This window comes from Alligator mississippiensis, chromosome 1, assembly GCF_030867095.1.
Source record: "Alligator mississippiensis isolate rAllMis1 chromosome 1, rAllMis1, whole genome shotgun sequence".
Classification (NCBI taxonomy): domain Eukaryota; kingdom Metazoa; phylum Chordata; order Crocodylia; family Alligatoridae; genus Alligator; species Alligator mississippiensis.
In genome coordinates this window covers 232,664,435-232,736,523 of record NC_081824.1, presented here as the reverse complement: position 1 = coordinate 232,736,523, position 72,089 = coordinate 232,664,435, and the positions used below count along the sequence as shown (strand labels likewise).

The 72,089-nt window shown below is 47.1% G+C and overlaps 1 protein-coding gene across 1 annotated transcript; it reads left to right on the top strand.

Annotated features, from left to right (window-relative positions):
- The first annotated feature begins 56,616 nt into the window (after positions 1 to 56,616).
- LOC132250108 (C-type lectin domain family 12 member B-like) lies at positions 56,617 to 61,596 on the top strand. Its single transcript, XM_059726307.1, has 4 exons — positions 56,617 to 56,902; positions 57,938 to 58,080; positions 59,695 to 59,837; positions 60,996 to 61,596. Exons 1-4 carry the CDS (start codon positions 56,875 to 56,877, stop codon positions 61,219 to 61,221), a joined length of 540 nt encoding a protein of 179 aa, XP_059582290.1. The 5' UTR covers positions 56,617 to 56,874; the 3' UTR covers positions 61,222 to 61,596.
- The last annotated feature ends 10,493 nt before the right edge of the window (positions 61,597 to 72,089 follow it).

Sequence of the window (72,089 nt, the reverse complement as noted above, 5' to 3'; positions counted from 1 at the left end):
ACCCCATGGTGGTAACATGGGTTTTTCTCCTGTGCTCTAAGCCCATCTTTGCCCCTGACACTGATGAATTGGCCACACTTTACCATTCCTTTTTTGTCTACCCATGACAACATACTAATTATCCCTTTTAATCCCAAATTAAACTAAACAGCAGAAATACCAATCTTTTTCACAGGAGAGAGTCCATTCTATTTTTTTTTTTTAATCCAGAAATGTTGGTTTGTCTCAGTTTGATATTAAACTGCACAAGCAGGTGATAGGGAAGATGGCAGCCTCTTACACTGGTGCTTGGGGCCCTGGTGCTGTGCCTGCTTTTGATGACAGGAGGCAGAGTCTACCATGCGCAAGGACGTGTGAGCGACTACTGCCCTCTGAGCAGGCCTGGCAGCCCTTCCTCATGTGTGAGCTTCCAGGGGTCAAAACAGGGCCCCTCATTGTCCCTATCACACTCCCTGCACACTAACCACTATATTAGAGGGACCTGATTGTTGACCAGATTATGCTGGTGACAAATGTAGTGGCGGAAAATGACTCCAGAAATATGAAGTAGAGACTTTTCCTATGCTTGTGGTTCATGCATTCTGGGAAACTTGTAGACAAAATGGGGGCATGGCCACCATTTTAGCTGTTTTCCTTTACTGCTTTGTATTCAGCATTTAAAAAAAAAAAACAACAAATGAGATTGTAAGGCTTTAGACCCTTTGAAGCTTCAAAAATTTAATTTTAGGTTATAAAAAAACCTGTTGTGTGTTGTGAACATAAACAATTTATTCTGCATTCAAAGGTTTAGGGGTGTTTGTTGTTTTTTTGGGTTTTTTTTAAATAACATACAAGACAATTTCAGAATGCTGTTCTTTAAATATTATAATTTTTCAGTCCAAGAATGGCATAATAAGACTTTTGCTTGTGCACGTGTGAGTGCTTTTGTCCATATACACATGCACATATACATACACATACAAACTTAAACATAAATGTATGCTTGCATTTTGCATATATCACTGACATGTCTATATATCTGTCCCCTTGGGGGGGTGGGAGGGTTTGTGTGCAGTATTTGTTTTCAACATACAGAGTTTGCAAGCCCTACATGAATTGTTTATCATTAATTTATCATTACCTAATTTTTACTTCTTGCCAGTAGTGATGTTATGTTTTTTGTCAAGTTAATATTTTTCATGCAGCAGGGAAGACAGTGTTTATTACAACACAGGCTATCTCACTGCTTTAATTGATGTATCAGCATTTTTGCAAACTGTGTGAAGTGCAGTTTTCTAGTTTTGGAGTTGATACTGCATCATCTTCTAACTGGGAGAACAGGGTTTTCATGGTTAGGTTACATGACTGGAATATGGATATAGATGTCTATATTTTCAACAGAAAAAAACAAGTGTTTAAAAAAGGAGTGGGCATTGCCTTGTATATGACAGGAGGAGTAAAGCCAGGTCAATTTTTTACTCCAAAGGGATTGGTAATTACAACCAGTTGTCCATGAATAACTACTTATTTCTACTTTTCATGAGGTGTATTTTGCATGCCACATGGACATAATCTGTTTAATTTGTAATGAAGAAAAAGGTATATTAAAAAATATAGTGCAGTTTGTGCACATGGTAAGAAGGCTGTTACAAGCAAGTTCCAGGAAGTGATCCATTTCCTTCATTCAGCATTGAGGAGGGCTCATCTGGAGTGTGTTGACCAGTGTCCACACTTCTAGAAGGGGACTAATTAGAGAGTGGAGAGCAACTAACCAAAACTAGAGGCTTAGGTCAACTGATCAGATGGAAATCCTGGAAAACAGAGATATAATCTGGGAAATCCAGGACACTGACCTCCTTGTTTCCCGGCTTGTTCCCATAAGTTGGCAGGGATGGGGATGCATGTCCGGCAGGCAGCAGTGCCTGCCTTCTTGCCTGTAAGATGCTCTGTACCACTTAACTCCTGGCGAGAGTGTGCCCAGCACCCCTGTGTGTCCTGGATGTCCATTAAAATCCTCAACAACCAGCCAGGACCGAACTGTGAAATCCAGGGCTGTCCCAGCTAAACTGGGACATATGGTCACTAGGGCTGCATGAAATTTTGCTGGGTGTTTCATTTCAGAGCTGTTTTGACACATTTTAAGCTTGAAACAGCAAAATCAAAACAAAACAAAATGCTTTGAAACAGCTTCAAAATAAAACAAGGGCACTCGAAAGGTTTTGAAAATTTTGAAACATTTTGAGTTTTGAAGCTGGGCTTACTTGGCTTCAACGCTGATCCCGGGTGACAGCAGGAGCCTCCTGTCATCCGGCTCTCAGGCTCAGGGGCTCACACCCCTGTGAGGGCTGCAGGGCTGTGCCGGAATGCTCCTGGGGGTGCGAGCCCCCGGATCCGCAGATCAGATGACAGGAGGCTGCCACTGTCACCTGGGACCAGCAGCAGCAGCAATGTTTCCCAGTACTGGGAACAAGCTACACCCAGCACAGATCCCAGGAGGCAGCCTAAGCCTCCTGTCATCTGGTGCAGATCCAGAGGCTCGCAACCCCAGGAGGAGCGCAGCACAGCCCAGCAGCCCTCCTGGGGTAAGAGCTACCAGATCTTTGCCTTGGTGAGAGGAAGCACAGCCTGCTAGTTCCACCTGGGACTGGCACCTCCCACTTGCCTCCCTGCCCGGCTGCAGCCCCCACTCCACATGGCCCCCACCCAGCTACAGCAGCCCCCCTCCCCCGCAGCTTGCCCACATCAGCAGCCACTCTCTAGGGCCCCTGCACAGTATGGGGCAGCGCGGCTTGGCCCCAGCTGCTAGGTATCGGCCACCCCTGCCACTGTCCACTGCTGTTGCCTCGCTCAGCGTGGGGCTGTGTGCTTTAGGGCAGCTCTGGGCTGTCACCCAGGGCTGTGCGCCACTCATAGGAACCGCTGGCCACACTGGATCTTCACACTCTTCTTGCACCCCCAAGAGGAGTCCAGCACAGCCCGGCAGTCCTCCCGGCTGTGTAAGCCCATGGATCGATGACAGGGGCAAAACCCAAACACAATGACATGCAGCTGGGGGTCTTCCTCAGAGCTCTCCCCAGGCTTCTGCTCCACTCTGTTGCCTTCTCCCAGCTCGGGTCCTGCAGGGCCTTACACAGTTCGTCCAGTCTCCCATATTGCTTCTCCGTTTGTAGCAGAAAGCCCCCTTTTCCTCTTGCCTGCATTTGCTCTCCCCTCTTTGGATATGTTTCTCTTTTTCTACCTTTTCTTCCTTCCTCTCTCTTTCACTTTAAGATAAGGAATTGTATTTTAAAATTTGTATGTGTGCATTTTGTATCTCCCCTTGTAGTTTGGCATTTTTATCTATTTGTGTGCCATGGCATTTGTAGCTTATATTTTATACTCTTCACCTTTCAACTTTCAACTAAATGTGTTTTAGTAAGTTATACATTGTAACATTGTTAACAAAGGCAGGAATCAAACTGCCCTTCCCTGTATCAGGCTGGCCTCTGAAAGAATGAGTGAATCAGTGATTGAATGTGTAACATGGAAGCAGGCAGCAATTATCACCTGGAAGCTGAACTCAATAGAAGACAGTGTAACAACCGGGAAATCTCTATACCTCACTGATCAAGGGCTAGAAGCCCTGGCCTGACTTAATTAACACCAGAGACCAACTTTTGGGCTGAATATCTCCAGATAGACCACTCCCAGAGCCCTATTCTAAATTCATCAACGGACTCCCAAACCTGCACGTACATGCGGACGACCCCTGGGGCTGACAGATACTGTCCAGTAGCCACCGAGGGCGGGGAAGTCCCACGAGGGTTAATGACCCCTGGATTGGGCAAACCAGAAAACTGGGGAGTCGCCAAAGTCTACCAGGGACAGATAAAAGGCAGTGAAAAGTGACCCTCAGTGGCGCCCTCTTGATCTCCAACTCGACCAGACCTGTCCAGCCAGAAGGACCAGCCGGCGACCCCCTTCTGGAAGATAACACCACACTGAAAGAAGCCTCAATGACAGACTCCAGCACTTGTAGGATAGGTATACCTGACTCTGTAGCCTGCTACTGTGTGTGTGTATGTGTGTGCATGTGTGCATGTGTGTGTGTGGACCAGCCCCAAGGTTTATGATTATAGTGTTTCAATCCGCCTAATAAACTAGAATTTTAAGGATCCCGAGTTGGACATTTGTAGCCAACACGTTCAGCACAGGGAGCTCTTCCAGCCAACACAGCCAGGGTCAATTCTCAGTTCCCTGCACTGCTTCTCTCTGCTCCCAGCAGCGAGCTGCCTGCAAGCCAGGTCAGACTGCCCCTTTCTGCCTCTGAAGCAGGACTTGAATAGCCAAACATGGACAGGTCTAATATTTGGAAAAAGGGGTGCAGGTGGTGAAGCACATCATTACGTATAAAACAACATATTTTCCTCCATTTAAGAATAAACTAGAGGCTGTTCTGATATGCTAGGGGCCTGGGGATGTATTATTCATTTTATGATTGAAGCAAAAACAAATATAACTACATTGGAATGAGGGAAAAAACAATCTGGAGGGCTATGAAATAGGATCTTTATTAGGGGGAGCAGTTAACAGACAGGAGAATTGCAGAACGATGGTTAATTTGACTGTTGGAAAATCGAGACCATTAAAAGAAGAGAGAGTCCTTAGTACATATGGTGCAAAGAGTTTAGAAGGGATAAGGTAGATTATAAGAAGCCATCAAGTCATGGACGGGGACTGACTTTCCGATCTGCAAAAAATATGGTAGTTTTGAAATATTTTTGTTTGAAATGAGGAGGTGAAGCCCAGAGCTGGACGGTTGTACAGAAATAAAGTTCCTCGGCAGAATTATATTTTTAATCATGGAAGCTCCAGGAGTCTTAGATCTATGGCTTCCCACATAAAGAAAGCCATTGGAAAGCCTGGAAAACCTCAGCCCCCTGACCCCATGCTTCTCCCAGTGGAGTCAGAGAGTCTGGGCCACCACTTAAACCTCCATATGAAGGAGCACAGAGGCAGGTGGAGAGATGAGCTAGCAGGAGACCAGGCAGGTTTCCACTGCAGTCGTGCCAGAGTTGCAGGCCAAAATAGAAGTGCTCTGCAGAGGGGCTCAGTATTGAGAAATTGCCATTATTTCCCAAGGTGGAAAAATGCTTTATCAGAAAATGTGTACATGCAGTAATCATAGACTGTATTAGTACAATCAGGTCTTTTGTGTCACCACAATCAGAGAATGTCAGATCTGTGAAACTCTGCTGTAATACTGGTGTGTTCTGAAGTTTTAGTCACTGAGCTCAGCTGTGAGAAGGGAAGCATCACCCAGCTGCTGATGTCCTGCCCAAGCCAGATGCCGTGCCTTCCAGGAACTCCAGAGGAACAGCCTCATGATACAGGTAAATGATGGGACAGCAGGAGTTGTATGCTCAGGTAAGACCCAGACCTATCTCTGGGTCTCTCCTTGAACTGCAGTTTTACCTCCCCTCTGAAACATGTTGACCTTGACTAAGGGACAGAACCTGAGAGAAGCAGGGTGGAAAGCAATCTCCTTAGGTCATTTAGTCCAACAGCCTGCCTGTGGCAGGATCATCCTATCCAAACCCTCCTATACAAGCCCCTTGTCAAAAGTACACATTCAACCCTCACACAACCAATAGGTATGACACCCTAACCAGATGCAGATAAAGTAGGGGATGGCAGTCAAAATCCTGTTTCTCTAAAAGTTGTTAATACATGCTCAATAGATCCCAGGAAGAGGGCCATGCCCCCAACTACAGAGGAAAGCAACTCCCACCCTCCCCCTACAGATGGTAACAGCTTTCCTTCCTGATCCCAGATATGGTGATCGATCTGACCCTGAAAGGAGGGGCAAGATCCTTTAGCCAGGAACCTCCAGCCTTAAGTGAAAGGAGGAGCACTGGCACACTCCAATCAAAATGCTCAGCCTTGGTTGTAGCCAATAGCCAATGCCTCTGGGGAAGGTATAAAGCCCAACTTGACTCATATAGAAAGCATGGATGTAGAGCAGGAGGGAAATTCCCACCCAGCACCAGGCAGGAGTCCTCAAATCCCAGAAGCATGGGGAATAGCCATAGTCAAACCTAGGCTTAGCTATGCCTCAATAACCCGTGACCAGTGACTGTCCATTTTCTTGAATACCTCCAGTGACTGAGAGTCCACTGCTTCCCTTGGCAGTAAATTCCACTGCCTTGATTTTTTTAATTGAAGAAGTGTTCCTTAAATTCAATCTAAACCTACTTTGCTGTTACTTCAAGCCATTGAACTGATCCTCCTTCTTGCAGCGAGAGAAAAAAGGTGCTTTCCCTCTTCTTTATGGTAGCCTTTTAGGTATTTGAAGGCTGCTATCATGTCCCTTCTTAAATGCCATTTCCACAAGCTGAACATGCCTAGCTAGTCCAGCCTCTCCTAATATGACTTGCTTTCCAACCTCTTTATCAATTTTGTCGCTGGTTTCTGGACCTTCTTTAACTTCTCTACATCCTTTTTAAAACATGGAGCTCAAAACAGCACACAGGACCCTACAAGAGGCTGAACCAGTGCCAAGTAACGGCACTATCACTTCCCATGTCTTGCACCTAATGCTTCTAGAGATGCATCCCAAAACTGCATTTACCTTTTGTGAAGCTGCATCACACTGCGGTCTCATACTGAGCCTATGATCTACCAAGACTCCCAGATACTTCCCCATAGTGCTGCCATCCACCCAGGTGTTATCCATTTTATATTTGTGCTTTTGATCATAAAAGTAGTGCCAAACCTGGTCACCATCTTGGGATGGATGTTTCTCCCCTTAACCCCTTATCTTTTGCACCCAAAGTCACTCTGCTTGCCCCAGAAGTACTCCTTTTTGGAAGTGGGTTTGCCATGTTGGAACTGGAAAAAAGAAACAAATTATATACTAAAAATCAAACATCAGCAATAATATATTTTCATTGTATTTTATGAAGTTTTTATTGTCCTGATTTGTGTGTATTTGCATTGTGTATATAGAGGTGATTGCATAATAGCTCAAAATAAAGTCTTACTCTTGTATATTGCAGGTGGGGGTGTGTGGAGGGGTATGTGTGGAGGTGGGTAGGTGGATATGGGGGTTGTGAGGAGGTGTTTGGGGGGCGTATGGGTGTGTAATGAGGTTTCTGGTGGGTGTGGAGAGGAAAGGTGGCTGAGGGTGTGTGTGGGGTGGGGTTTGCATAGGGAGGTGAGTGCATGAGTGAGGTGGGTTGTGTGCGGGTAGAAATGAGTGGGGCTCCCCCCAGAGGAACGCAGATGTGTGTGGGGGGAGATACATGGGGGGAGGCATGTGGGTGGGTGGTGTTTGTTGAGTTTGTGATTGTGTGTGGGGGAGGATGTGGTTGTGGGGTCTGCAAGGAAGGGTTTGTGGGTATGGTGGGGTATGCATGGGAGCCCCCTACGCATGCTCCCCTGAGCCGGTCAGCACCCTCACCCACCCCACAATAGCCTGGAGCCCATGCACCCTGCAGCTCATCCTCACCACCAACAACATTGTGCAGCCCCAATGCACAGGCTCTCGGCAGCTGCTACAGGAAGCGGTGGGCAGCAGCCAGGTGGAGGCCTGCTTTCCCCCCTGCACCAAGCACACATCTGCCCTGCTGGCGCTGGTGCTGCTGCAGCTCTTTAGTGTGAACAAGCAGGTCTGCAGCAGGAGCAGGGTGGGTCTGGGCTGTGCATGGGTTCCCCTTAGTACCACAGGGTTGGGGCCAGTGGCAGTGGCAGCCATAAGCAGTTGCTTGCACTTGGGCTGCCTAGAAAGGCAGTCCAGTGAAGAACCACCTACCCTGCTGCATGCCCGGGGTGGCATGATGCATCACTGTGGAATGGTGCCTAGGCCAGGTGGGACTGAGGGAACTGCTGCAGGCCAGACACAGGACGTCTGTGAGCCAGATCTTGTCCACAGGCCATATTTTGCCTACCCATGCTCTAGGGGTCCCACTTGCAGAGAGGAGTGAGGAATGGAGACCCCTCACTGTCCTTCCTCCCAGCCTGATTCACTCCACTTTCCTGTTGTTCTCAACTTGGGAGAGTCCAGATCTTCATCTGTGGATGGATTTTTTCCCACCTGGCCCTGGCCCTGGGCCTGGCCCTGGCCCTGGCCCTGGCCCAGAAGATGGCAATGCATTCAGTAGGAGAGGGTGGAACTTCCACAGACAGTTCCATAGACAGCTTTTGGCTGCAAGTGTTTCTGTGTGAGAGGTGCAAAATTATGCCCACAACTCTCTAACATTCAAAGAAATGTGGGAAAAAAATGTTGCAACCTTGTTCAAATGAAATGTTTTGATATTACCAAAAAAAAAAAAAAAAAAGAAATTGGTGGGGGGTGATTTGGCTTTTTGGTGTGTCATGTTACATTTCAAATTAAGGAGGACTAGGAAAAAGAAAGTTAAAACAGGAAAAAATTGAAACAGAATACTTTCAAAATGCGGAAATCTTTGAGCAACCCAAACAAAGAATAAATTGAGGTTCTGAGTTGATTAAAATGCCCAGGATTTTGCCATAACACAGAGTCAGGGTTGAAAAATTGTTTAAACATTCACAACCTTTCAGGAGAGGAAAAACCACTTCCCCACACCACAGCAGCCATTACTGTCTTGAGCTGACTTTGAGGCTGGCTCCTGTCAGTCTGCTCCTGCTGTTCCTGGCTCTTGCCCACCTCTCAGTACTGGGGACAAGATCCTAGCTCCTGTCCCCAGATAGAAGGTGAAGGAACAAGGTGGGCATGAAATCCCTCTGTCTCCAGCACAGCAGTGAAGGGGGATGAGGGAAGCTGGTTCTCGGTGTGTATTTGTTCCAGGGGAGAAGTGTCCAGCACGGTGGGTTGTCTACAAGGACAGGTCCTATCTTTTTTCTCCTGAAAAAGGAACTTGGGAACAGTATCATTCCTCCTGCATTTCATAATCTGCCCAGCTGCTCACCACTGAGGATGGAGAAGAGCTGGTGAGTGAATGTTTCCTGTAATACTATATCAATGCAAAATGTCTAGCTGAATGGACCCAGAGGAGCCAGGTCCAGGGTCTGGGCTTTCTCTGGCATGGTTTCAACTGGGGATTTCCAAGAGGAGGTTCCTGAGGTCTGATGGATTGGTAAATACAATATACTCTGGAGGGCTCCCCAGTCTTGGGATAGGAATTAGGGGACTGTAGATAGCCCTTACCCCACAGTACAGGATAAGAAGAGAAGACCACGGCACTGTCAGCTGAGCACACTTGCCTGGGAGCAGAGTGGGGATGAGCAGCCATGCCTTGTGTTTCAGGAAGAACTGAGCAGAGCCCACCATCTGTCTTGCACTGTGTGTAGGGTGCTCAATCCTGAATCACACACCGTGACGGTGAGGGCCAAAATAACACAAGCATCCCAACGGTCTGCATCCTCACCCAGATTTCTAAAGTGACTTTAAATGCTGAAAAAAATGTAGGGTCTTCTGAAAAAAAAGGTTCTGCACTTATGGGTTCCTGTGTAGAGAAAGATTGCAATGCCTTCACAGACAAAATTTGTGTGTTTTTTTTTTTTCCTTTAGATAGTTAGTGAGCAGAAAATATTCAGAGCCCCTGGCTCTCTAGTTTGCTCCATCTCCTCAGTTGGCCCATCTTCCATGTTAGAAGGTGGGAAAGGGTTTGATTTGGTGGGTAGCTGAACACAGTAGTCAAGGGGAAAACGGTGGTCTAAAGAAGACATCCACGGCTGCAGTGTAACCTCTGGCAAAACAAAGACTGGACCCCTGGGCTGTTCACATTGCGAATTCTGGAAGAATATATTTAATTGGGCTCCTGCCATCACCCTTAACTATCCTTACAGATGCTAATGGAACTGCCCTGGCAAAGAAAAAGTCTGGGCTGCAACACTTTATATAGTAGGCCAAATTGATTTGCTTTTGGGAATTAAACTGTAGGTGAGCAAACAGGATGTAACCCTCAAAGTGAGAACAGAACATTACATGCAAGGGTGAGCTCTGCCCTGAGGCCTGCAGGAGTAGTGTGTGTGGGGAACTGCCAGGACCCAGCTAGCGCTCTCCAGGCATTCTCACTCTCCGACAGCTAAAACAATTCACCTTCTCTCTGTTTTAAGATTTCCTAAAAAAAGAATTATATCAATATTTCAAAGATGATGACAGTTTTCCCCGGTACTACACATTCTGGATTGGACATTTCTCACAGGAGGGCCACTCTATCTCCAATCTCTCAGTCCTGATCCTCAAGGGAAACTTACACAACACTTCCCAGAGATGAGCCTATGAGCTCCATTTCATCAACCTGCTGGATACTAGAGATCATGGACTAAACATAGACACTAGATTTTTGATACATTACGATCTGCCTGGCAACTGACTCCCCCGCCCAGCCCAGCCCCGGCTTCTTTATTTTTCATTCCATCCAGGAAGAGCACACACCGACTGCTGGAACTTCCTTAGCCTGACGAAGGGTTTTTGAACCCAAAAGCTTGCTTAATAATTATTCTCCAACCATTTGGGATGGTCTAATAAAAGATATCAAATTCATCCAAGGAACCTTGTCTGCCTATGTTCACAGGGGAGCACCCATGTCTCTCATGCTCGTGTGCAGCCACTTCTCCATTGCTGACCAGTCCTCCTAGTCTGTACAGCCATCCCTACACAGCAGCACTGAAGTGGAGGAGACTCCCTGTGACCACTGAATCAAAGTCTGGGGCCAAAAAAGCTCAAACCTGAGTGTTTACAGTTTCGCCCCCAAACACATATTCAGACCTCTCCATCCCCACAGCCCTTCACAAACACTGAGGAGGGAGTGTCCCATGGATCTTGTCTTCCTACCCAGACCTTTCCCTACTGCTTCAAGGCCTGGGTTCTCAGAGGCCCCAAGACAAATACTCTCTCCAAATCCACTGATTCCTGTGAAAACTGATGGACACTGGGAAGTCTTTGGACCCCATTGAGAATCCTGTCCAAGGGGCCTGGTATACAGTGCTGTGTTTTTTACAGAAAAGCAGAGTTAACACTGAGCACCTGTTTCTCACGCTCTGGGAAGTTTGCATTTTTGTGCTGGGGCAGCAGGAGGACGCACCGCTACCTGAGAGCAGAATTTGCTGTCACTCGCTGAGGGAGCTGCAGCCTCACATGGCATATCACAGGGCACAGGGCAGACACAGGCATGTGACTGCTTGTATTGGTGTGTTATGAGAGTGGGGGATGTCAAGGGTAAAATCACTGAGCTTGGTCTTTTCTTTTTGTTGTCTCATCTCACAACCCATTCCCCTGGCTATGGCAGCTGAATGCATCACTCAGTAGTGATCTAGTTACCTGCCATAGCCAGGACAATGATATCTGAGGGCTTCAATGCTGGGTGCTCAGGACAGCCAGTTAGGAGTATGCTGAGACATCTTGACTTTCCTATGTCTGGTGAGAGTGCCAAGGATGTTGCCATTTCAGGAGGGAATTGCTTTCTCTCTCTCTCTCTCTCTCTCTCTCTCTCTCTTTCTATCTTTATCTCTCTCTATCTCTATCTCTATCTCCCTCCCTTTCTCTCTTCCCAAACTGATTTTGCAAAATTATTTCAAATCTTCATTCCCTTCTGCTTGGACTCACAAAGGAAACATGTTTGGAAACCACCATGGTTCTCTCAGGACGAGTAACCAGTTCTTTCTCAGCTGTAGCGCCACACGTCTGCCCTCTGTGTCTGAGTCATTCTTGGACCTACCAGTTCCTCCTCACATCCTAACCCGGAATCCATTTCAGTCATGTCTAAATCATCTCTCCTGCAACCTGCTGTGAATGCAAGAGCAGGAGGACACTTTGCCAGACCTCCACATGGGAACGCCTCCAGAGCACCAGACACAGACCTCTTTGAATGCCAAGTGCAGAGGTACGGTGTGTGACAGAGAGGGGCTATGGGGCAGTACAGTGCATTTAGCTTTGATTTAAGTTAAGCCTTTCTGATTCCCCTCTGCTACCTGAGAGCCCAAGAGAAAAAAATAAGCGACCTTAGTGCTCTTCCTCAAGGTTGTTTGCTCGCTCCTTTCAGACTCCATGAGGGCTCCTGTATGTGATGGACTTGGCTGCACCAGCTCAACCCCAAGCCCTGCTGTGAAGAATAAGACTGGTCTTTACCACACTTTATAGTCTTTATCATACTTTTACGCTCTTGAATCCACACACTCCGGTACTCCTCATAATAAGCAGATTGTTTGCACCCAAAACACTTAGCACTTACGGACATTTTATCCCTTAATTTTTTCTCGCATGCTCAGGCTGTGTTATGTGTCAAACCCAAGTATGAAGCCTGCCTGTGGGTATTTGGAACAAAGAAAGCATGCCTCCTAGCTCTCCCAGCCCTGTGCACAAAGTCCTGCTTAAACCTTCTTTTAGGCCTCACGGTACAATGTCTGGCCACTTTTTGGCAATTTGCTCCTCTGCTGTATGAAGGGTGCTGGCTCTTCTAGTCTGGAAATGCTCCAACACTCCAGTCCAACCTCACTTCTCAGGTAGGAAGTCTTCCCTTCTCATATCTTTTCAATTAATTTTTCTCCCTTTCTGTACTAGGGCCCATTCAGCCATCTCTCCTGTGGTCACCAATCCCCCCGGTGCTTGAGATCATGACACTGGGCCTGCTTTTCCTGATAAGTGCTAGGCTCTACAGTGCCCAAGGTAAGAGTGCAATAGGATCCCAGCATGCCCTTGTTGCACTTGGACCCAGCCCCTATACCTTTGTTCCAGATGAGTACAACCCTCAGACGGACCACAACACCTGCCAGTTGATAACAGGCGAGTGTATTGATACAGAGTGATAACAAAAATGCAGCAATACAATCAAACAGTAATATATCTACCAATGCTAGGGCTGTCATCAGAGTCAAAGTACATCTGGTCAGGATGCAGGCTCCATTCTGAGATTCTTTCTCTTAGATATCAGTAGTCTGGAGGTGGGATGCCGCAGCCCACAGCCCCCCTCCACTGGGGTGCATGAGATTGGCTGTTGGTATGTGCCCTCTGTCCATGGTGACCTCTGTGGTGGGCCAGTAGGGGGAGCTCCTGCGTTGAGCCTCCCACCTCACCATGCCCATCCACCTTCCAGACTCTACATATCTTTCCAGGGGTGCCTAAGCCCTGGCAGACCCTCTTTTGAGCCCCACTGCAGAGTCTGGGGGTAACATGTGCTGCCACCACTCCAAGAAGGGACTTTCTGGGTCCTGTGTCCTTGGGGAAACACAGGCCTAATAGTCCTACGGGTACTCGACCCAATACAAGAACTTAGTCTGCTGACCCAAGGGGCCTCCTAGGCAAAAATAAACCCATCCCTCAATAAGTCTCTTACACCAGTTTACAAAGGAGAACTTTATTGCTCCCAACAGGATGAGGTAGAATAGGGTAAGAGGTAGAGCACTATCAAGGGATTACCATTGAGCAAAACAGTCTGGCTGAGGTAGCCGTTTGATACACAAATGCATCACTGTGAGCTGACTAGCTCTCTAGAAACACTTACAAGTCTCATTCAGAAGATGGTAGAGATTCGGTTCAGGGATTTTCAGAGAGAGAGTGTTTCAGATGGATCAGACTCTCCCTGTGTCCTGATGCTTGTGCCATGCTGGAAAAATGGTTTCTCCTCCTTCTTCTTGGACCAGGCCCTTATATAGCCTTTCTGACCTCAGCAGCCCAGTCCAATAGAAGCCAGCAGTGTTGGCAATTAGCCAACCAATTTAAAAAGCATCACTGGTTACCTGGGCAGATGAGCAAGGGCTTCTCCCTCCCCCCACTCAGGTGACCAGAGGGACCACATCCTAGGTACCAGGCTTTTGTCACGTAGGCAGGGAGGAAAATCCTTGCTCCCTTAGGGATTCGACCCCAGTGCCCCAAGCTGACAGGGACAGGTTTCTGGAGAGAGGCACAGATGGTGGCATTTCTGCCACAACCTCAGGGACCCTCCCCAGGGGATAGGGACAGGGATGGGACCCCTCTCAGGAAGAAGAAGGAGGAGGAACCCAGGTAGGATGAGAAGGACCAGGGAGGGATGGGACAAAGGGAGGGACCCATTGTTAATCTCAAATCTCTGCTTTTGTGTTCTCCTACCTGCTTGATGACTCCTTATGACTCTTCCTCCATGGCTATCTCTGGTTGGTTGTCTCTCTGTGGTCACATGTCTCCGTAGCCTTCCAGGCCTTCTCCTAATATGGTCTATTCCTTGAAAACTGGGACTCAGCCCCCACCCCCCACCCCCTTCCTGCTCTGGGGCCTTGTAGCTGGTGTCACTTATCTTGTGTTATGGGACAGTATGGTATATGCTTCCTCAGTTTCCAGGCTCTGTGTCCTTGTTGTGTTAGACAACCTGTCTGCCTTGAAAGCTCTGGTCATGTGTTATGGCATGCCTTGCTTCATTTTCAGGCTGTGTCCATCTGTTGGCCTTTTGCTAGACAGCCCATAAGTTTTCAGGGACATGAGAAGGTGTGTGTGTATCTCCCAAGCTGTTTAGAAATCCATTAATGCCTGCTGCCCATCATGAGCCCTTATAATACATATATCTATACCTATAAGCCAATTCCCAAAATAGAGGCCTATAAAATGCCATTTTAAAGCCAACACTCAGCTATGAACATGGCTTTTCAATGAAAAAAAACAAAACAAAACAAAACAAAAAAACAGCTGAGATTTCAGACCCTCAGTGGTGCACAATGGACTTTAGCACCCAGTGAATACCACTTTCCATAGGAATAAATGTTTCTGCCAAGTCAAATCCCCTTGAACTCTTTGAAACCTCAAGCCCAAGAACAGAGCAGGAAAAATGGGTGTGGTCTATGAGCCAACAAGGGCTCAGCACTTGTGAAGGGCTGAGGGGATGGTATGGCCTGAATATCTGTTTTGGGGGCAGAGCTATAATCAGCCACATTGGAAACTGGCAGTCCCAGGCCTTTGAATTGGCACCATATGGACCTCTGTTCCAGATCCCAGCACTGCTGTAATGCTGGCTGGGATGGAAATAGGTTGGGAAAGTTGGCTTCTCCATCCAGGATGAAAATGTTTTTATACTTTCTTCCATTCATCACCACACCCTCAGAGCAGCAGCATAGTGGCTGCATGAGGACCAAACCCTCACCTTGGACCCTGTGGGGAGGGACAAGGTCTGATTAGAATCTAAACCCTGCCCCACCACTCCTCCCCCACCCAGTGCAGGCAGTGGCTCTCCCTCCTGTACCCTATGTCCAGGGCTCAGGGGGAACTCTCACTCAGCTGTTGCAGCCCATGAGATCAGGTCTTGCCTGTTTCCTCACCAATGTGCATTTCCACAGCCCCAATGGCGGGACCAGGATGACACAGGCCAGGGACTGTTGCTGGCATTTGCAGGAAGGTATCTGAAAACTGAGTCCCACCATACATGCCAACTTTTATTTTTGCCAAAGTGGGGCACAGAGGGCATAAGATGAACACGTGGAAAGTTTTGTGCATTCCAGGTGACAGCTCTCTTCTCGAGGGGGGGCACCTCCTGGGGCTTCCACGTACTCAGCTCCTCTGAATTACACAGCCCCCTATCAATGAGACTCCCAAGCTGAGGGGACCTCCCCATGCCCTAGTCAGACCTGTCAAGGCACGTACATGGTTCCCAACTGCTTCGGCCCCATGGCTCATTTGGAGGGACACAGCAGTGAAGGAGATGCTTTATTTTTAGAGCCAAGATGAGATTCCTATAGCAAATGGAGGACATGGAGTCTCCCCGAGGGAGTGATGGAAATCCAGCCCTTAGGCTCCTGCCATTGCATGCAGCAGTGTCACCTGTGCCTGGGAAGTCACCAGGGATCAAGTGTGCTTCTTCATCAAATATTTGTGTGAGCCTGTGACACTCCCTATAGCCGTATACACCATTAGCTCTTGGGACTTCCTGTTGGTCCATGTCATTGCCAAAATAGAATCAGAACCTATTGCAGGGCCAAAAAAAGGACATCTGGGGATACAATGAGGGAAGATTACCCCATTACTGCTGGGGGCAGGAGATGCAGCTGGGCTGTGGGGAGGGGAGAGTGTGCTGTCAACAGACACATGCATAAAATACTAGAGGCAGAAAGAATTCAGGTTTGTTCAGTGTCTATGTAGCTTCCCAGACTGGGAGGCCCAAGTTGCCTCATTCCCTGTGTTATAGTTTAAGTTTTCCCTGTTCTGCCTGTATATGGCAACACAGTTTTGTGGATTTTTTTCTCATGGATCCATTGTCCTTCCATACCTCGTAACACCATTTCAGTGGCAGCCATTAGGGGTGTGCCAAATTTCACCAGCTACCTGGTTACAACGCTGCTTTGACCTGTTTTGAACTCAAAACAGTGAAATCACAATAGAACAAAAGGCTTCAAAACCATACAAGTAGCCCTCCTCCGGACCCTCTCAAGATTAGTCTCATCCCACTTGAAGTGTGGCACCCAGAACTGGATGCAGTGCTCCAGCTGTGGTCTTACCAATACCACATAGAGGGGAAGTATCACCTCCTTCGACTTGCTCATGATGCACCTTCTAATGCATGAAACAATGTGGTTGGCTTTACTTATTGCTTCGTTACATTGACAACTCATGTTCATTTTGGAGTTGACTATGACTCTGAAATTCCTTTCTGCTGCTGTGCTGCTTAGAAAGTCATCTCCCAGCCTGTAGGTGTGTTGATGATTCTTTCTCCCTAGATACAGCACTTTGAATGTATCTTTGTTGAACTGCATCCTGTTCTGTTCTGCCCTGCCCACTTTCCCAATCTGTCCAAATCCACCTGAATCCGCTCCCTGACCCCCAATGTGTTTACTTTGCCCCATAATTTGGTGTTGTCCATGAATTTGGACAGAGTGCTTTTTAAGCCCTCATCCAAGTCACCAATGAAGATATTGAACTGCATTGGTCCAAGGAACTCCACTGCCCACATTGTTCCGGGTCCTGTCCACCACCACCCTCTAAGTGGGTCCCATAAGCCAATTCTCCACCCACCTGGCCATCAACATTGCAACTGCTTAATTTATTTATAAGAATGTGATATGACACTGTATCAAAGGCCTTTTTAAAATCCAAGTATATTACATCTACCTCAACTCCTGCATCTAAGCATTTTGTGATCTGGTTGTAAAAAGAAACAAGGTTAGTCAGGCAGGACCTACCTGCTATGAAGCCATGCTGGTTGCCTTTCAGCAATATTTCTCCTACTGGACTCTCACAAATATGATCCTTAATCATTTTTTCAAAGGTTTTCCCAAAGATAGAGGTGGGGCTAAGTGTTCTATAGTTACCCAGATCGTCCTTTCTCCCCTTCTTGAAAATAGGGACCACACTGGCCCTTTTCCACCGGGATCCGTCCATGAGTGCTCAAACAACCATGCCAGTGGTACTGCTATGACACCTGCCAATTCCTTCAGCACTCTTGGATGAAGATCATCAGGGCCTGCTGACTTAAACACGTGCAGCCCCTCCAAATGCCCCTTCACTTGGTCAGTGCTAACTCTTGGTGGGTTGTAGTCCCTCCTGTGCCTGTCTATAGACCCTTTGGGAGATATGTCTTTATCCATGTTCAGGAACACAGATGCAAAGAACTCATTTAGGAGCTCAGCTTTGTCCCTCCTCTCTGTTACCAGTTGCCCTAGTCTGTCCTGTAGGGGTCCTATGTTTCCATGCACCTTCTTGTTACTCCTTATGTACCTAAAGGAGGACTTTTTGTTGTCTTTATTTTTTGTTGCCAGCCTGAGTTCCATTTCTGCTTTGGCCTTCCTCACTGATTCCCTGCAAGTGTGAGCCAAGCAGGTATACTCCTCCTTGGTAGCTAGCTCTTGCTTCCACAGTCTATACAACTCTTTCTCCCCCTAGATTTAGAAAGTCTGAGGTGTAAAGTTGCATTTTCAGTGCACAGAAAAGCAAAGCTTTTGCCCTGTTTAATGGTCCTGTTGCTTCATGAAAATATTTCCCAATTTCTAAACCTTGGCACAAGACAACAGTACAGGTTCTCAGCTGGTGTCAAGAACCCTAGCTTCAGGGAGTTCAGGCAAAGTTAGATCTATTCCTACCAGTTAAAGGCCTGGCTCAGAATAACCACATGTAACATTTCAGCAGCTCTAGTAACTTCAAAGCAAAATAATCTGGTGTACAGGAGACCACACGCATTGCACATACTCTGCTAAAAGGTTTGAAGCATCCAATACTAGAAACCACAACTAGTTGTGATCCCAGAGCTTTCCAACCACAGCAGCATGCTACTGTCTGGTATGACTCAGTGCCGGCTGAGGGTAGGGTAGAGATGCACTTTTATATACTAAGTAAATAAGCTATATATAAAGAACGCGCACTTTGGGGAACCCAAGTTCACTTCATCAGATGCTTTGAAAGGACAGCCCAGAGCAGCGTATAGAGGTTTGCAATGGCAACAAGACCTGTTCCCAGCCTGCACACCTACACTAAGCAGACACTATGGGGTTTCTGGGTTTGGGGCTCAGGAGGACCTCGGGTGCTTGGAGAGTCTTTACTTGGTTCACAGGGGAGAAGCAGGAGGAGGGGGCAGGGTGTGCTCCCTGACCAACTTGGTGACTTAAATAAACATCATAGCACCCCAGAGCCTCCATTGTAATAGAGGCTCCACTTGGTCACCAATAAGATGCAGTTAGTGTCAGGATGCATCAAGATCCCCTATGACACTAGAGCTTTGCAGTCATAGGGCTTGCAGTGGGGCAGATGAACTGCTCCAAGGAAGAGGAAAAATGGGATTGCTTCATAGTATACAACATCTACACTGCATCAACCTGCTCTGCTTTGCCAAAAAAGAGAAATGAACCCACCCAAATGAACTCAGTAAAATTTGATGCTGTTAGTCAGATTCATCTAGGTCTTGCACAAATTGTGTTGAAAACTATATGGAAGATTCTAACTGCTCTGATTTACTGCTGCCTTCTTGAAATGAAGCTTTTCAACTTCTGAAGTCAGAATATTTTCTTCCTTTGAAACGCTGTCCCAGTTTAGGGAAAAACAAAACAAGAACAATAGTTTAAACCAAGTTTCTCCCTTCTTATTCTCTGAATTATTTTGTTTCACCTGACAGAAATTTATTCCAATTTGCATTATCCAGATTTTTTTTTAAGTGAAACACAAAACACAAAACGTAATTTTGGGTCAATCAAACATTTTTTTCTTAACTTTTCTGATTTGCCAGAGAACTGAACTAACCAGTTTTTGCCCTTGTATAATCGCTGTCCTGAAAGAGTTCTGTTTCTGGATTAAGTAAGTTTTAGATTCATGGAAATGTCAATTGTTGGGTGCCATTTGCCTGCTCTGCCTTTTGCTTGCTTTTTGTGTGCCTTGAAAACCAGAGTCACACAACAGACTAGTATAAAATGACTGTTCTTGCTCCATGTCTTAAATTGCTTTGTTCTCTCACTAAACCCACATCAAAGTCTGGACTCTAAACAGCTTTTCACTGGGCAAAACTATGCTCCAATCTTGGGAGCCAAAACCTTCCCTGTCATACCCTAGGATTAGTTTCCTGCAGCCAAAATCATTCTCTCTGCTTAGGTTGACTGAATACTGTGGATTTTCTTTGTAGGCACTGGGTGAGGAGGTGAACTTCATTGACTGGTCAGAGCAGACTGAAAGATTGCACTTACTTGAATATAGGATGACTTCTACTACCCCACCCCAATAATTAGATACTATATTTGGAAAATTGATAAATTTGATATAATTCTCCTGGTATAGAATCTAATTATTGGAGGCTTGTATTGACTCTGTCCCCCTCCCACTGCTACAGCAAGGGAAATAAATCTTGGGGGTCAGATAGCCCCTTTGCCCTCTGCCCATGGAAATGAGGAACAACTAAAACACACTGACCTTGAAATAAAGACTCTGATAGTAATTTGCCCATAGGTAAATTTCTATGGGTACCCATAGACTTACTTGATTCATAATTGATTTCCCAGCCCCAGATGGGGTGGCCAGGATGTCATAGGCCTGGGGCCATGGCTGATACCTGCAGGAGGACACCTGACACTGAGCCACCCATCCTCTTGCCAATGACACTCCCAACCTGGGGACACCTAATAGGCCTCTCTAGGGTATGGATCTCCTATTGCCCCAAAGAAACCAGAAAGGCATGTTCCTGACACACCCACCCATTATCCAAGCAGAGGTACACACAAGTGGTGGGAGACATTTTATTTTCAGAACCAAGGTGACATTTCAGTAGCAGATAGAGGACATGGAGCCTCCCCAGGGTGGTGGTGGAAACCCCAGCCTTTAAGACTCCTGCTGCTGAATAGGACTAGATCCTCCCTTGTACACAACAGGGAGCATCTGTGCCTGGGCAAGAGCAGTCACCATGAGATGATGGATGTTTCTCCATCTGATTTTCATAGGCCTATGATGTCCCCTGTGGCTATGCACACCACTAGTTCTTGGAACAGCTTGTTTGTGAGAAGGATTGCCAAGCTACCATGAAAGACCATCACTGGGACAAGAAAAGAAGCAGCAAGGTTGTAATGAAGGCAGGAGAGTCCCCTCTCCGCTGGCTCCAGCAGATGCAGCTCAGCTGTGGGGGAGAGAAATTGCTCTCAACTGTCATAAGCATGAACTGAAAGAGGTGGAAGAAGGAGGTGAGATTTGCCTGTGTCTGTGTGGTTTCACAGACAGTCTGAGGTTAGCAGTCACACTGCCCCAAAATGCAATTTAGGAAATTGCTTCCCCCACCCGCCACCATGCAAACAGCAACAAAAGATTCAGAGATTTATGCTGGTGGATCCATTTCTGTTCCTGAGCTCCATACCCCTCCTTCAGGTGCAATGATCCCCTTGACCAGCCCCTGCCACACACTGTCTGTCTGCTGGGTCAAACAAGTTTATTTTTTCCTTGTGCTTTCTTCTTCCTCTCACAAATGCAGAACCAAGTATCTCCACAGCCTCCAGGTTTCACATTTTCACCTTGCAAAAATGCACAAGCTCCATCCCGATAATTCTGAGGACTGGGGTCTGAGAGCACAAACCTGGAAGGCAAAGTCATGGGGCACAATCAGGTCTGTTCTTCTGACCCCTGTGTTAGGACACAGAACTGTGAGTTCTCCCTGCTTATAGCACTGACCACAGGGGACTTCCAAGCCATGACCCAGCAAAAGGAAGGTCAGAGATGCTTTGCAGCTCAGGCCTGTAATTGGTTGGATGAGAAACAGGCAGCACAGGACTGCTGAACTCTCATGGCACATTTATAAGGCAGGGTGTGCTCAACTTTGATTCCTCAACAAACTTCACATGAGGGCATTTCAGTCCTCCAGAAATTGGTCCTGGAATCAAATTTGCAAAACATTTTCTTTCCTCCCTATCCTGTGCCTGCATGCTGACTCAGAGAGGTCTCCACCCCAAGGTGGGTGAGAGAGGAGGCCCCAGTTTCCCATACAATTCACAGATCACATGAGACCAGATGGTATCCATGGGATACATAAAGGTACCATATGGCTCTTCAAGGTATCATGTATCTGTGATGCGATAAATGATAGAAAGCTCCCCTATTCCCAATAACCCACCTCCCACATCTATGATCTAACGTCATCATCTCCTCTACCCCTCCAAAGCTGCTGGGGCTGGCAAGAGGTACCATGTGGGTGGTTGCTATCATGGAAGACCCTGCAGGACCAGACTAAACACCAGACACTGACCTTACCCCTTCTCAACAGCGGAGGCTAAACTTAAACCCTGACATACAGACCAGGGGCCAGCAGGGTACAAATAGCAGATCATTGGGGAACAGATAATTTTTTTTAACTGTACCTCTCAGCACTGGTGTGATTTTCTCTGGCAGGAGAATAGCATCTGTTATCTGTTTTGAAATGGGTCTTATATACACCCACCCACACACACGCACAGACACATGCACAGACACACGCATACACCTTCTTGGATGTAAGAATGAAGTGTGCTGCCAATTTTAATCTAGAAAAAAAAAAAAAAACATGTCCCCTGGTATCAAACATTTGGGAGCCACTGCCCTAGTGACACAGACTTCCAGGGCAAAGGAGAAAGTTGAATCATCCGCCCAGACCTACTTCGCCTTTCTGGAGTCAAACAACAATCCAATCCAGAATGGGTAGTAGCAGAATGGGGACTGTTTCCACAATCTTCAGTATATTCAAAAGACCTGTCAGCTATGAAATCCTGCACCACAATAAGATCACATGTAATGTAACTTCTCTCAGCCGTGTGGAGAGCACCAGCAGACCTCTATGGTATAAGTGCAAACCACAGTGCAGAGATCCCTCCTGTTGAAAATGGGGTAGCCTGCACCTGCGTAAGAGCAAGTGCCAGTCTGGCCAGGTGAGTTCTCCAACATACTGCAGGTAACACTGTAGGATCAGACACATGCCTAGACCCGTGTGCACTGTAGTCTGGAGATACAATAGAACGCATGTGTGCATATAGATAAATCTTCCACTGAATCCTATCCATGTCATACCTCTCCCCCGCCTTCCTTCCCCCCACAGCCCAGGTGAAGTTGTGCCAGGAGTTTAGCATTAGAGCTTGACCCCTTCCTGACTGTATTCACGTGGTCATATTTTATCGGTATATTAGAAGTAACATGCGCTCACCAGCTCTTCTTTACTGTCTATCATGAGCAGTGTGGCAGATTGAGAAATGCAGAAGGATTTACACTGCTCCTAGGTTCCTTTTTCAGGTGAAAACAGGTAGGACCTGTCCTGCATGGTAGTCCACAGCACTGGACACTTCTTCCCTGGAAAAAAAACACACTCCACAAATCACATTCCCCATCACCCTGAGCTGATTTCCCCTGTCCAGAAGTCTGATGGACAGACACAATTCTGAAAAAAATCCATTACAACTTTCCTTGTTCATAGTCCACTGTGCTAGACACTTCTTCCCAGGAACAACCACACATCACGGACCAGCTCTCCCCATTCCCCATCACTCTCACTCTGGGGATATGACAGTCAGGTACAAGGGCGATGGGTGTTTCCCTTCAAAGACTGGCAGCTGTGACTATTTAGGGAAGAGGTGCTGGCTTCCCAGGCTACATGGGTGAGCAACAGGCCAGATAACTATTGCCATTTTGTCTGAGGTAAGACCAATGTCCTGGGCTCTGCCTGGGTCAGAGAATTGGAGTTTGTCCTCAGCAGGGAGAGGTGGGCAAGAGGCAGGAGCAACCGGCCTAAGTGTGACAATGGCCAGCCCCAGGGCCACATGTGCGCAGTAACAACTACTGGGGAAAATGTTTTTCCCACCACTAAAAAGATCTGAGAGGACAGAGGATTTCCTTGTCCTTGATACAGATGAAAGGCAAAATCCTGAATACATACATCAGCTCCAAAAAACAACTCTTTTTTTGTTAGGATCACTCAGACTTTCCAATACACAAGTATCTTTTCACTCATTTTATCTGCTTTCCTGTTAAAAAAATTTAGAAATCAATTCTTAGACCAGAGACCCAAACTCTTTCACTTTCCAAAGGTTTCCACTCCCTGTCAGGCAGAGGATGGAAAGAAAGCAGTCAGTTGGGATGGGAGGCACAGGGAGGGGGGACCCCCCTTTCTCCGCCACTCTCCACAAGTGGGGCCTCAGGACAATGTCACCAAGGTTATCCCTCAGTCAAGGTCAGCATGTCTTTGGGAGAGGAAAACATGCTCTGCAATGCCAGGACACCCGCATACATGGCTGGACCTGCCCTGTAGAGACACCAGATTCCAGCCTACAATTTACCTGTGTCCTGGGGCTGCTCCGTTAGACTTCCAGGCAGGCTGGGTTTTTGGCAGGACATCAGCCCAGAGGTGAGGTCCTCCACTTGCTGCACAAGGTTTTCTTTCCCTCTGCCCAGCTGAGGCACTTAAAAATCAGAAGAGGGCATTAGTGCCTGTTACAATACAGGCTGCAGTGGAGCTTCACAGACCCGACGCTCTCTCCTTTGCAGTGATCCAAACACCTTGGTTGCACTAATACTATTTGCAGTTACAGCTACTGGACATTTTGTGGTGGAGCACTTTTTCTTATTGTAAAAATGAGGAATTAATGGAAACTGGGTTTGTTCCTTGATGCCTCACCTGCCCACCTACCTCCCTGCTTATCCAGGAGGAGCTTCAGGGGTGGCCCAGGATCCTGACTACGAGGAAGCCCATGTGCAGGAAGGTGAAGGAGTCGGGGCTCCACTACAGCTTCCTTTCAGAGCTGCCTCGGAGCTGGGCCTCCAGTGGCTTCCAAGCCCCCAGACAGTAAGGGGAAGATTTCATTTTGGTAAGAAACATCCAGGCTCAGGCTCTGTGCTCCCATCTGAGGGTAACAGCAATTCCAAACCAGCAAAAGCTTTGTTTCTTCGGGGTTTTTATGCAGAACTGAAATCCAGGTCTTCCCCTGCTTGACCTATCTTTTTTGGCAGAACCCTCCTGACTGGTCACAGAGCAAATTAGTAAACCCAAAGATGTATTGGTAACAATGTGGTGCTGTTATAATGTTTTACGAATACCTCTAGGTTTTGTCCCATGGTCTGTGCTGAACATAGTAACTGTGGATGTCATGTGTCTGCATGCCAGCCTCTTCCATTAGGATGGATTATAAGGGATAAAGAACTTTACTCCCCATTAGAAAACTGCTCCTGTTTCCATTACATTCTTATATTCCCCTCCCCACCCAATATGCCAACATGTTTAGGACAGCCCTTGAAGTCCATTTACTCCACTGCTGCCCTCTTATCCACCTGGAGTACCTCAGTACATCAAAGATCTTTTCACAATATGGATATATGGGAAGGAGTTTGTAGAGCAATTTTACCAGGACTTTGCCACCTGCCCCCCCTCAATGAAACCAACTCTGGAATATTCTACCCAGCACATGCATTTCCTACATACTAAAGTGAGGTTTTGCAGTTGCCACTTCACCGCCACAATATGTGACAAACCAACAGGATGCTGCAGCTACCTTTGTGCCATCAGCTTTTCTACTAAGCACACCATTAGATCCATCCTCTACAGCCAAGCTGTATGTCACAACCTTATCTACTCTGATCCCACCAACTGGGATGCATACCTTAATGATCTGGAGCAAGGATATTTTCCATTCCAATTCAATTCCCAAATTGTTGCTACTCAAATTAATAAAGTCAGACTCAGCCTCCATTCCCACTGCCTGCAGTACCAACTCTGGAATTAGGACAACAGAATGCTTCCTGATGTTGCCTACAGTCCCCAGCTTCAGCACCTGAGACGCATCATTACAGATGTCTAAACCTTTCTTGAAAAGTATGATTGTCTCAAGGTAGCCATGGGGGGTAAATCTGCCCTGGCTTACTGACAGCCCCCAACCGTAAAAAATCTTGCTCAAGCAACAGATTACCTCACTCTTAACCTCACTGAGGCACCAAGCATTGCAATGGACCCAAATGCCTCCTGTGCCCCCATAGCAATTCAAGCCACATTGTCACTGGACCATTAACAAGGAGTACAACATCCAAGGGTCACCCACCTGCTACTCTGCCAATGTCATATCTGATCACAGTGCCTGGCTGGTGCTACATTGGGCAGACAGGGTGATCTCGATGGGTAAGAATGAAAGCACACCAACCTGACATCAGCTACAGAGACACCAGGGCCCATGTCAGAACACTTTAACCTCCCTGGACTCTCTATCAAAGACCTGAGGATTTCTGAGCTCAGGAAGCAAAAAAATGTGAAAAAAAAAACCCCAGTTTGAATGGAAAGTTGCAGAAAAAAGAATCACCCAAGAACTGGATTGTGTTAGTTTGTTTTAACCTTCATATCTTTCCGTGGGGTAATTTCTAGGGCTCTGTAAATCTTCAGTCCCTGATTTGATTCAGTAGCAATTCGGCACGATTTGGTGGCCAAATCTCCAAATCCATATTGAATCAGAGGGCCCTTTAAACTCTCCAAATCAAATCAGAACCCTTCTAATTGATTTGGAGAGATTTAGAAAGATTCAGCGATTCAGACATAGACACAGCTTTAAATGTTTTTTCTACATACCTCTAGGTAGCAGGCGGCATGAATGGCTGCAGTGCTGGGGCGCATGAAGCTTCCCACAGAAGCACGGGGTGGGGGGTCCCCAGTCTATGGCTGAATCGCTGACTCTCCAAATCAGCATCAAATCTTCAGATTCAGATTCGGCCAAATCAAATCAGGGACAGTGATCTGAATCAATTAATCAAATCACTGTCCCTGATTCAGGCTGAACCCAAATCAAATAGAGCCCATTTCACACACCCCTAGCAATTTCCTACCCCAGACACATATTTTGTGCAGTATCTTAAACTTAATTTTTTTTTTTTTCCTTTTTAGGACATTATACATGGCACTGAGTGCACAATACCCCCAAAGAACAGCCAGCTTACATGAATGGTTTGCTCTCTGTAGATGAAAAACTGAAAAACAGGGTAACATGTTACCCCAGGTGTGAATGTGTTTTTCCATATAGGGAAACAATTAGCCCCAAGCCCATGTTAACACATTCAGATAATTTGTTACCCCAATGCAATTACTGTATAAATGACAGGCCTAGACCTGCTTAGCCACTTTTGGTGTATGCATCTGAAAGGTCAGCATTCATCCATACCTCATTCATGTTCACCTCAGGTATCCATAGTAAGTAATAGATAGCCATCCTCCACTCTGCTTTTGCAGAAGATGTGGTAATCCCTTTGGCTAACCACTTTGTTTGCAGGCTGCAAGGTCATCAAAACATCCTGCCCTTTGCAAAAAAAATCCAAAAAAACACACCCTTTGTCACACCCAAATCTACCTCTGCTCTCTTTTTTCATGACAAAACTCTACCTCACCTCCTCTTTCATAAAATACAAGCTAGTTTGCCCTGCATTTGTTGGAAATGAAGACAAGGAGCAAAGGGACAGCAGTAAAGAAGTAGAACAGCATCAATCATACTGCAATACAACATACACTATGGAGTCCCCTTCAACGATAAGGGCTTAACACCCCCAATTCCCCTTTTACCCTCTCTCAGTTAGCCCCTGCATGGGTGGTTCCCAAACAGCATCCACCCACATTTGGCTTGCGTGTAAAGGGTAGGTGCTGGCCTCTGGCTTCTGTGCCCAGAAAGAGAGGGTGCTACCTGTGCTGCCACAGGGCAAGGCAGAATTGGTTCTGTGACAGCATAGGTGGACAGGCTTGTCTTTGATTGTTATTTATACGCATTCAGTGGTAATAATTTTTATCTTTTTTTCTGCAGTCCAGGATGAGAAGTCAGTGCATACTCAGTGCTGAAGCCTATCTTTCACAGGTAACTGGGGATGACAGTGACACATCCACTCACAAAATCTTATCCCAAAGCAATGAGCAGGAGTTGGTACCACAAGCAGAAGTGATGCCAAGACTTCCAGTGGGAAAGGAAAGAGGACCAGCCCGGAGGTGCTGTGGAAGACAGAGGAGAGCTATAGCAGGACGTGGAGCAGAGCCACTGCCACCGACCCCAGAAAACATTGCAGATGATGACACCATTAAAGGAAGAATGGCAGAGTGTGGGAAAAATGTCCACAGTTAATACATCGTTGGAGAACAGTCAAGGACATAGTCCATGAAACTACTGGGCCAACAAGAGAAAGTAATAAAGACACAGTGGTAGAAATGTTCCACCTTTTTTCTCTCACAAGATATGCCTACTCTTATCAGAAGAAAAGCAAACAGAGATACAGAAAGAAGATTCAGGGAGTGAAATGATAACCATCCTGAAAATAGAAAGGAGTGGAAAAAGCTGGATGAAACAGAGCTGAAAGCTTACGTTAGCCTCCTACTGCTGAGTGGTCTATACCATGGTGGCCATGAGGCACTGGAGGGGTTGTGGGAGCAACCCACTGGGCAGCCTTGCTTCTGTGCCACCATGAGTTTAAAATGATTCTGTCAAATCACCAACTACCTGAGATTTGGCAACAAACTGACAGGTAAGGAAAGGGGAGCTGTGGACAACCATACTGCCTTCAGAGATATTTGGACACAATTTGTGGAGCAACTCAGGAAATTGTATATTCCAGGGACACACCTGACAGCTGATAAACACCTCATTGCATTCAGGGGTCGATGACCATTCAGACAGTGTATGCCCAGTAAGCCTGCCAAATATAGCTTGAAATTCTGGTGCGACTGTGATGCAGCAACATCATCCTCCCTTTTCTAGAGAAATTTACCTGGGCAAGCAACCAGAAGCTCCACGCCAAGGCAATCTCGGTACGCAGGTCATTGAAAAATTGGTTCATCCCTGGTACAAGACAGGAAGGAATATTTTGGGTGAAAGTTTCTTCACAAGTACTGACCTAGCAGAAAGACTGCTACAGCAGGACTTGACCTATGTGGGTATGATTCAGAAAAACAAGGCCGATCTTCCAAACTAACTGCAAGCAAGTCGAAGAAGGCAAAATTTTTCATCCGTTTTTTCTTTTGACGGGGGACTCACCCTAGTTTCCCATGTTCCAAAGAAGTTCAAATTTGTGCTGTTGCTGTCAAGCATGAGCCATGACCTGTTAGTGGGTGGAGGGCAAAAAGAGCCGGAAATCATCCATAACTACAGTAAAAATAAGGGTGGGGTGGATAAACTTGACCACTTAGTCTGTATGACCACCTGCAAATGGAAAATCAACAGGTGGCAAATGACACTGTTTTTCAATACGCTGAATGTGGCTGCCGTTTCCAGCCTCATCATTTGGCTAAGCCGCAATACAAACTGGAAAACAAAGATCACATTTAAGAAGATGGCACTTTTTTTGTAAGAGCTTGGGAAGCAACTGATCAACAGACAAATAAAATGAAGAATAATGGATACACATAATCTAAGTAAATCAAGTCTGGTATGACTGCCCTAAATTAGAAATTGCCACAACGTAACCCAGTAGAACCTTCTGCAAGCATGAGTGGATGTTGCGCTTTTTGTCCAAGGACAGATGACCACAAAACCCGAAAGCAATTCAAAGATTGCAAGTGATTTGCTTGTGTGCACCACAGTACATCACTGCTGCTATGTGAGGAATACAGTATTTAGTTAAAACAGTTAGGGCATGTTTTTAGAGGTAATTGCTAGTTTGTAAACAGTGTGAGCGGCAGACATAGCAAATTGTTCATTCACATTTTGAAACTGTAAAAAAAGTTTAAATTTTGTTCATAGCTCTAATTAAATAATATTTTGGGTTCAAATCATTATAAATACTCTTTCAAACAATCTGCATGTTTAATAATTTTTTTTGTTACATTTATACTGTTGTCACTGGTTCTATTTTGCTCATGCGGGTCAGGTAACAAGTTACCCCATGAGAACAACAATGATTACGGTTTCATGAGAATGGATGAGGGTTAAATAGGGACTATGGATTCATATCCTGTTCCTGCATTTCCTTTGTTCACCCCTTTGATCCTAAGGGTCTTTTCTTGTTTGCCTCACCAAGCACTGTCCTCTTTCCCTCTTCCTCCCCATCCTCTTTTTCCAACTTGTGTATTTAAATCACTCATGCTACTTTATACACAGCTCGACATTTTCCTTTTACTGAATCCAGTGGAGTCAACTTGACTTCCAGGAAGCTTGGGCTCTATATGTATCTTACTTAGTTACTCAGTAAGGTGCATATCTGCCTTGCATTCTGCCTGACATCAGGCAAACACAGCTTGCTACTGCTCTCTGAAAACAGTAACACAAGGATTTTAAACTGAAATGCTGTTTCTTGGCATTAAAATTTTTCTTTGAATTTACATTGTTTCTTGTTTATAAATGTAATTCAGGTGCGTCTGAGCTATATCAACCACCACAGAAAAGAATTATTTTGGGGGGTTGGGGGGGGGGGGGGGGAGATGCAGGAATTGTGTTCTTTAATTATCTTGTTTGTTCCAATATATATATATATATATATATATATATATAACCCCCAAAAAACTGCTTTGGATTCTACAATAATTACAGAAAGACTTTCAAACTACAAAGAACAATTTTCTCAATTTTTCAGATTTCCCTGCAGGTCAAATACTCCCTGTCTTTCTCCAAAATGATTAGTTAGACTCCCTCCATCCACTGCTAAGACAGAGAAATTGAGTCGCTGGACATATGAAAAGTTTTGACAGAGGACCGACCAGGAAACCCTCAGTACAAGTAGATCTAATTTCACACATTAGCCAGGGTGGAATAAAGATCTCAACAGCATCAGAGAAACTTGGAACAAGGGCAGAAAGTTTCTGTTCTCTCTGCTCCTCTGGGATACAGGAGTTATTACAGACCTCAGTAATGTTGTCTACATTTTGAATCCATGCTCACTTGAAAAATTCTGCCCCCAAAACTCCTATCTACACTCCTGCTGTTCTCTCACTTACTTCTGCCTTGGCAAATTTTACTGCCATTCACTACACTTCTCTCCTTGCTCATCTAGTTCATTCCCCACCTAGAAACTTTACCACTTCCCACCTGAAGCCTTTGATCTGCATGGGATTTCTGTTACGGGTTACCTTGGGAGTTATGAAAGAAAATATACACCCCCTTGGCCAACAGGCCCTCTCAGGTGAGAGTTATCTGTACCACAGCTGTGAAGGCACCATGAGCAAAGAAAACATTTCCTCTTTACATTAGTAGAGCTATTTTGTGTCATCAAAATGTCTTAACTGACCTGTACATATTTAACTGACCTGTACATATTTAACCCCTACTTGTCTGTACATGTTTACAGAAAATCATAGGTCAAGCTGGGCTCCTATTGCACACTTACCTTGAGCACCGTAGACCCTGGCAGTGATCAGGAAAAGCAGGCACAGTGTCATGATCCCAAGCACCAGGGGAACTGGTGACCACAGGAGAGATGGTTGGGTGGGCTCTAGCACAGAAAGGGAGAAAAAGGAATTGAAAAGAGATGAGAAGGGAAGGCTTCCTACCTGAGAGGAGAGGTTGGGCTGGGGTGTTGGAGCTTTTCCAAACTAAAAGAGCCATCATCCTTCATAAGGCAGAGAAACAAACTGCCCAAAACTGGCCAGGCACTGGGTCAAGAGGCCTACAAGAATATTAAAGGCAGCAGTGTGTGCACAGGTCCAGGAAAGCTAGGAGATGCATTTCCTTTCTTCCAGGTATCCACAGGCAGGCCTCACACCTGAGTTTGACACATAACATGGCCTGAGCCTACTAGAAGTGTTTCAGAAATAAAACTTGCACAAATATGAAGTATTTTGGGTGCAAAACATAGGCGTATTATGAGCAGTACTGGAGTGTGTGGATTCAAGAATGTACAGAGTATACAGGGTGGTAGTGGCCAGTCTCATGCTTCACAGCAGGGCTTAGGGATGAGCTGCTGCAGCCGTGCCCATCACCTACAGGAGCCCCCTCTGAGACCCAAAGGAAAAAGCAACAGCACAGAGGGAGGGCAGGGAGGTTTCTTGTTTGTTTCTATTTGGCTCTGAGGTGGAAGAGAGGAATCAGAAAGGCTGAGCTTAAATCCAAGTTAAAAGCACATTATTGTTCCACAGCCCCTCTCTGTCACACGCTGTACCTCTGCACTTGACACGTGAAGGGGTCTGTCTCTGGTGCCCTGGAGGAGTTCCCATTTGCACTTCTGACATAGTGTCCTCCTGCTCATGCATTCCCAGTGGGTTCTAGCAGAGACGATTTAGACATGACTGAAATGCATTCAGAGGTGCGAGAAGTAACTGGTAGGTCTAGGACTGACTCAGATACAGCAAGTGCAGCCACGTGGTGCTACAACTGAGAAAGAAATGGTTATTTGTCAGTGAGAATGATCGTGGTTTCCAAACATGTTGCCATTGCACGTCTGAGCAAAAGGGATAAAGATTCCAAACAATATTGCAAAATAAATACTGGAAGAAAAAAAGAGAGAGAGAGATAAATTCCCTCTTGAAATGGCAGCATCCTTTACAATCTCATTGGACACAGGAGACTCAGGTTCTCTCAGAATATTCCTAACTGGATGTCCCAAGCCCCCAGAATTGAAGTTCTCAGAAACCATTGCCTTGGCAGTGGCAGGTTACTGCATCACTGCTGAATAATGCAGTCAGCCTTGGCATCCAGGGTAATGGTTTCTTAGATAAGAAGCCAATAAAGGGCTAAGACCAAGCTCAGTAATTTTACCCTTTACCTTCTGTTGTTTCATAGACTCATAGAAAATAAGGGTTGGAAGGGGCCTCAGAAGGTCATCTAGTCCAACCCCCGGCTCAAAGCAGGACCATTCCCAACTAGATCATCCCAGCCAGGGCTTTTTCAAGCCAAGCTTTAAAAACCTCCAAGGATGGAGAGTCCATCACCTCCCTAGGTAACCCACTCCAGTGCTTCACCACCCTCCTAATGAGAAAGTTTTTCCTAATATCCACCTTAAAACCCTCTTGCTGCAACTTGAGATGGTTGCTCCTTGTTCTGTCATCTGCCACCACTGAGAGCAGTCTAGCTCCATCCTCTTTGGGAGCCCCCTTCAGGCACTTAAAGGCTGCTATCGATTCCCTCCACAGTCTTCTCTTCGGCAGGCCAAATAAACCCAGTTCCCTCAGCCTCTCTTCAGTAGTCATTTCCCCAGCCCCTGAACCATTTTCACTGCCCTCTTCTGGACTCTCTCCAACCTGTCCACACCCTTTCTATTGTGGGGGGCCCCAAACTGGACACAATACCCCAGATGTTGCATCTCCAGAGCATAACTGAATGGACCAATCACTTCCCTCAATCTGATGGCACCACTCCTTCCAATGCAGCCCTGTCTGCTGTTAGTCTTCTTGCTTCCTCCTGCTGTCCCAGCACAAGACCCCACCCTTTCTAGAGAGATAGCCCAGGCAGTCGTCCCTCCAGCTGAACATGGCTGCCTCCCCACCGCAGCTCCTCAGAACAGACTTAGACTGTATTATAACACAAATCCCTCCTCCTGCCAGAGAAGAACAGCTGAATCCTGCCTCCAACCCTGTTCTCATAAAGCCACAACAGCCCTGCCTGGACCCAGTGGAAAGCGTACCTGCATGTGCATCCACAGAGATGGGTGTTAAAGAACACAACTCACAAGCGGCACATCCAACTGGCTAGTGTGTGCTGCGTGTGAGTGCAAGTTTGTGCAGGGAGAGGAGCTGAGAGGCCGTGTGTGACATGGGGTTTTCTGCCACCTCACCCTGCTCAAAGGGGCCCAGCACTCCCAGGACAGGAAGACTGACTGACTCTCCACTGTTCCAACAAAACTGCACAGAAAATCTTTCCTTCTTCCATGAAATGTACTGCTCTTGCACACACAGTTAAACACATTACCCTATAGCACACATAGTAAAGTCACCTGGACTGGCTGAGGGACAGCCAAGGAAGCGTGGATGGGGATGCGGCCCAGGCCATGGGCAGCTTTAAGAAACAGAGAAGTGTCTAGAGAGGAGTGTGACAAACAGGTACCCAGTGGCAAGCTCTGCTTTTCTATAAAAAACTTAGGACCCTATTGCAGGTGCTTTGGACAAGATTTTCAATGCAGGCTAATAGACTTTAGCACCCACTATCTGTGCCTTTTCACAGGAATCAGTGGATTCTGGGAACCTACTTGTCTTGGGGGCTCTGAGAACCCAGGCCTTGACGCACGAGAGAAAGGCCTGGGTAGAAAAACAGGATCCATGGGACATTCCCTGCTCAGCACTTGTGAAGGTCTCTCACCACCTGGACATGAAAGATGTGGTATACTTTGTATATCAAGACTTCCAAAAGGCTCTCAATCTACTATCCCATGTTATCCTTGTGGGAAAACTTGAAGATTGTGGGCTCAGCTGCTCAATGGTTCAGTGGGTGGCAAACTGCCTACAGGGTAGGACCCAGAGAGCTCTCATGAACAGATCTGTGTCATCCTGGTGTGAAGTGGCCAGTGGTGTCCCTCAAGGGTCTGTGCTTGGACCGGTGCTTTTCAACATCTTTATCAATGATTTGGATAGGGGAGTGAAAAGCTCACTGGCTAAGTTTGCAAATGACACCAGGTTATGGGGTAGTGTGGTCACACCAGAAGATAGGTTGACATGTGGACCTGGACAGGCTCAAGATTTGGGCAAACAATAACTAGATAAAGTTTAACACTTCCAAGTATATGGTGCTCTATCTGGGGGAAAACAACCCTCAGCACATATACAGGCTTGGTGGTGACAGCTTGACTTACACCGTGGCTGAAAGGGACCAAGCAGTAATGATTGACCATCATATGAATATGAGCTATCAGTGCGACACAGTGGCCAGCAGGGCAAACAGCACGCTGGCATGCATCAACTGATCCATCTCATGTAAAACTAAGGAAGTGATAACTCCCACTGTACTCAGTACTGGTGAGACCCCAGCTGGAGTACTGCATCCAGTTCTGTGTGCCACACTTCGATAAGGACATGGGAAAACTTGAGAGGGTCCAGAAAAGAGCCATCCATATGATCAGGGACTTGCAAGTCAAGCCGTACGAGGATAGGCTGAGGGTCCTGGGCCTCTTTAGCCTAAAAAAGAGAAGGTAGAGAGTGGACATGATAGTATCTTACCGCTATATCAGAGGAGTGCATCAGGAGCTCGGTGAACTATTCACTAGGGCACCCCCAGGGAAGACCAGGACCAATGGATACAAACTCCTGGAAGGCTGCTTCAGGCTTAATACCCAGAAAAAACTCCTTCACAGTCAGGGTGTCCAGACTGTGGAATAAAGTCCCTCCAGAGGTAGTTCAGCCACCTATGCTGAAGGTTTTCAAGAGGAGCCTCTCTCTGGGGTCACCTAAACCCAGTTGTCTTCCTGCCAGAGCTGGGGGGGGGGGGGGGGGGGGGGGGGGGGGCTGGACCTGATGATCTACAATGTCCCTTCCAACCCCTAGCAATCTATGAATCTATAAAGGCTGAGAAGATGGAGGGGCCTGAATATCTGTTTGGAGGCTAAACTGTAAACACTCTTGTTTGAGCCTTTTGGCCCCAGGCTTTGGTTCAGTGGTCACAGGACATCTATCTTAACACTGCTGTACAGATTAGAGGGAGTGGTCAGAAACAAAGAAGTGGCTGCACCACAAGCATGAGAGACATGGGCAGTCTACTGTGAACATGGCTCTTCCATTAAAAAATACAAAACTGTATTCCAGGCCTCTTTCCATAGGATTTTCAGTGTAGGCCAATGGGCTTTAGTACTCACTGCTCATCGCTTGCAAATAGAATGTCTCATCAGCTGACATCCAGGTTTTTTGATGGCCACAGAAAAAAAAATGTGGAAAAACATGGATTTTCTTGTCTGAAGGAGAAAAAAAGCAGGAAAGAGCTGTTTTCCCCTTGCAGACTGGCAAATTTCCAGCCCACAAGGGGCTGTTTAAGGCTGTGGGGAATGGGAAGTGGGCTATCACAGGCAGGGGGCACCATGCTTATATGTGTGTCCACGTGCACTTGGCAGCCAGGCAGCATGGACAGCAGCTCCTGCAGCTGTATCCAGATACATCTTGGTGAGGAGTGCAGAATGAGGCCCCCATGGTGAGGGTAAGAGCACAGGTGACTGGTGCCTTTTGAGTTGGCACCACGTCAGCAGCAGGGCCAGAGCTGGTGTCAGGGACGGAGTTGGTGAGCTCCCGCAGGTTCTGGTGGCAGCCCTGTCAGGGGCAAATATGCCTCCTATTCCTCCCCTATCCATCGCCTATAGATAGGAGGGAGGGACTAGGGCAGGGCTGGGGCTGGAGTTGCCATCCAGTCAAAGTGTTGCATGGTGTCTAGGGCTGGAGTGGGAATGCAGGGCTGCAGGGCCAAGATTGGGAGTGGGAAGGAGTCATGTGTGGTTCATCCAGGGGGTGGCGCCTCACCATTGTGTACGCTCTCAGGAAGGGAGTAATGGAGGGGCACATGCCTCCAAATTTTTGCACAGAACAGGAGCAGATGAAGACTGTCTGCTGTGGTCTTTGGGCTCCTTGCCCTGCTGCCCTTTACCTGGGGCTCCCTTAGCAGAGCAAGGCATAGACACTTGATTCTACTGTTGATATCCCCATGCCAGGTGCATCCATAGCGAGGTGTCCTTTGCCTGCCTGGCAACAGCAGGGGCAAAACTCCCCTTGCTGGTGGGCAGGCAGCACGGCCACTACAGGGTTCTGTACTCTGCTCCAGCTGCAGTACATGCTGCCTTCCATGGGTGACATTGGCACTGCATTCAAGATCCAGATACCCTGTTCTGGGCAGACCCCCAAACCTGCAGACCAACCATAACCTTTGCATTCGATAATAGGTGAATTTTATTGATACACAGTGATAGCAGACAAGAATAATACAAACAATTCTATATCTACTAGTCCTAGACCTGTCACAGGGGGAAGGTATGTCTGGCCAGTACTGAAGCTTCACTCTGAGGTTCTCTCTTGAATGTCAGATGTCAGCAGCCTGAAGGTTGGAGGCTAAGCCTTTCCACACTGTGCCAGTGGGTTGGGTGAGATTGGCTGGTGGTGTGCCCTCTTCTTATGGTGGCCTTGGGTGCCCCTCTTGGTGGACCCTTTGCTGCTCTAAAATCCCTTATTTTGTATCCCTTGCCCCTCTTGTTGACTTCATTTCTGTCCATCGCTGACTGGTCTCCCTGTTGTCATCATACTCTTCATGTTCCATCTTGCAAGCATAATCCTTTATTTCACAAACCCGTCACATGCACAAATCCTAATTTAGGCTTTACTGGTCTTCTCCTAATTTGGTCTGTTCCCCAAAAACTGGAAATCCCAAGGATTCTGCAGCTGGGAACTGATCTGGTACCACCTTATCTCAGGTCATGGAACAATGTGGTACATGTCTTTAATTTCCCATGTGTGTCTGTTTGCTGCTTGCCTGTCAGATACAGCGGGCCTTGAAAAAAACTTTGTCACAAGCAGACTTCTTAGAAATCAATTAACCCTTGCTGTTGCTCTGGACCATTATTCTAATGCATAGCTACTTTACCTATAAGTCAGTTCCCAAAAGCAAAAAACACTTTCTAGCCATCAGGTGACATCTGGGGTTTCGGTGCTGCTGGGGGTGGGAGGGGAGTGCAGGCCTTGGCCCTGGTCCTGTAGCCCTGGCAGCTGGGAGGCACCTCTAGAAGGACTGGGGGAGGAGACAGACGCTGGTAACAAGTGATGGGCACTAGCAGAAATGGGTGGGTGCAGGCTGTCGGTGGGCAGTGAGGGGCACTGGCAGGGCTTGAGGGGTATGGGTCAGGATTGAGGGGCACTGGCAGGGCCAGGGGGCTGTAGCTTATGTGTTAGGGGAAACAGCAGAGAAGGAATACTGGAATATCAGGACCTTCCAGCACCACAAAGAAGCTGGGTGGGGGAAGGGACAGTCAGAGCTGGATCCATGTCCTGGTGAACATTGTGTTAAACTGACATCCATGCATATAGTAGTGTTTTATTTTAATCAAGGAAAAATGCAGATTTGTGGGTTTTCAGTCTGTGATTTGGGTTTTTGTTTTGTTTTTAATTAGAGATTTTGTCTTTTTTGAACAGAGAAAACCAGGATCCCTGGTCACTAGTAAAACACATGTCAGTAGAACACATGCTGATTATCAGCAAAACACACTCTGGAGGCCTGTTTCCTTGGGCCCCCCAGGACTTCAGCCCATGGATGCCAGGCAGAGGCCCTGGTAAGTGGGTGGGGTGCCAGAGGCACACCCAGATCAGCATTTGTGAAGGACAGAGGGAATGGAGGAAACTATAAACACCCATGTTGGAACCTATTGCCCCGGCCTTTGATCTCAGGGCCTTTCACCAGCTCAGGGCTGCTCTGGCACTGCCAGAACTGGAAAGGGACTGGGAAATGGTTGCCCCAACCTTCATCACATTCTCTCTTTTCCCCTCTTTTATTACTTATCCCTCAGAACAGCAGCATCTTCATCAGAACCATGACCAGCACTACCCTGGGTCCTAACTACCCCCTGGAGCCACTGAAAGGAGGGACAATGTCTGACTGCAATCCAGCCCCTGCTCAGGGAAGCTTGGGACTCTCCCTCCTGTACTCCAGGTGCAGGGCTCAGCCAAAACTGCCTCTACCCCAGTGAGCTTCTGAACAGCACAGGAATCAACGCTGTCCCCAGCCTGAGACCTGGTCAGTACTCTTTGCTCAGAAACACACATTTCTGCAGTGCCAACAGACAGGCCAGGGCAACATAGGCCAGTGCCCATCACTGGCATAGGTGGGAGAATGCCTAACATCAAACTCCCCACTCCTCTTTCCAATGGTACTGCCAACCTGGGCACACTGCACAGATCCCTTTGGGCTGTGGACCTGCCCCAGTTGTGAGACCAATGTCTTGGACCCAGGTCTTTAGCTTCTGTGATGTGATGCCTCACCCCAGTCTACCATCTCCAAAACAAAACCTTGGAGCAGACACAGGAGCCCAGAAATCTCTGCCTGGGCCTAGGCACATACTGACAACCTGACACCAGAGTGACCAGCGAAGGTCCACTGACCTCCTCTTACCCTTTCCCATATAAAGCCCTGTCTTGGAGGGGAAAGTGTCCAGGCAATAAGGCTCAACCCTGTACCTAGGCTGTTGCAACCCTGGTGCATGCTGCTACTGGGTAACAGATCCCTTAGGTACCTGAGCTGGCAGGCCTGACATCGCTCTCTGCCTGACCCTCTGGATCCTCCACTTGGTCTTCCAAACAGATCTCCTGGATTCTGACTTCCTGGTTCTAAGCCTGAGGTGACCTCCAAACCCAGCCACTCACAGCCTTGTATGACACTGGCCCTGGCAGAGTTGCCAAGGTGTGTATTCCTGTCTCTGACCTGCCCACTCCCATCATTCATACATAGAGGCACAGGGATAGTGGGCAATGATTTATTTCCAAAGCAAGAGAAAAATCCCATAACATATAGAGGCCATGAAGTCTCCCTAGGGGAATGAAGGAAACCCTGGACACAGGGTTCTGGTAGTTGGGTAATACCAGGCTCTGCCTTGCAGAGAACAGGGGCATCTGTGCCTAGGGAGGCACAGCCACTGCAGGATGCCAGGTGCTTTTCCATCTCTCATTTCCAGGGGTCTGTGATGCCCCTATGACTATACACACCCTTGCCTCCTGGGACTTCTTCTTTGCCCAAGTGGTTGCCAATGGATACTCAAAATACAAGGTGAAGAAAGTGAGAGCTGGGGATTTAAGAAGGAAGACCCCATGTTTGTTGTCACCAGCACATGCAGCTGAATTGCTGGGGAAATGATTCAGGAAATAGGCACACACATGAGATTCCCAAGGAGCCAGAAATAAATGATGTTGGCCTGTGTCTATGTGACATCCCACCCTTCTGTGAGATAGCAGCGCCACTGTCCCCAAGATACATGTTAGGATTTTTTGTTCTCCCTGAACATGAAAGCACAGGAATCCAGGTTGTTTGATGATGGATCCACTTCCATGCCACCACACTCCTCTCCCTGCTTCAGTTATGTCCTTGATAAGTCCCCTGTGGGCAACATGACTGATGGGGTTTTCCTTTTAATGTGCCCCTACCTGTTCCTCCCTCTTCTTCTCACAAATGCAGAAGTGAGTTTCTCCGCAGACTCCAGTCTTAGCTCTCCCACCGTGGATATAGGCACAAACACTGTCCTGATCATTCTGATGACTGAGGTCTCGGATATCAAACCTGGAATGGAAGTCCACAGATTACAGTTCATGTCCACCTCCCTGAACTCACCACAAGACACAGGGCTGGGGGGGCTCTTTCTGTGCTGGTTGTACTGACAGTGGAAGATGCTAAACAATGACCTACCAGAAGGAAAATCAGGGATGATTTGCTGCTCAAGGCCACAAGTGGTTAGGTGAGACTGTTCTATCCAAACACGGGATCCCTGCATTCTCATGGCCTACTGTACAAGAAAGGGTGTGCTAAAAATCACATTCTGGCCATCTGCACTTCTTCCTCACCTAATCTTACCCATGCCAATTTTTTTTTTCCTGGGATGAGACATGGTGCACACTCTTGTTTGTCTATCTCCTATAGCTCATTGTTGTTCCCAGAGGGGCCCCCATTCCCATGGTGAGTGAGAGGAACACCTCCATATTCTCATATGTAATCCATAGGTCACCTGAGTGCAGACAGCATCTGTCATATGCACTCATGTATTAAGTGGCTCTTCAGTATACCGCCTCCCCTTTCCCACCCTCCCATGCTACCTGGTAATGGTCAAATGCTGGAAACCCTTGAGCATCCCCAAATGGCTGCCCTTTCTAAAGTGATGATGGGCCTTAGAACATCATTTTTTAGGAAGAAAGATGTTAGCAATGTAAGGTGATGTCATGGCTGTGTTCCTACCCTCTACCATTGCACTCACAGAAGCAGTGGGAAACAGGAGTTTATGAAAGGGTGGGGCTGTTTGGGATTTGCACTGGGGGTGCGGTCTATTATCAGATGAGGCTCTGACAAAGTTCAAAACCGCACGTGTCTGGTGCAATCTGAAGCTCCCAGGTTCATGGCGTATTACATAGTGGTACCAGTAATGCACTTTGGTGCAAAGGTGAACACATCCTAGCAACACAGGCTTACAGGACAGAAGAGAGATGTGTGCTGTCTGCCCAAACCCACTTCCTGGTTCCAGGATAATATGACAAACTAATCCAGAATGGGTAGTACCAGGGAACACTGTCACAGTCTTCACAGTATTGAAATAATTCTTGTTTTATGAAGTCCTAAAATAGAGAGAAGGTGAATTATTTCAGTTGCCAGTGAGTGAGAATGCCTGAAGAGTTTTAGCAGGGTCCTGATAGTTCCCCACACACAGTACACCTGCAGGCCTCAGTCCAGACTTCATCCCTGTAAGTAATGTTGGGTTATCACTTCCAGTGTTATAGCTTGCTTGCTCACCTACACATTACCTCTGCAAACCAAATCAATTTGAGCTGATAAATTAAGCATTGCAGTTCAGAACTTTTGATTGCTCGGACAGTTCCATTAGCATCTGTTAAGATAGTTGAAGGTGATGGCAGTAGCCCAGTTAAATACATTCTCCCAGAATTTGCAATGGGAACACCCAAGGGGCCGAGTCTTTTGTTTTGCCAGAGGTTACACCTCAACTTTGGATGTCTTCCTTATGCCATCTTTTTCCCTTTGAGTAGTATGTTACCAGCCAATTCAAACCCCTGTACACTAGGGTGTGTGAAGCTTCGGTCACTAATTCGATTCAGAGAAGATTCAACTTGATTTGGAGACCAAATCACAGAATCTGAATCAAATCAGGGGGACCCCCCCCAAAAAAATTGATTTGGAAAAGATTCAGAAAACAATTCAGAAAAAGTTTTGGAGATTTGGAAGGCAGTCTTTCAGGGGAACAGAAACTAAGAAGAGGGAGGGGGTGTGGGGAGGAAGACTGACAACTGTAGCTGGCCAGTGACTGTGATCTTTCCCTGAGTCCCCTTCCAATCTCAGTACCCTGGGGAGGGATGTAGAAACAGCATACAAGTCTCTGTCTGCAGCCTTTCTGTGCCTTTTGTGAGGTGTTTCTGCCTGAGCAACAGCGTTGGAAAGGTACTGGATTGGCTTGGCTTCCTATCTAGTCAGTTTCCTGCTAGTTTCTGCTCTTGGAAAGGATTTGATACATCTTATTAACTAGAATCCCTCTACTTATCCCTATCCAATCCATTTCTTTCAACTTATTCTTCCTCCAAAAACCTCTTATTTGCTCTTGGTTTTTTTTTTCCCGTACACTTTTTTAAAAAGAAAGCTGTGCTTTCCCCAGCAGTGTGATCCATCACTGTGCAGAAAAACACATACATTACACACACTCATATTCATGCACAGAACAGAAGAAGAGCTATCATACAGTTACATGCAGATACAGACTAAACACAACACAGAAGAACAAGTCTGATACATGCATCATAGAAGAAGAGATATTATTTTAGTTACACACACATACAATAAACACAAAACAGAAGAAGTCATACAAACATATAACATAGAAGAAAAAGAGATATTATTAAACGCAACACAGAAGAAGTCAGACACAGTCATATATCAGAGAAGAAAAAGAGATATTACAGCTACACACACAGAGAGACACATTTTCCAGCACAGGAAAGAGTAATATGAAATGTGCTGGAAAGGCAGGTGCCAGGCCCTCTGGCAGGGGAGGGAGAGGGACTAGAAGGGATAAAAGGAGAGCTAGAGATGCAAGTCCCCCCCCCCCCACACCCATCTTCCCCTCCCCACCTCCCCCACAAACATAGATGCATCCTCTTTCCTGGCAGCCATGAGTCTTCTGCTGCAAGTGGGAGCAAGGAGGTGGGAGAAATACCTTTCCATGCATCTGCATCACCTCACCTAACACCAGAAATAGCTACCAGCAGCAGAATGACAGTCTCTTCCACTCCAATTTCATTTCCCAGTGTGAGCCTCCCAGAGCCAGAGGAGGAGCTGGATCTGGGACCAGGGGGTCTGAACGCCTAGCTAAAGAAATTCTGAGGACCCAGGGGGAATCTGAGTTTGTGCTCCACATCCCTCAAAGTTCCCCTAGAGCCAGGTCTTCTTCACAGGAAGGCACCTCAGAGGAGGTTGTGGGGCAGGTGCCTAAGCTTTCCTTGTTATTGTGCCTGTGCCTGCTGAGAAGTGGGATAAGGCAGGATCTGCACCCTCAACTGAGAAGCAGAGTTGGGGAGTAGTAGTGTAGTGTGGGATCATTTTAAGGTGGCAGATAATACCACGTATGCTATCTGCCAGCATTGGGAATGCAGATCAGCCGAGGCAAGGAGATGAAACACTTCACCACCACAGCGATGCTGCTGCTTTTCAGGAGGCAGCACCCCACTTGCCCTTCTTCCTCCTCAGCCTGACACCAGTGAGAGCATGCCCAAAGGGAAGTCTCCCTTTAGTTCTAAAGCCCCCACTCCCATGAAGCACAGGAAGCCCACTCTGGTCCGTTGGGGGAAAGCTGCAGACAAAGAGGGGCGCCTTTCCAAGACGAGTGAGATCACCCAGAGCATTGGGGAGATGCTTGATCTGGATAGCCAGCCCTTCTTCTCAGTTGAGTGGCCAGGGTTCAGTTGGTTCATGGTGCTCATGGCCCCATCATACCGCATGCCCACATACACCACCTTTAGGAGGTCGGTGGGCCCTCCCTGTATGAGGCATGCAAGGAGTACTTGAGGGAGGAGCTGCAGAAGGCAGGGCCACAGATAGTTTTGCACTTCACCTCAGACATCTGGAGCAGCCAAGGTAGAGATCATGCCTACCTCTCTGTCACAGGGCACTGGTGTGATCAGCCAGAGTGTCAGTGAGCTCTCCTTCAAATGGAGGTGATAGATGAGTCCCACACAGCAAACGAGATCATTGTCACTGTGAACTGCATGGTGCATGGGTGGTTCATTGGGCAGGGCAAGCTCATTCACAGGTTCATGGTTTCTGACAGTGGGGCCAATATGGTGTTTGATATCTTCACCCAGAAGGCACCAAAACATAAGGAAAATCAGACCCATCCTGCTGATATTTTTACATCTTGTGATTTTCCACCCAGTCTGGCCATGTGCAGTGTGCAGCTGTGACAGCCCACACACACCTTCTTGCTGTGCATGGCCCTATACAGGGCTGGCTTCTCCAGTTAGGCCTTCCGTAATTCCTTGCACCCCAGCACTCCCTTGGAAGGGCTCTTCTCCAGATTCCCAAGACTTATGACCTCTCTGCAGCCTTATACAGCTCAGCACCTTCAGGCACCAAGCCATGAGACTCTGTCTCCATCTGTCTCACATCTATCTGCCAGGTTTTCTACTCCATACACTGGCCTATCCATCCACCCAGTACATTCTCTTCTCTTCTCATTTCACTCCCTCTAGCTTCATTTATCTTCTTCTCTTTCTGCTGTTCCCTTTCAGACTCCTTTTCCTCCTGCACCTCTGCTCCCACACTACCCAGCAGGGTTTCCTGAGCTACGTCTCCCAGGGGCTGAGGATCCAAGCACTGCAGTGAGTCTGCGTGAGCTCAGCACTTCATAGCAGCAAAGCACATGCTGGACTCACCCTAACTTCCCTTCTGAGGCCTGTGCTGAGACAGGAGAATGCAAATAAACTGGCAAGAGAGCCTGAGGATTGGCTTGAGGGATTGTGATGTCATAATGCCACCAGGAATGTTGGAGGTGGCTTTGTGACTCAGTGTTCAAAGCTCCGACCCAGTGTGATCAGGGGTCATGGACTCTCCTAGCAACAAGTCTGGGTGGGATGGATCCAGAGGTGGATCATGCTGCAGCTGTTCCTTAATGGCCAAGGGGACACTGATTGTTGCAGAATGAGAAATGGGAGTTGCTTAAAGCTCCTTTTCAGGCACCCTGGCCTCCTATTTTGGACAGACAAAGAGAGACTGATACAAAGGTAATCTGGGATTGGAGGAAGGTGGAGAATCGCTCTTGCAGAAAGTAGGGCAAAGACGCATGGATGCACCAGATACACACCATCTTGTATTGCATCAGATGGACCCATCCATTTCATCACTCACTGGTTCCAGTCTCCAGTTCAGCTGGCACCTACCAATACATATATAGGTTCCATCCACATCCATACATCCCAAACTTCAACACACCAGCTTCTCCATTCATTTCTCTTATCTGCCCATGTCACTGTCTTTTTAAACTTTTATCTAAACTATCTGACCAGTGACACCCATACGCCCATCTCCAGTCTCTCACACTACCTGATTTAAAACTGTAGCCATGGCTCACCGCTGTCTGACCATTATTTAATCTCCTGTCTAACTGATCTATTCGGGGGGCATTGATGACTAGACTGGAAGTCACAATGTGCTCTCCCAAGAATTAGCTGTTGGGTCTCAGTTCACTGTGAAGGAAAGGAGACGACGTGTAAAACAGTAGGACTTAGGAAGACAAACAAGTGCGGTGGGCATGCTGATCCTTGCTGGCGCACAGGGCTCAGAGAAGTACACGGATGATTGGTGAAATGTTTTCACCAATCAGGTAACAACTGGGAAAGGGCTTGCTCTGCCCCAGACTTTGGGTGGCAGAGCCTCCAGAGAGAATAAAAGGAGCAGTGTGCCCTGCACGCAGCAGAGGTGTTGATGGATGGAGTGAAGAACGGGCAGTGAAGAGCTTGGGAAGAACTACCAGTGGCTGGAAGCTGCCCCCAGAAGACCCTTGAAGACACCCTTGGTGGGACTGGAGTGGTGGGCAGCTTCAGGCCCAGCTGGTGGATAGTGCAGTGCATGGGGCAGACCCTGGGAGCTGCAGGAGGCAGTTTAGTTTCCTGGACACTCAGTTCACATTGCGGTGCACAATTCCACCAGACCCTGGGAGCCTAACATGGTGGCTTGGGTCTCCTACCCTCAGTGTGGGGCTGAGGACTTGGTGCCTGTGGTAGTGCATGGTGCCCCAAACCTTGGGAACAGTGCCAGGCCACTCAGGTTTGCAACTCCTCCCTGGCATGAGGCCAAGCACCCAGGAGACACCAGTGTAGTGTGGTGTAGGTCTAGTGGGACCTAGGTTTTGGGATGCGCACGAGGTGGCCTGAGCCCCAGTGGAGGACAGATGGCAGCGCCCTGGGTAGCTCCTACAAGACACCCATGGATCCAAAATCCCCTCCAGGTCTTTTCTGCAGATTTGTGAGTAACAGGGAAAGGGTCCCCACAGGGGAGAAAGCCCTGAGTGGGGTCCCTGAGGGACTAGGTGGGCTCCTCAGGGGCTGAGGATGTACTGGGACCCTCCCCTTACTCCCTCTAGGAGCAGTGCCAGGGTTGGGCACCCTAGGTGAACACCCAGTGGTCTCGGCCGCGTGGGTATCTGGAACGGAGGACTGGTGCCTCATATTTTGTAAATAGTTCCTTATATATTGTTATCCTTTAATGTGAGCTGGATATGTCATCTATTTGAGTTTTACCTGTATCTACCTGTTGTTGCAGTGCTTGCCTGAATTTACCTCTTTTTACCTGTTGTTCATTTTACTCCATTGTACTTACCTGTTACAGACAGCTGCTTACCTGCATAGGGACCCATGCCCTTTGAGGCTGTGTGACCCTCGGGATCTCTGATTGTAGAGAATAATGTTATTTGGTGATTTGGATATTGTATATATTTACTATTACTCTCCAGTAAGTCTTTACATATTGTTACGTGTATACTAATAAACCTGTAAATAGTGAATCTGTTGAGTCCTGGCCTGACTCTAAAGAGTATAGAGGGGGCAGAGAAGATCCCTCTCTCAGCACTCCTGCCTGACCGCCCATCCCCTCCAATTGAAGTGGGGAGTACATACTCGGGTGCGCCCAGTTTACACAAAAGAACAACCTGCTAGTTAACATGAAAAAAAAAAAGGACATGCTATAGCAAAAGCTAGTGTCTTCAGGGGCTTTTGATTCCATCTTAAAGGTCAATGTCAGCAGAAACATTTAAAGCATTTCTATGAACAGAGAGGACTGTCAATAAAAAAAGTAAAAATATACAAGAGTCAGCCCAACATCAACCCCTGCCCCAAACACTGAAGAAATTCTAGAACAAACAACAGTCATAGCATTAGTATCTACAAGACAATAAGAAGTTAATTAAAAGAGTCCCCATTGTTTTGCCTGACAATTTTGTGGTGTGTTAGGAACACTAGGTCCATGGAGAAGAGGAAGGCAGAATCCATTATATACCATGACTATCTGGGTTTTTTGCACTGTCCCGCATGATACTGTGCAAGGTATGCTGAAAAAGGTGGTTTCACAGTCATCACCCCCAACACAGTGTACAAGGTATTAAAACTGCTCTTAGAAACCAGTTATCAAGGGTTGTAGAGAGCACCAGGCAGATGCATCTGCCACAACTGTGGAGCATAGGATCGAAACTCCACATGGTCTTAACAAATTGGAAAGGAGTTGATCTAAAATAAAGGCCATGGTCCAGTTTTAAGTACTGTGGTTGGAAATCAGAAAGTAAATGCACGAAACCAAAATGGGGTGTGCATGCTGGGCAACAGTGCTTCAGAAAAGAGTCTGGTGGTGAAGCAGCTTCCAGTATGAATCTGAATAAAATACATGATGCTGCTGCTGACTTTGCTGCAAGAAAGGCAGAAATCATTCAGTCTCTATTAACAGGAGTGCTAAATATCAGAAATCACAAGTCTGGTGTACACAATGCAAGTGAATCCTTGGACAAGACTTTGTCAAGCTGTGGTCAATAGAGCTGATACATCTATTGACATACTGGGGACTGCAGAGGAGAACAGCAAGAATGCAAAGAGGACAAGAAAGCATGGTTTCTGAAGAGAGACTGAAGAACTGGATTTCTCCAAGGGAGAGAAAAGTTTGAGACTGAGTGAAAGGACTTGCCTGAAATCTAAACATTTTTGTATGGAGGATGGTGATCAACTGTTCCCTAATATACAAAAGAGAACATGACCCATGACCAATGATATAAACCATTGCTGGTGCCACAGGGTTGGGGTATACCTTGAGGGGAAGCTAGGGCAGGTTCCTTGCCAATTCTTTCTAGATCCTGGCACCCTGGTATCCCTTATGCATAGCTGGATATTGGAGCAAGCTACAGCAGAGACAGAAAGAAACTCAATCCTGTGGACCGGTGGTCAAAGCGGCCAGTGGGAAAGCACTCCCAATTCTGGGAGAGTGCAGTACTGCTGTCAACTTCCTGGGCTTGCAGCTGCCCTGTGCATTCCTCAAAGCAAAGGATGCTATGCAAGATGCTTTGACAGACACCGATTTTTTACAGAAATTCCAGGTGACTATGAACTTTGCAGACTGCTCTTGCTCCTTTATGGAGAGATATTTCTCCCAGTATATGACATGGGGGCAAGTGGGTGTATGCCAGGTGATAGTAGAAAAGAATCTAATAATACCTTCCTGAAGTGAGATGATGACCAAAACTGAAGAGATGGTTTTGTGAAGAAGAGGAGGGCTTTTCTGAACCTATGCTCAGGGATTGGGATTCCCAGTGGGAATTGCCACGAGTAACAGCCACACGGGGGAAATCCCAGTGTGTGTTGCCAACACATTGACAGAACCACAGGTCACATATCAAGGCAGCATAATTGGGACATTTTAAACCAAGGTGCTGTCCTACCAACAAATCCTGGGTAAATGCGGTTGATTGCTATAAGGGCACTAAGCACAAACAAGAACTATCATCTTGAAAGGCCAGCTGATGAGCTCCTAGGGACTGCAGATTAATTGGAACATGAGTTCAAGTTGAGTCACCATGGCCTGGAATCTGAGCAACTGAGGGCAGTACAGAAAGTACTATTGGAGTATTTAGATGTACTCAGCCTGTGAGACCAAGATCTAGGGTTCACAGGCCTGAAGAAGCACTGGATCGACACTCAGAGTCACACCTATGAGAAAGTACCTATTCATTTTCAGCAGGAGTTTGACCAGCAGCTGCAGGAGATGAGACAGGCATCATCAGACCCTCTTCCCAGCTCATTGGCCAACCGTGTGGTATTACTGTAGAGGAAGCGAGGAGGCCTAAGGGTCTATATGGGTTAACACAGACTGAATAACGTCAACATCAAGGATGCCAATCCCTTACCTTGTATTGATGACACAGTAGTCCTCCTGGCCAAAGCCTGATGGTTCTCCATCCTTGATTTGGCCAGTGAGTACAGGAAAGTGCAAGTATAACTCAGAAGATGAAATCAAGAGCTCTTCCCAGTTCCCCTGATCTTGGTTCACCATTTCCATTAACTTTATTATAAAAAACGTGCAAATCCAACAGATCTTCTACAATTGCGATGGTGACTGACCAGTTAATTAAAATGTGCCACTTATTCCACTTATGTACAGGCCTGCCCTTAGTTTATTTCCCAATTCTGGTGTGAGGTCCTGAATTGCCTTTAACAACTCCACGCATTTCTCAACTGGGCAAACACCCTTCCGCTGCTACTGACTGATGGATTCCGTGGATACCTGACCCAGACTCCTCACCTTGTTCTCTGCTTGACCTTCTGGATACCTGATCTGGCTCTGAGCCATCCTACCAGATACCTGCCCAGATACTTCCTGATCTCATGCTCTTCTTGAGTCTCTGAATCCTCCACTTGGCTCTCTGGAGAGATCTCCTGTCTTCTGAATTCCTGGCTTCTGCCAACCCTGAGGTGACTCCCAGACCTTACTGCACATGGTCTGATATGACACTGTTCCCAACAGAGTTTCCAAAGTGTGTACACCTGTCAATGGACTCCCCACCCCCATTACTCATGAAGAGAAACACAAGGGTAATGGACAATTTTTTTTTTTCAGAACCAAGGAAAAATCATGGAACATATAGAGGACATGGGGTCTCCCAAGAGAATGAAGGAATCCCCAGCCCTGGGGCTCTGGTAGTTGGGCAAGGCCAGAATCTGCCTTGGAGAGAAAAGTGGGTATCTGTGCTTGGGCCAGGGCAGCCACTGAAGGATGGCAGGTGCTTTTCCATCTCTCATTTCCAGGGTTCTGTGATTCAGGTATGGCCATAAAAACCACTGGGATTTCATCTTTGCCCAAGTGGTTGCCAACTGATGCTCAAACCAAATACATGGTCAAGAAAATGAAATCTGGGGATGTAAGCAGGAGGGCCCCTTCCATGTGTGTTGGCTCCAGGAAAGGAAGCTGTGGTGCTGGGGAGAGAGAGCCAGGTAACAGGTACACACATGAAATTCCTGGAGACAGAAAGAAATCATGTTTGCCTGTCTCTGTGCCATCCCAGTTTGCCCCAGGGTAGCAATCCCACTGCCTCATGATGCAGTACAGGATTTTCTTGTTCTCCCTGAACATGACAGCTCAGGATTCCAGGTTCTTTCATGATGGATATGGTTTCACACCACCACACTCCTCCTGCACTGTGAGTTTCTTGAAATTAAAAGTTTTCTTTTCTGAATTTATATATATATATTTCCCTTAAAAATTATACTCACGTGTGTCTGAGCTATACCAACCACCATAGAAAAGACTTAATTTTAGGGGAAAAAAGTCTTGTGTTCTTTAAATATCTTTCATCCAAAATAAAATTAATTCCACTTTGGATTCTCCAAGGCTTTCAGGCTACCAAAACATATTTTCTTGATTATTCAGGTTTCCTTGCAGATCAAATACTCTTCAAAATGATTAGTTAGATTCCTGCCATCCACTGCTAAGACAGAGAAATTGAGTCTCTGGACATATGAAAAGTTTCAACAGAGGACCGAACAGGAAAACCTCAGTCCAAGTAGCCTAATTTCACACATTAGTCAGGGTGGAATAAAGACCTTAACAGAGTTAGAGGAACACGGAACAAGGATAAAAAGTTCCTGTTCTCTCTGCTCCTCTGGGATCCAGGAGCTATTAGAGACCTTAGTAACATTGACTACATTTAGAATCCCTTTTCACTTGAAATATTCTGCCCCAAGTACTTCTACCTACACTTCCACTACTCTCTCACTTACTTCTGCCTCAGCAAACTTAAATGGCGTTTTCAACAATTCTTTGCATGTCTAGTTCATTTCCAAACCTAGAAACTTCTCCACGGGCCACCTGAAGCCTTTCACATGCATGTCATTTCTGTTACGCGTTAGCTTGGGAGTTTTGAAAGAAAATAGATACCCACCTTGGAGAACCGGCCCTCTCAGGTGAAAGTTATCTAAACCACAGCTGTGAAGGCACCATGGCAGAGAGAAAACCTCCTTTTCCCATTTGTGGAGCCATTTTATTTCATCCGTATTTCTTTTGCTATCAACTGACACAGAGTTAACCCCTACTGGCCTGTACACAATTTGGAACAGCACAGGGCTGTTGGCTTAGAAATAGTATTTAAAGGCCTGTGTTTTTTGGGGAATTGGCTTATAGGTACAGATATATGTATTATAAGTGTTCAAGATGGGCAGCAGGGGTTAACTGGATTTCTAAAGAGCTTGGTAGACACACACAGCTTCTCCTGGCTCTGAAAACAGACAGGCTGTCCAGCACAAGAAGTCCAACAGATGGACACAACCTGAGAATTGATGGGGACATGACATAACACAAGATCACAGCCTTCAAGGCAGACAGGTGGTCTAACACAACAAGGACACAGAGCCTGGGAACTGAGGAAGTATATACCATACTGTCCCAAAATATGAGATAAGTGACACCAGCTACAAGGCCCTAGAGCAGCAGCAGGGAGGGGTCTGATTCCGGGTTTTGGGGGAATAGACCAAATTAGGAGAAGGCCCAGAAGGCTACATGGACATCTGACCACAGAGAGACAACCAGTCACAAATAGTCATGGATGAAAAGTCACCTGGAGTCATCAAGGAGAAAGGAGAATACGAAAACAGAGACTTGAGATTAACAAAGGGTTCTTCCCTTTGTCCCATCCCTCCCTGTTGCTTCTCATCTCACCCGGGATCTTCCTCCATCTCCCTGAGAGGGGTCCCCAACCTCGTCCCTGTCCCCATTCCCCGGGAAGGGTCTCTGAGGTCACCATGGACAAGAGGGCACATACCAGCAGCTCATCTGGTTAGATGAGTATCTAGCTGGGATCATCTAGACCCAGCACTCTTTCCTGCTTATGCAGGGGGTCGGACTCGATGATCTATTGAGGTCCCTTCCGACCCTAACATCTATGAATCTATCTCATGCACCCCACTGGAGGGGCCTGTGGGCCTCAGCATCCCACCTCCAAACTGCTGACACCTAAGAGAAAGAGCCTCAGAGTGGAGCCTGCATCCTGACCAGTACTTTGACTCTGATAACAGCCCTAGGATTGGTAGATATAGAACTGTTTGGTTGTATTGTTGCTTTTTTGTTATCACTGTGTATCAGTAAACTCACCTATTATCAACTGGCAGGTGTTGTGGTTGGTCTGAGGGTTCTGCCCGGCCAGAACAAAGGTATAAGGTCTGGGTAACTAAAATCCAGTGTCAACACTGAGCACCTGTGTGACACATGATTGCATTTATCAACTTCACCATTTCTCATCACACCCTCCTTCCTCTCCCCTGCCACAGACTATGCTGCATCCCCCAGCCTCACCCCTCGGCTGTCACCCACCTGAGACAGGTCCCTGCCCTGTGCACTCTTTGCAGGAACAGCACATCTCAGAGCAGCAACGAGGGCTTCTTGTGCGGTTTGTGCTGGGACAGGGGAGTGGCCATCAGTCTTCCTGTCCTGGGAGGGCTGGGCCCTTTCAGCAGGTTGGGGTCACTCTAACCCCACCCTCGGTCATACACTGCCTCTGAGCTCCAGCCTCTGTGCAAACCTGCACTCAGTGCACCAGCCGCAGGGATGCACCACTCTGCACTTGGATCCTGAACACCGGCCACTGCTCACCACCCTGGGGATACACATGGGTATGGCTTTCCCAGGGCCCCAGGGCTGTTACAGCTACATCAGGACAGCCCAGTAGGCAGGATTCAGCTGTCCTGTGTTGGGAGGAGGAAGGTTTTGTTCTGGGTTTGGGGTCAATTCAAGGTACCAGTCACAGGTGAAGGGAACCATGTTTAGCTGGAGGAGAGGCTGCCTGGTGTGTGCATGGAAAAAGGCAGGATTTTTGCTGTGGGATGGCTGAAGGCAGCACTGCTATGTGACAGCGACACTCCCTGCCACTTACTGAGGGAGCCACACAAAGCATCGCAGAGCAAACAGTGGACACAGACCATACACAGGCAAATGTCTCAGTTCATGCATGTGCGTCTTGGGAGTGGGGAGTTGAGGAGGGAATGAGGGCCCTTCTGAAAGCCGATTGTACGGATCTCCATCTGTGTCCTCTGCTGGCTCCTCACCTCCCAGATCTTCACACTGGCTACAGCAGGTGAGTTGCTGCCCTCCTCAAAGCACCGGATGACCAACCAGCTGCAGCTGCTTCCAGACGGGAATCCTCTAACAGAGCCTGAGGCTACTTGCAGGTGTTTAGCACCCCCCCACCCCAACTCACACTTTACCAGAAGCAGTAGAGTATTACTTCAACCCAATCCACAGCATCTGTATAGATCAGGCACTTCAGGAAGGCTTTTTAGCAACTTTAGCTAAAACTGGTTCAATCAACAATTAGAAAAATGCAGTACAAAAGCACCTAACTTATACAGACACAAGGTGGGTCCAAATAATGCCATGCCTTTTTGGGCAGGCACTCGGCTCAGTGCATGGGCATGCTGAGTTTAAAGTAAAGTGCTGTTTTGTTTTGTTTTTTTAACATAGGAGACTCAGACTGCTTCCACATGTCCAATGGGAGTTTCTGGGCCATTGCCACCTCAGGGGGGAGTTTCCCTCTCTCCCTTTCTCTAATAATATTTATTATTTCTTATTTATCTTTTATTATTTATTTAATCTATCCTGCTGTCTCCCATAGCAATACCAAACCTAGGAACCCTATAGATGGCTTTGACTTGGCTGGAAGGGATTCAAGCATGAAATGTGAGGTAGAACAGGTGACTTTGAGCAACTCATATATGTATATCTATCTATCTATCTATCTATCTATCTATCTATCTATCTATCTATCTATCTATCTAGAGATAGATATGGATAGATATAGATATATTAGGGAACATAGTTGTGAAGAGGATTTAGCTATTCTATTTTTGTGGTGGAGGAGTGGGGTGGGGAGCTGGTGTCAGCTCTGGGATCTGTCCTGGGTGAAAACAGCTTTGGTCCTCGGAAGTGGAGTCAGGCTGGGGTGCGTCTAGGGAAGCTGGATTCTTGCTGTGGCAGGCAGGGTGGAGCGCTGCTATGCTACAGTTATACTCCCTGCCTCTTGCCAAGGGATCTGTAACTGCACAAGGTGAATGTAGAGAACAGAGCACACAGTGGCATGCACCTCAGGATGTGGACTGGGAGTGTCAGGGAGAAATGTTTGGAAAGTGCTAAAAGAGAACTTTTGGAGCTCAGTCTCTGTCCTGTGTTGGCTGCTCATCTCAGAAACCAGGGCGCTGGCCATGGAGGTCACTGCCTCACTCCTGAGACCAGCAAGCTGCCAGGTTCTGCATGAAGCAAGATGAGGATAGTCCTATCCATCTGTGCTAAACCCCACCAGGAATGCAGGGACAGGAGGACCTCTCATCACACCTCCGGTTGGGAACTTCTCCAAAGATGCAGAGAGAGACTCTTCGGCCTACTGGGCACAGAGGTACTGTGTGGGTAAATGGGTCTGTGGGGCAGTAACATGAGCTCTAGCACCTCCTGTACACACTTCTGCCCAGGCGTTCTCTGGGCTTCCTGGCTTTCTCGGTCTACATCCTCAGCAGCGTAACTCAGGGTGGACAGGTGAGGCACCAGACCTTGGGGCTGACTGGGGAGCAGTAGGATAGCCCCTGCCTGTAGGAGTCGTGGCCATGGTAGGGGCAGCCCTTCACTGCCTGCCCATAGGAGCGGGACAGGCACCACACCATGCCAAGCAGTGTGTCTTGAGGAAGGAGGAGGAAGGACCCCCTCCCCATGCCAAGGGCTTTTCCATCAGAGGCACAGCCCCACACCTTGGGGGAGAAGGGAGCAAATCAGTAGTGGTCCCTGGGGATCCTGTACCACAACCAGGCCCCCAGGGCAGCAGCCACAGGCCATTGTTGCTGCAGCAGCAGGTGCAGCAGTAGCAGCTGCAGGGAGGGGAGCTGGCAGGTGAGACGCCATCCCCCTCCCCTCCCCACTGGGCAGCAGAATTGCCCCCTGACCTGCACCTCTGCCCTGGGTGCACAACCCTCACTCTCTGCCCTCTCCTTGCACCTGCCTTAACAGTTTGCCCCTGGGCTGCATGAGGTACCTGATCTTAGGCTCTGGAAATGTTCTCATGAGCTCCACGCTGACCCAAATTATTGGGTGAGAAGCACTCTCTTTTCCTCACCTTCCTGTTCATTTCTCTTCCTTTCTGGGTCAGTGTCTCCCAGGGCATCTTCTTCCTGGCTGCCCCTGACACTGGCACTGGGAGCCCAGATGCTGTGCCTGCTTTTGATGATAGGACTCAGAGTCTACAATGCCCAGGGTAAGTGTCAGCGATTACTGCCCTCTGAGCAGGCCTGGCAGCCCTTCCTCATGTGTGAGATTCCAGGGCCCAGAGCAGGGCTCCTCATAGTCCCCATCATGCTCCCTGCACATAAACCACCATATCAGAGGCAGCTGATTGTTGACCAGTTTACACTGGTAGCAACTGTAGTGCCAAGAAATGCCTCCAGACATATTCAGCTGAGACTTTCTCTGTGTTTGTGGTTTCCACATTCTCAGAAACTTTTAGTCAAAATGGGGCATAGGCACCATTTTAGTTGTTTTCCTTTATTACTTTGCATGCACCATATAAAAATGCTAAGTGAGATTCAAATGCTGTAGACCCATTCTATACTTAGAAATTTCATTTTAGGTAATAAAAAACCTTTTTGTGCATCACAAACCTAAATGTTTTGCTCTGCATTCAAGAGTTTAGGTGTTTTAAATTTCTAAGACCATACAAGAAAATTTTAAAATGCTGTCCTTTAAATTGGAAGACAAGGTTCTTTGGATGAATTTGGGTCCTTTAAATTGTGCCTGTTTTTGTTTTTGTCCGTATACTCATGCAGATACAAACTTATTTAAAAATATTTCTATTCATTTTGCATATATCAGTCATACATCTCTCTCTCTCTCTCTATATATATAGATATAGATATACACATATGTCTGTGTGTAGTAGTAGTGGTTGTTTTCAGCATAGTTTATCAGAACCTAGATTAATTGTTTATCATGAATTTATCATCACCTAATTTTTAGTTCTTGCCAGTAATGGCATTATAATTTTTTGTCAAATAAATAGGTTTCATGCAGCATGGAAGCCAATTACTATTAAAGTAATTGAAGCATACAGGCTGTCTCACTGTTTTTATTTAGCTGCACTTCTGCAAATTGTTAGCAGCATTTTTTTGAGTATAGAAGAGGGTTTTGCATCACCTTCTAACTGGGAGTGCAGGGATTTGGTGGTTGGTTCCCATGACTGAAATATGGAAATTGATTTCTATAGTTTGTGCAGAAAGGAAGAGGTGGAGAAAAGAACGAGGGGGCATTTCTGCATATGTGACAGGTGCAGTAAAGTCGTTAATTTTTCTCTCCCAAGGGAGTAGTAATTTCAAATAATTATCCATAAGTAACTAGTTATCTTCACTTTTCATGGTGTATTTTGCATGCCACATGGAGACTCTCTTTGTCATTTGTAATGAAGAAAAAAGTGTTTTAAAAAATGGAGTGTAGTTTGTGCATGTGTTAAGAGGACTGTCGCATGCAAGTCACAGGAGATGGTTCATCCCTTCCATTCAGCCCTGGGGAGGACTCATCTGGATCACCCTAGGCAGTGTTTGCACTTTCAGGAGAGGGGAACTAATGGATTAGACTGGACATTAGGAAGAACTTCTTCACAGTTAGAGTGGCCAAGGTCTGGAACGAGCTCCCAAGGGAGGTGGTGCTCTCCCCTACCCTGGGGGTCTTCAAGAGGAGGTTGGATATGCATCTACCTGGGGTCATCTAGACCCAGCACTCTTTCCTGCCTATGCAGGGGGTCAGACTCGATGATCTATTGAGGTCCCTTCCGACCCTAACATCTATGAATCTATGGATAGCAGAGTGCAAGTAACAGAAACTAGAGGTTTAGGAAACATGAGGTTGGAAGGTTGGAAGAACTGGAGTAAGATAGTTTGGAAAAGGAAACTGTATTTGAGAAAAGCTGTCAAATACAAAAAGGGATTTCCATAGGAGGAAGTATATATTGTTCTCCATATCCCCAGGGCACATGATAATGGGCACTCTGTTTTGTTCTGATTGTGGATGGATTTTTTTCCACTCCAAAGCACACCTCGAACTCATCCTGGTGGATTGACTTATAGTGTCAACCTACAATCAAAACAACAAGGAGCAGACGCCACGGACAGCACTCTGCAGAGCACAATGAGGAAACATTTGCCTCCTGCCTTTTACACATTGCTGTTCTCCTCCCAGAGAGAAGCCAAGCAGGGCTGCCCATTGTGCTGACTCATGACACCATTGCAGTCTTTGCTTTAATAGGTGCACTTGTGCTTTTCTGTTGTTTAAGTCACTGACTGTGGCAGGGAGCAGCGGAATCTCAGCAAGCAAGTTGAAGGCCTCACCCAGCAGCTTCTGTCCTGCCAAGCCTGAAGCGTGGATCCTCCAGACATGGCTCAGAAGCTGCCTCCTCACCAAGGTAAGTCCTGGAGTCAAACCTGCTGTCTCAGGACAGATCCAGACCTGTCTGTCAGGCCATCCCAGCACTGCAGTGTTGTCCTCAGTGTCAAGGAGAGTTGGTTGGGAATGAGGGCTTCTCACGGGGATCCTGCTGTGAGGTTCCAGTTACAGACATGGGTTGAGGATAGAGACTCATCTCTGACCCTTCTCAGTGCAGCCTTCTGAGCTTTCCTCCCATCACCGAACCGGGGGAGCCCTGAACTTCCCCTGTGAATGCACTCCCCTCTGCTGATCTGGAAGTAGGAAGGGTCAGCACATTCAGAAGCAGCAGGGGCTTCTTCCCTAGACTGCTTTTTGACAATGTTTACTGCCCCAGAAGACACTGAGCCCAACCCCTTCCCAGAACAGGATTGCTTAGACACATTTCTCAAAGCAAAGCTATTGCTGGAAAGTTTCAACACTGCTGAAGACAACACTTTGCACCAGCTTTTTAAAACAAAGAATTGTTGAGAGCCATTTAAAATGACGTTTCCATCCAAAGTGTAACTTACTGAGCTTTTAAAGGAGTTTAAAACCCATTCAGGTCAGAATGAAATGCCTTGAAATTAATTAAAACAGCATGTTCTGGGAAACACGTGGATTTTGAACTCAGGATTTTTTTGCAACTCTATCCTTTGTCCCACTGTGGGGCAGGAATAAATTTCAAACTCTGGTAACATTTGATCGGTGGAAAAACCTCTTGGGGCTGAGGAGCCTAGCCTGGCCTCAGTCATGATAGTGGTGGTTTTCTGGCCTCTTACCTTTGCTACGGCTGTGGAAACCAGCCATGCTGTTGCTTGCATGACAGTATCCGCCACTCCAGGAGGGGAAGGCCCCTTCCCCTTCAGCTGTCCGGGACAAATGCTTCTGTCACAGCAGGGCCCAAGAGACACAACCCGTGGAGGTGGTGAAACCAGGAGGGCATGAATCCCTCTGTTCCTGATGGCAATGGCCCCAGCATGGAAGATATGTGGGAAAGCGGTGAGCTGATCTGTGGTGTTTGAGTTTGTTGCAGGGGAAAAATGTCCATCACGGTGGAGTCGCATGGAGAACAGGTACTACCTCTTTTCTCCAGAAAGAAGAACTTGGGAACTATGCAAATCCTTGTGCATTTCTCAGGCTGCCAAGCTGCTCACAGTTGAGACTTGGGAGGAGCAGGTGAGTGTGTGTTCACTTTAACTCACTGAGCACAGAGAGGAGTCAGGCCCTGGACCTGGACTTTCTGTAGCCCAACCTCACCTGGGTAATTCCAAAAGGAGTTTCCTGAGGGCTAGCAGGTCCACAAAGTGCAGTGCACATTGGAGGACTTTGTGTTTGAGATGGTGAGGGGTAAGAATCAGGAAGTGGCTTAAATATTCATAAGTTTAATTGTATTTCTATTCCTCTTGTTTCTCGTTAGCCGTGGGTGGAATTGTACAAGACTATGGGAATATGTCAGAATGACCATGGCCAGAGCGGCACTGACCCTTATATAGGTGCGGAGCAGTCATGGGCCGAGGACTTTTCCCCATAAACTGGGGTTGGGGAGGGAAGACCATGGCCCTGTTGGCCCCCCATCCTTGGGGAACAGGCTGCCCCGCTGCACCCTGGTGATCCAAGAGGGAGTGGGCCTGACATGTGGTCTATCTCTAGGCTATTGAAAAAGCCCTGAAATCCTGAATGACCCCCACTTCAGGTCTGGGCTTGACTGGCACAAATACCCTTCTTTTCTGCACCTCTGGCTGGATTTTTAGCTGTGACTGGCACCTAAATAAAAGCAGAGCATGTTGGACATTTTTTCATAAGGTAAAATCCATTGCCATGTTCCCAAATGCAGGTGTTACCCTCCATGAACATGGAATTGCCCTTTCTGCCTCTGTGCCCTGTGTGATCAAAATGATCCACAGTCCCAGGGTCAGATTCCCTGTCATCCTTCCTCTCCTCAAATTGGCCATCCTCCAGTTTAGATGCTCTGCTGGTGGCTGGAGGGTGGGTGACTGAACTATCTCTCAGACTCCCTGAAGCATCTGCTCTGAGTGCTCAAGGAGCTGGTCCCTGTCAGTGAGACTGCACTGCTCCCGTGTGTGTTAAGCTCTCAGGCTCTGAGCTGGTGCAAGAAAAAATGGACCGGTAGATCTGTCTGCATGTCCTCCCTACCCTACTCCAAGACAGTTGCTGTGTGACAGGCCCTGACCACAATTTTTGCTCCTCACACTGCAGTCCAAAACTGTGCTGTGTGGCCACCATCATCACGTGGTCACCATCAGAGCAGTGCCACTGGCTAACACTATTACTCCCAGGATTATGCCCAAGACAGCGACCCTGAATAAGTCCCTGGGCAGGTCCCATAAAGGGACGACCCAATATTAGTGAACAAGCAGCATATGTGACGTGAGAGTCGATAAGGTGGAGCTATTCCTTAGGCACGCTGTAGGGATCCCTGGGAAGGAGATGTAACATGCCCAGAGTGAAGCTTCTGTTTGTCCAAGTCACAGTCATTAACAGAATGAAAAATTATTTCATCTGAATCTGAAACCACAGAGGTGTAATTGCACAGACTGCTTGCAACTTGAATGTGCTCCCTGCAAGATCCTCACAGCAGGTTTCTACAAAGGTAATTTTAACAACCTCAGAAAACAGCCAGGGATGTGAAAACCCAATGTTAGGAGGTCTCTGTGCTGACTTTAATAGTGATGCTGCATTTGGAACTCAAGCCTGCGGTGCTCTCCATACACTTGAGAAAATTCAGCCCCCCCCCCCGACACACACACTATTTGTTTTATTTTCATGCAGGATTTCATAAATCATGAGTTGTTTCAATACTATGAAGATCGCAACAGCGCTGTATTTTATCACCGATTCTGGATTGGATTGCCCTATGACTCTGAAACTAGGAAATGGGTCTGGGTGGATGGTTCAGCACTCTCCTCTTCCTTGTAAGTCTGTGCCATTAGGATGTTCTTGTCTGTACACCAAAATGCATCATAGTCCCTGGGTACGATTCACCATGGAAATGTAAGCTTCAGTTGGTGACAACTAAATATGATTGCGAATTTTATCACAGGCACAGTGACAGGCCCAACCACACAGCACCAACCCCAGCTGGCTCCAGGTGTTTGCAAACCTCCTGTTTCTCCCAGTTCCCATGGAGCTGTCATCTGATCAGTTCTAACTCCCAATGTGTGCATGGGACCTTTCATCTTGATACAGACCAACATACCCTATGGTCTGTGTGTCTGGGAGAGTCTGGCACCCAGAGGGCTCAAGGGCTGCAGTGGAGAGAGACAATGTCATTCGCCTTTCTCCTAGATGCTGCATCCTGATACCCTGGACCAGGCTGGGCTTGTTGGCTGGGGATGGTATGTGAGGATAAGGAAATGCTCTATTTGCCTGTATGGGAGGGGATGCACTCCTTAGCTTAATCTGCATTACGCAAAGGCCTCATTCATCACTCAGGGGTGGTACCCAAACTTTGTGTGTTCCAGGAAATGTGTAAGTGTTATCGGACATCTTCAGCAATTTATTGGGATTCACTGATGCATCGCTGTAAAGACAGGGTACTAACTTAGCCCATGCCTCTAAAAACACAGGCTGGAAGAGTCATGATTTCTCCTCACTATGTTAAGCTTTTCACTCCCTAAACAAGGCACATTATATTATTCATTACCAGTTCTCTTGGTGACTATAAGAAATACTACAATAAAGGACAGACCTTTGAGATTGCTCAAGTGCTAGATCACGGCCTTAGCAGCTGGATTACAGGGAGCAAGAGAGCTTGACAAGTCACAGTGACATGATAGACTGAGGAGCGATATAGTGCATGAATTTATCTCATGGATAAATTAATTATCCTCTGCCCTCACATGATATGGGAATTCTGTAGGTGAACATAGGGATTTTTCTCTCATCTACCTTGGGAATGGAGATGCTTCTGGGAACATCCCTTGGTCATAGAAGGGGACAGAGACAAAAAATTCTCCAGGTTTGATTTCAGGAGCAATTTTTGGAAGGTCAGAGTCTTTGTCCAGTGAAAATTGGGCCAGACATAATGTTGAACATAATGTTGATCTGTAATTTGTGACTTTCCATTTCAGATTTGATCTCCCAGACCCCAGTCATCCAAGTTATCAGGGTGGAGCTTGTGTGTATGTCCAAGGTGGGGTAACTAAGCCTGGAGGCTGTGCAGAAACTCGGTTCTGTATTTGTGAGAAGCAGAAGGAACCATCAAGGACAAAGAAAATGGATCAACCCACCAAGCACATGGTGCAGCAGAGGCTGACCCTGCAGACTGCTGCAACAGATGGGAGTGTGAGGCTGTAGAAATGGACTCATAGTATCAAATAAAAGTATGGGTGGAAGTCATCTCATCAACACCCCTACTCAAAGTATGGGCCACTGCAGGAAAATGTCTGTCCCACCTTCTTTTGGAAACTCTCAGGGATGAAGATCCCACAAGCTCTCTTCTAATGTTCCCCTCCGTTCTAGTGCTGAATTATTCCCAGACTTCTTCCTAATACCCCATGTAACTGTCCCTAGTTGAAATGTATGTTGGTTACTTCTCATCCCTTTTTCTGCAGCCACAGAGAGTAGTCTATTGCCTTTCTATTTATATCCATCCTCAGATATCTCAAGACTGTAATAAATCCCACCTCCACTGTCTTTACTTCCTGAGACTAAATAATTCCAGTTCTTCCACTGTTTTCACTCAAGTCATATTTTCTAGACCTCTAAACAATTTTTTTGCTATCTTCTGGATGCTATTCACATCTGTCTTTAAGTGAAGTGTCCCAACTGCATCCAGAACTGCATACGTAATGGGGAGACAGTGTCAGGAATGGATGTGCACACCTTTGTGACTCTAATCAGGGGCAAGGGAGGTCTATGCCCTGAAGAGACCCATAGGGTATCCTGAGTCCTGAGAGCCACTGCAACCTGGATCGGGAGACTTGTCAGGCACCCTCTGCAAATACCATCGATGGCCCCTGGCCTGCATCACCCTGGTCGGCCCATTGTGGGTGGGGAAATGCATGTTAAGAAACAAACAGCAGGACCACGTCTCCTTGCGCGGGGGCAGCTTTGATCCCCCGTGCTGTGTAGTAGCTCAGCAGGGCAGATCCTGATCCAGACACTGATCCTGCTGTCAGTGTCTACAGGAGTGGCCAACTGTGCAGTTGTTACTGTGCAGCCATTTAGTAACGAAGTACTAAATGACTATGCAGTAACCAGTCTTACCGCAAAGTCCTGTCACAACACGCTTATTTTTAGCTGCAACTGCACAGTAGCTTGCTGGTACTGCCCCATAGTGTCTTGTGCACCCTCTGAGACTTTGCACAAGTTTATCCAGTAGGAAGAGCCACTTCCTGCACTGACAGGGTTGGATATTAGTCACACGGTGTCCCTCCTGATATCTCAGTCTCCTGGGCACAGTTAATATATGGGACAGAGATGGGGCAGCTCATCCCCACAGCCCAGTCATGGAGCAAGGACCCATGCACTATTACCTGTTAGAAGCTTCTGGATCTGCACACACATTTTTCTTGTGTGTGTTAAAAATCAGTTGTTTCCAATGAGTGCATTTTACATTCACAGCCTTTTCATCTGGGATTTCTCCCAGGAATTTGTCTCCACTGTCCCTTTCTCAGGCACAGGCTCCCCAAAGTCATAATGTTTTTGACACTCTGTTTTCCTATTTGAAATCTTCGGGTTTATCTTGAGAATCATGCATAGGTGTTTGCCCACCTAAGACTGCCAGTATTGTTGAGTACCCCACAGGACCCTTAAAAGGATCTCAGTGAAATTCAGCTAAGAATCAATGTGTTGCACAAACAGGCGACAGTCTTGCCTCTCAATTCAGGATCAGACTGATCACCGTAGTTGGGGTCAGGAAGGAATTTTATCCCTTGGTCCAGTTAGTACACACTGCGGGGAGATTTGCCTTCCTCTCATGCTACTCTATCCATGAGGGTATATGGAGTGTCTATTGACAGCATTTCATAGAAACAGGACTTTGTCTGCCATGGTTACCCTGTTTACCTTTGGCAAGTTAGGGTGTTAGGTTTGTGTTGAGTCAGGGTTCACGGTAGTTTTACAAAGCAGTTTAGATTACGGATTTGTATGGGATGGCTTGGATAAGGATGATCTTGCCTGAGGCAGGGGGTTCGACTAGAAGACCTCTGGAGATCCCTTTCAGCCTGACTTCTCTATGATTCTATGATTTTCTACATAGTCATCCAGATAGATGTGTTTGTGCACATAATGTTGCATGCACAGGCACACACACATGCAGTAATTCGTTTTCAACACGGAGTTTGGCAAAACCCCAAGTTTCTTCAACAATTAATGTTCACCAAATGCTCAGGTCTTGCTAATTCAAATGTGTCTTTTTTCCCTTTTTGTTAAAAAGCAGAATATTTTTAAAGAAACATGGCAGCCATTTGATATTATAATGTAACCCTTCTGTCAGGCAGTGGTCAGTAGCAACAAGGACCGGGTTCAATTTTGGGGTTCTAAATATATTTTACTTTGGCTTGATCTTCCATTCAGACCACCTGGGAAATACTAAGTTATTAACTAGGGTATCCTGCATAAACAAAAATTTCTCCTTGCAAGCACTGTAAACACAAAAGACAGATTTATTACAGAAAACAGAGGAAAACACCAAATGCAATTTAAAACAATACTAACTACAAGACATGGTCTTATGGTTGCACTGTGCTAGGGGAAGCTGCCAGAGACGTGGATCTTTCAGTGGTGCAAGGAGTTCCTCGTTACTCTTGGAGGAATGGCAGCGCGCCAATCTTTGCCCCCATGGAGAGACTGTGGCTCCAGACAGCATGAACACACCCCAGAGCTTCTCAGCTGGAGTATGTGGCCTGCTGAAACCAAACTGCAGGAAAAAACTCCAAAAGGAGCCAGAATGATTAATGGTTATAGCTGGCCCAGCCATACAGCTGACTAAAGCAGAGGACTATCAAAATAAACAGAGGGAAAGACCAGGCCTGCCCTCAAGTCTGGCTGCAGGTAGTTTGGGTCACAGCTCCACTGGGAGCAGAACGGTGCAAACCTCCACCCGGACCCAAAACTAGCAGGATTAGAAACTCCCAGGTTTTAAGCCTGTTTAAAGCACCAGACCTAACTCCTGGCCAGCCAGCCCAAGGAACCAATACTCTTTTCTCCAGAATTAATCCTTTAAAACCTCAACAGAAAAAGGGGGAAGAAAAGGAGAAAGCAGTTTCCAAACACTGGGACAATTCTCTCTCTCTCTCTCACCCCTCTACTTGAGCTTCCCTTTTTGCTATCTGGAAACTCCTTCTTCCTTGAGGGAAACCTCACTCTTCAGCAGCCCCTGGCAGCTTCGCCTCCCCAAAACCCGTCTAGCTCCACTTATATCCCCTGCATGGCATCACCCTGGCCTTGTCCAGTCAGGGAGTGCCACACTTCAGTTTCTCACCCAAACAATCGGTCTGAAGAATCCTCTGCTTCCCCTGGCCAGGGAGACCAGAGGGTTCTACTTATTGCCCCCAGATACAGCCCCCAGCTTGCTGTGCGCTGAGCACATGGCCAAAACACAGGGGCCACCTTGCCCACAAATAACCCCAAAGAACCCCCAAAAAAACCCCAAAACACAATATACAGCCCAAATGTGTGGGGGGGAGGGGGGTGTTACAATAATAAAGTGGCTTTACTTGATTTGCTTGCCCCATTGCAAGTTGTTAACAGCACAGATCTGCAATGCTGAAGGCACATTTGTATCCCCGTGGAACGTGGATGACAGAGATCCAGTGGGTTAGTGCACAAGAGGGGAATATTGATGCAGATAATCACTGTATGCACAAGAAAGCAGCTGGGGGAAAAAAGAAATATGGTGTTGCCTTATATAGAGGCAGATACAGTAAAACCTGGTGAATTTGTCACTCAAGAGGGGTAACAAGGATGCCTAATTACGCAAAAAAGGGCTAATTATTTAGTAATTAACACTTCTCAGCTTTTCTCCAATAGATTTGCCATGCCACTTCAAGGTGCAGTACAGAATTAGTTCTGACATTTAAAACGAGGAAGAGATGCGCTACGAAAATGAACGTTGGGCACTGTGACTTGCTATAGAAAAGGGCTGTTTAGCTGGAGGCCACCCAAAAGCAGTAACACCAGGCTCCTTTCCGGCTGCGACTCCTGTTGGTGCCAACAGGGTCTCCAGGCTCCCCCTCGCTCCTCCAGCTTCTGCTTTACGCCAGGGCCTCAGAGCAAGGTGGTGCCACCCATGGGGGCTGGAGGCAGGGGGAGCCCACAGCCAAACTGCCCTCACTGCCCATGTGGTGAGGTGGGTGGGGCAAAGCCACAGTGCTCAAGTGGTGGGAGGAGGCCCGCATGGGGGGCAGCCCTGTCCACTCAGAAGTTGCACAGCCTGGCTACAGAAGTACATTAGGATCAGACAGATAACTGATTTCCATCAAGTGTCTTTTTACCAAAAGTCATAGTGCTGCTCACTGTGTAGGACCTGCCATGTTAGGATGGACCAAAATAAGCATGACAAGTTTTGTGCTTTGCCCGTTTCCACATGCTCATTGCCAAAAGGGAAACTAATTCTCTAGAACAGAGCAGTTGATCGTCTCTAGAGGCTCGAGGGCAGGATAGCTGAGGAGTGCTCAACACTAAGCAAGCATCAGCTGGTTTGAAGGCACCCCTTGAATGACTATCCTGGAGCCTATTAGACTGACTTATTATTGGCAGCTAATTCCTTTGTGATTTTAGTACATCTGCATATTCTGAAGTGGCTAATTGCACTTTAACAGACAGCAACTTAACCAAGTTGTTTTATTTAGAAATCTAATTGGGACTCAGGACACAGACTAGCAAGAGCACAGTGACAAATTCTTTTGGTGGCTACTTAAACATTTTTAGAAAAATAAATGCTGTATACATATGACAGGGACTTCTGATTTTATTGACTATGATATATGCTGGAAGGCATACAGTAGCACCCAGGCAATCCAGCAATTTACGTATTTCTTAACCATGGTGTGCAGTGGTTCTGTAGCCTGTTGGCTTTCCTCATGTACCTATCTATACAGCTCTCCATCTTGGGGGCACTGCAGATCTGTTACTACTCCTGAATGGTAGGGAACATCCATGGATCAAAGAACACATTGGCATGGGTGCAAGAAGTGATTATAGCAACACAAATGTGTTGTGTATCCAGGGTCCTGAGCGCTGCAGCATATGCTGCTCTGGGAGAGTGCTCAGCATCCAAAAGTGCAGACTGCAGCAAGGCAGGACATGAATGGGCAAACTGAGCCCCAGGCCATGTGTGCAATGGAGGTGCAGTCCCCCCTTCCCCGCCACAAGAGCCAACAGCCTCAGCCCTGCACAGAGCCCAAGCTGACCACTGCTCAGTGCTGCATTAGGCAGTGTGTTCTCATGGGGCCAAGCACTGACTGAGCACAGGCTGAGTAGGAGGCACAGAGCAGCCCCCAGAGTTTTATAGTTGAGCATTTGTTTAAGTTGTTTATTGGATTGGGGCCTTAAAGAGCAAATGCAGCAGCTAAGCAGCTTGGACGGCATCAGTCAATTATGATAATTAGGGTGCGGACACCAGCTCTGAGCTATTACCTTTGCTCAGCAGTCACAGCACCGCGGCATCCTCACTCAGTCTTTGCAGTGAGCCCTTCAGTCTGAAAACTTACTGACACTGTAGAAGAAAAAAGCCCCGTTCTATAAAGGCGCTAGGAAGGGTCAGGATCTCAGATAAGCACAGACAGCGTTTCCTGTGGGGTTACCATCCAGCCAATCACCAGGGTCCTCTCCCCTCCCACAGGGATTCATAGACAAGAGCAGAACAGATGCACCTCTTTGTGGTCCAGTTCAGGGCACCTGCATCCTCTGCTTGCTAACTGTGGCGACCCAATAAAGGAACCAGGGCCAAATGCTTTGGATGTGGGGAGGGTATCTGATTTGATAGACAGTTGGTCTAGGTAACACCTTCTACATTAGAGAACTGTTGCTTAAGAAAGAAATGTGAGTGATTTGGGAAAACACAGAGTGGTGAAGGAGTGGGTTCTTGGTCAATGTCTGCATTGAACGCAAGGGTGTGGAAAGGTTTTTCAGGGGCGGGGAGGAGGAAGCATGGAGCCGGACTGAGCTGGCAGAAGTTGTCACCAAGTAGTAGTTACTGGTTGTCTTCTAGCAAGGAGAGAGATCACAGACTGTGAGTGCTGCACTGACCCCACAGGGACAGGGTGGGGTAAGGTGCCCACTCACACAGGTGAGATGCAACTTGAGAGGTGGGGGAAAATGTGAATGGAGTTTGTATTGTTAAAGGGGAGAGAAGACTCAGATATTTCCATTTTTCGTGAATCATCATGGGGCAGATCATGTGTTGACATTAGAGATCCAAAGGCTTTGATGGAGCACTGCTGATTTACAGCTATGAGCCTCTTTGAGGCCCAGCAGCTCCGTTCTCTCCAGGTTCCCTCTGCAGTGTGCACGCTGCAGCTCCTGGGCTCACCAGGCTGCACAGGCACCTTCCTTGCTGAAGAACAGTGTGCGCTCCATCCCAGGGGCTGCGAAGGCTGAACAAAGCTTTCCGTTCACGTTGTGCCTCCCAGCTGCTGGCAGAGAAACTGAGAGCAAGGAGCATTTAATTAGCATTAGCGTGCTCAAAGCATCCGCTGAGCTCACCCCTTGGGAACTGGGAGGTGAAGGAGGAGGAACCAGCTTGACTGGACTATTTAGGGGGGAGTGGGGAGTGCTGGGGAGTGTAGGGGAGGGATGAGGGGGAAAAGAAGATAAGTCCTCGGGAGCAGGGCTGGACACAGGCATGGGTGAACTGGGTGGTCGCTGGGGGCCCACACAAAAAGGGGGCCTGAAAATGGTGGAAATAATGATTATTATTATCAGTATCTCTGGTGAAGGGGAGCCCAATACTAAAATTTCGCCTAGGGCCACCAGAAGTCTAGGTATGGTGCTACTCGGGAGGTTTCAGGCCCATTGCAAAGGAGGCTGCTTCTCCAAAAGATCCTACTTCATTTGCCTGGAAAAAATTGATTCAGTCCTAGCTTTTGTCAGAGTTTATGGGTGATACTGGACATGTCAAAAAACAGACCTTTATTTTCTTTTGGGCCACTTACTGCCTGTTTCTCATTGCTTTATTGTGTGACTTGAGACACTGTGGTCTGATTTGCAGAAGTCATGAGCGCTCAGAGCTACAATTGAGGTGAGTGGGAAGGAGGCTTTGAACAAACCAAGTACTATAAAAAGAGAATGGCTCTGCAAAGTTAGACCCCAGCTGCCTCGGACTGTTCATGCAGAATTACTTTATGGTTTGTCTAGCTCTCGCTTTAATCTCTGCGTCATAATTTCCTATGTAGGGAATGTATGAAATATGCAGGGGTTGTTCTGATAAATGCACTAAATGCCTGTAAAATACAAAGGTGTGTGAAGCACTGAGGTCTGTAAAGCACCTAAAAAGGATCCTGAGGGACCTCCCTGAAATATTTCCAGTAGCCTTTGGGACCTGGGCTAAGACACTACAATTGGATCCTCATAGGAAAGCCCATGGTGAAATGACTAATGTTGTACTCAAGACAGAGTCCCAGGACTGTGCAGCAGTTAGCCACCCATTAATTGCATGGAATATACAATGAAGTGTGTGAACACATCTTTATGAACTGAACACTGTATATCCTGAGGCAGGGCTCTCTTGGCTTGGGGAGGGAAGTACAGGATAATGCGGTTGTATATTGCCTCATAAATAATGGATTTGCACAAGAGGTGAATTCAAGTTGTACAGACAAGCTTAATTTTTTGTCTCCTAACTTTGGAGTGGTTTCATAACCTTAACCTCTTTTGAACGTGACTTCTGTAATGTGATTACAGAAAGTAGCGTGTTAGAAAGCTCAGCAGTATCGGTCCTTCCTATGGTTAGCGAAGTGCATGAGGCTATCTTACAAAGCCATCAACTTCTTCTGAATGAGAGCCAACGTCCTGACTCAGCTTCCTAAAGCCTGGTTTATAATTTCTGTCTCTGTAGCAATATCAGACATGAGTGAACCAGTGATAACCTACTCGGCTGTGAAATTTGATCCTTCTAAAAGTCAGGAACATGGAAACAAAGGTACTGTATGGGATCAGACACCATTGTAGAAAAATAACAGCACTGGTTAATTCAGGGACTGGTAGAAAACTCCAGAAGTTTTTGAGTGAATTACCTGCCACTAAGTAAACACTACTGACAAAGAAAGAGAAGCCTTAGCGGAACCATTTTTCCAAGGTCCTTCTTGAAGTTGCTTAAGATGTTCTGAATCTTCAGCTGTGTCGCCTTTCAGACCCATGTCACCAACTTGTGCTTTCTTGTCCTTGCTTGGATTCATGTGCAGGAGGTCATATAACAAATGCAAACTAGTATGCTTTCTTTCCTTATGGTGCATTTTTCTGTGCTTGTTCCTTTGAATGTGACATCAGCCACTCTTCTCTCATGAAAAATAGTCTTATAACAATGAGCAGGAGATATTTCTTTTTGCCACAAGTACCCTTCAAAGTTCATGTTTTTGAAGGTTTTTGAAAGATCTCTGAAAAGCTCAGAGATCTTTTGATCTACGGATCTTTGGCAAATTCTCTGTATCAACTCCTCTCTTCTTTTGCCAGAAGTACATAGCAGGTTTTCACCATAGCTCAGCCCTTCTAAAGTAGGTATCAGACTGCTGTAAAGCTTCTGATTAAATGGAACACAGGAATCTATTGTGTACAAGGTACTTGGCATCAATAAAACTGATATCTTAGTGTACAGAATGCTAAACTCTGCTTTCTTAGGGTATTTTCATCAAAGGCTCTATAACAAGCTTTCCTAAGGATGCTTGTGTGATAGGAACCCATCCCAGACAACATGGATTAGGCTGTCTCAAGAGTGATGAACAGCACTGCACATCCACACTTGAGTTAATCTGTTCTCATTGGAGGTGCCTTTTCCAGGGAGCATCACTGGGACTTGTAAGAGCCACCCAGTGGTTTTTCATGCTACACTGAACTGTCCTGCTCCATGTTGTTTTCTGCATTGAGCTGTGTGACTAGGACATTCTGGGAAAGCACTGGAGGACTATCAGGGCTGAAATGATGTTGTAACCAGTGTCATTAGAAAGGGGACAGGCTACAAGCCATAGCAAAAGCAGCATCTGGACTCTGTGAGCTAAATTTGATTATCCTTTACATTCCCACATGGCATTTTCCACCTGTATCAGTGGCATTGCCGGCATTTACAGCTTGTTTGGATGGCACTGAACAATTCTGCTTCGCAATTCTATTACCTGTATACTGTGGACAAGTATATTTCCCAAAATACTTTTATTTTAACACCTAGCACTGCCCTGGAATCCTGCATCAGCCACTAGTTCATTTACTGCTGCTGTTATATCATTGGACTCCATAACTGCACGTGCCTGAGTAGGTTTGCACTTTTTTTTTTATAAAACATCTCTGTTAATGTCAAGCACAGAGAGGGAGAGCTTCATTTTCGTAAGTCCATTAGCACCAAGGGGCATTTCTTTCACCCGTTTTTCACTTTCTCTGTTACCCAATTTTTCCCCCATCAATCACTGCTATTTCTAGGAGACGCATTTATGGATGTCCAGGCAAGGATTTTCCCATTTTTCTTCCTGAGTTATTTATGACATGGTGTATTAGTTTTGCAGATTTAAATACTTGCTAGGGCCATGCAAAACTTCAGTAGCCGATTCAATTCAGAGGAGATCTGGCCCGATTTGGCAGCCAAATCTCCAAATCTGAATCAAATTGGGAGACCTATTAAAAGATCCAAATTGAATCGGAAGCCTCTGAATCGATTTGGAGAGATTTAGGGAGATTCGGAAGGCTTGCAGCAAACAGAAACTGAGAAGGGGGAGGGGGATGCGGTGATCTTCCATATATGGAAAAGGCTGAGTGGGGTGGGAACGACTACTCTGATATTGACATCTGTAGCTGGCCAGTGACTGTGATCTTTCTCTGAATTCCCTTCCAATTACAGTGCTCTGGGAGGCGGGGGGGGGGGGGGGGGGGGGAGGGAGGGAGGGAGGGAGGGGTAGAGACAGAATATAAAGCTGTGTGACATGATCTGTGCCTTTTGTGAGCTGTCTCTCTCTTGGAGCAGCAGTGTCTGAGAGTCTACCTAGTCTCTTGCTAGCTGGTCTCTCTTCTTGTAAGTTGTATTCAATTGTGGCAGGGCACTGTTGGTTCCTGCCGCTTCAAGGGCTGAGCCAAGCAGCCCGCACGTGCTTGATTACGGTGGCCGTTTTAGATCTCTGGCTGCCTATATAAACAGAGCAGTTTACTACTGGCAGGACAGGCAGAAACACTGCCTGGCTGCATGCAACATCCTGGAGGTAAAAGCAGGAGCTTAAGGGGATGGTTTGGAGGCTTGTGGTCCTGGGCATGACCAAAACTGCACCCTGCTGGGAGTGGGTGGCCTGGTGGGGCTCCCAGGAGTGCAGGAGCCCCCAGGAAATACCAGGTCAGTTACCACCCTGGTGAAAGTCGGGTTGGGGTGGCCTCCCACCTAATAAACATCTTCATTGTATATCATCATGGCATGGCAGGAGAGGAGGTGGGTAGTTGCTCATAGAAACAGGTGGGTGGGCCATTGGTAGACTGGCCCCAAGGAAGCTCCCTGTTACACCAATCCTTTCCTACTTACTGTTGCAGGGCAATAGGGTGCCCTGCTCCTTTACAGAGCTGAAACTGCTAGGGGAAGAGCCCTACCAGTCAGTTGGAAGCCCCAGCTGCTGGTTACCAGGGCAGCCAGAATGAGCTAGTGGTCCACACCTGCCACTGGTCCACTGACCAGAAGGGGCAGGGTCTGGCTCACATATAAACCCCAGGGCTGGGGCCAAGAAGGCAGTTTCTTGCCAGCAGCCGAGGGGGAAGGAGCTCTCCCAGAGCAAGCAAAGGGGCGAGGCCTGACTGCACAAGCAGCTCCTGATACTGTTGTGGGACGGAGTATTCCTCAGTAGGGTTTGAATGACATTATAGCCAGGCAGCTTGAATTTATGTTACAGCCCAGGGGCTTGTGTTTTGTTTATTGTTGTATAACACCGGTGGTTCAGGTGAGGCTATTCAGGGAAGGAGGAGGCCTCATAGGGGACCCACGGCAGTGTGGGGACCCCAGAGCCAGAGAGGGCGTAGCATTTGGGGTGCACCGGCTCCAG

Coding starts and splice junctions, on each gene's coding strand:
- LOC132250108 (XM_059726307.1), top strand. CDS start 56,875: ATGGCTCAGAAGCTGCCTCCTCACCAAG. Junction 58,081..59,694: donor TTGAGACTTGGGAGGAGCAG/GTGAGTGTGTGT, acceptor ATTTTCATGCAG/GATTTCATAAATCATGAGTT. Junction 59,838..60,995: donor TCAGCACTCTCCTCTTCCTT/GTAAGTCTGTGC, acceptor TTTCCATTTCAG/ATTTGATCTCCCAGACCCCA.